General features: G+C 35.6%; 8 protein-coding genes and 2 long non-coding RNA genes across 12 annotated transcripts; 6 read left to right on the forward strand and 4 right to left on the reverse strand.

Moving 5' to 3' along the window:
• The first annotated feature begins 4,755 nt into the window (after positions 1–4,755).
• Positions 4,756–8,132, forward strand: LOC133688002 (putative disease resistance protein RGA3). Its single transcript, XM_062107368.1, has one exon. The coding sequence runs from the start codon at positions 4,914–4,916 to the stop codon at positions 8,073–8,075; it is 3,162 nt and encodes a 1,053-aa protein (XP_061963352.1). The 5' UTR covers positions 4,756–4,913; the 3' UTR covers positions 8,076–8,132.
• A 2,107-nt stretch (positions 8,133–10,239) lies between these two features.
• LOC133689302 (uncharacterized) lies at positions 10,240–12,781 on the forward strand. Of its 2 annotated transcripts, none has more exons than XR_009841293.1 (3): positions 10,240–11,164; positions 11,914–11,983; positions 12,395–12,781. It is a non-coding gene; the product is annotated as an uncharacterized LOC133689302 (long non-coding RNA). The 2 variants fall into 2 exon arrangements; XR_009841294.1 differs by having other exon boundaries at positions 10,240–10,982.
• A 1,262-nt stretch (positions 12,782–14,043) lies between these two features.
• LOC133689509 (uncharacterized) lies at positions 14,044–15,807 on the reverse strand. The gene is made up of 3 exons (XM_062109366.1): positions 14,695–15,807; positions 14,427–14,576; positions 14,044–14,325 (listed from the first exon to the last, which is right to left on the reverse strand). Exons 1-3 carry the CDS (start codon positions 15,805–15,807, stop codon positions 14,044–14,046), a joined length of 1,545 nt encoding a protein of 514 aa, XP_061965350.1.
• A 7,897-nt stretch (positions 15,808–23,704) lies between these two features.
• LOC133689513 (uncharacterized) lies at positions 23,705–24,643 on the reverse strand. The gene has a single exon (XM_062109371.1). The coding sequence runs from the start codon at positions 24,641–24,643 to the stop codon at positions 23,705–23,707; it is 939 nt and encodes a 312-aa protein (XP_061965355.1).
• Positions 24,644–30,753: 6,110 nt separating this feature from the next.
• On the forward strand, positions 30,754–31,962 carry LOC133689514 (F-box protein CPR1-like). The gene has a single exon (XM_062109373.1). The coding sequence runs from the start codon at positions 30,754–30,756 to the stop codon at positions 31,960–31,962; it is 1,209 nt and encodes a 402-aa protein (XP_061965357.1).
• Positions 31,963–33,835: 1,873 nt separating this feature from the next.
• On the reverse strand, positions 33,836–38,252 carry LOC133689515 (uncharacterized). The gene is made up of 7 exons (XM_062109374.1): positions 38,204–38,252; positions 36,036–36,408; positions 35,362–35,476; positions 35,085–35,256; positions 34,795–34,982; positions 34,451–34,595; positions 33,836–34,176 (listed from the first exon to the last, which is right to left on the reverse strand). The coding sequence occupies exons 1-6, from the start codon at positions 38,250–38,252 to the stop codon at positions 34,470–34,472; spliced, it is 1,023 nt and encodes a 340-aa protein (XP_061965358.1). The 3' UTR covers positions 33,836–34,176; positions 34,451–34,469.
• A 2,429-nt stretch (positions 38,253–40,681) lies between these two features.
• Positions 40,682–42,609, forward strand: LOC133689516 (hydroxyproline O-galactosyltransferase GALT2-like). Its single transcript, XM_062109375.1, has 4 exons — positions 40,682–40,724; positions 40,828–40,985; positions 41,895–42,002; positions 42,156–42,609. Exons 1-4 carry the CDS (start codon positions 40,682–40,684, stop codon positions 42,360–42,362), a joined length of 516 nt encoding a protein of 171 aa, XP_061965359.1. The 3' UTR covers positions 42,363–42,609.
• Positions 42,610–48,522: 5,913 nt separating this feature from the next.
• LOC133689292 (putative disease resistance protein RGA3) lies at positions 48,523–52,478 on the forward strand. Its single transcript, XM_062109104.1, has one exon. The coding sequence runs from the start codon at positions 48,681–48,683 to the stop codon at positions 52,419–52,421; it is 3,741 nt and encodes a 1,246-aa protein (XP_061965088.1). The 5' UTR covers positions 48,523–48,680; the 3' UTR covers positions 52,422–52,478.
• A 2,164-nt stretch (positions 52,479–54,642) lies between these two features.
• On the forward strand, positions 54,643–57,019 carry LOC133689261 (uncharacterized). 2 transcript variants are annotated; one of them, XR_009841285.1, is made up of 4 exons: positions 54,643–55,099; positions 55,197–55,394; positions 56,152–56,221; positions 56,633–57,019. It is a non-coding gene; the product is annotated as an uncharacterized LOC133689261 (long non-coding RNA). The 2 variants fall into 2 exon arrangements; XR_009841284.1 differs by having other exon boundaries at positions 54,643–55,394.
• Positions 57,020–58,281: 1,262 nt separating this feature from the next.
• On the reverse strand, positions 58,282–60,048 carry LOC133689517 (uncharacterized). Its single transcript, XM_062109376.1, has one exon. It carries the CDS (start codon positions 60,046–60,048, stop codon positions 58,282–58,284), a length of 1,767 nt encoding a protein of 588 aa, XP_061965360.1.
• Positions 60,049–60,948: the final 900 nt, after the last annotated feature.

A 60,948-nucleotide genomic window follows, 5' to 3' on the forward strand; every position in this document is an offset into this window, starting at 1 on the left:
CCAAGCTGCCTTGTGCGAGGCAGAGTTGGGGGAGTTTCATAACTTCGACGATGGACAGATCATGGTTTAACTCTAGGCGTGAGGATGCGCCAACGAAAAACACACTGCATAGAATTCGGCAGCGATGAACAGCAGCAGCCTTGCATGGGCAGAGGCGAATTCGGCAGAATGTGTTGATTGCTGAGAAGCGGACAAGTAAGCAATATTGGTAATACTTGCAGTTTTGGGGCACGCAGAATGGTTGAAGAACTAGATGTTCGTATGGGAGCTCATATGGGTTCTTCAAAGTGATTTTGTGTGGATGTATTTTGTGAAGGAAGGGACGGATTCCTTGGGTGCTAGGCGGCATGGCATCTAAACTTTGCGAAAACATACTTGCGAGTATGATGTGTTTGACATTTGTGGAAAACTAACGAGCCAAAACAGAATGTGTCACAGCTTGGTTTTGAAACAGGTTGACAAAGATTCGGTGGACTGAATTTGTTGTTGAATGTGGGAAAAGCTAAGAGGTTTCGTGCGGAGAAACAGGGAGTGTGACGAGGAACAGATGCGGTGCAAGGGTACTTCAAATCTGTCCGACGAGGGCGTCGGGTTCTTTTGGTAGGGGTGGTTTGTCACAGTGTCAAATGTGCACAAGGTGCACGCTTCGGCTGGCTGGCCAAAACAAGGCCTGAGGGTGCTGGCAGCCATGCCATCAGTGCGAGAAATCGGCAGCGCAGATTTATGCGGCTGTAGGTTCGTCAAAGGAAAATCGGCAGCGAAGATTGTTGACGAACATGGGCTGGACGAGGGACTGTCCAAGCCTCGTCAGGAGATAGGCTGACGAGAATTGGGGCTATCGCAGAATTCGGCAGCGTAGGCAGGAGCAGCCTGCACGCAGATGCGAATTCGGCAGCGCAGAGATTGGCAGCCTGCACGCATATGCGAATTCGGCAGCGCAGGAATTGGCAGCCTGCACGCAGATGCGAATTCGGCAGCGCGCAGCAACTTGTGCAAGTCAGGGGCTCGACTTGGCACGATTGGAAACTTGGGCGAGGGACTGTCCAAGGCATGGGAAAAGAGCTCTAGGCGCTGGGACGCGCCAACGAAGGCACACTGCCTAGAATTCGGCAGCGATGGATTGCGGCAGCCTTGCATAGGCAGGAATGGATTCGGCAGGCAGCATGCAATGGTCTATGCGAGTCTTTGAGCTTGTGACTTGGCATGGACGTGGGACTTAGGTGATGGACCTTCTAAGTCAGCAGCTGACGCAGCAGAAACTGGCAGCTGGGGCTGGCAAGCAGACAGCCCGAAAATGGGGGAAGTGGCAGCTTCATGGGAGGCAGAACATGGGAGCATAACTTGGGTGCTGGCCGGGCCACTATGTCCTGAAAACATGGGATAATGGGTGTGAGGTAGTGCTCCACCATGTCCTGAAAACATGGGAGCGTGGGGGAGAGGTAGTGCTCCACTAGTTCCCGAAAATGGGGGATAATGGGGAGGAGCCTTTGCAGCTCCTTTGCTTGTCTATAAATACAAGATGCAGCTCTTGTGTGTGGGGGAGCATTCGGGGGAGAGTGTTCCAAATGTAAAGAGCGTTCGGGTGGGAATGTTCACAATGTAAGGGCATTCGGGTGGGGATGTCCAGCATGTAGGGGCATGCAAGAACACTAGTTAGAGTTAGCTTGTGTAGCATGTAATCTTTGTGCATAGCACACATACGGATTTGTGTATAGTTTCCTTTGTGTATGAGATTAATAAAGGTTGGGAAAGAGTTCCTGTAAAGCTTGTTGTGCACTATGATTGTTATTCTTGCTTGTGTATTCCGCTTGCTTAGTTACTAGGCAAACACGAGTGGGAGTGGCGAGAGAAGGCTGAGTCTAGTGAGGGACTAGGCTGCCGCACGGGTGAATTTCGTTGCGAAAAATTTAACCCCGTGACACTATCTTTCTATGACAAATATCGATTCAGTTGATGCAGAAGTAAGAAAATTCGTTCAACTCATTACATTCTGCGGTTGCAAACAGGTTTGAAAATGTTCAAGCAGATATCAACGATAGAAAGTTAAACTGCGAATCATTAATGTCTGGTTGAATTTTTTACACACAATTTGTAATTATTTTTGTGTTAATGGCAAGAATTATTGCGGATACGACGGATTGAGGTCTACAATTAATTTTGTGAATTTTATCCCTCAATCATCATGTTTTGAGCAAATATTGTTCCTTCATTTGATTTTGTCATTTTCATTGATGAAAAACCCTTTAAGAAATACAGTTTTTTGTATTTTGAGTTGAAAATGTTCATATATACAAAAAAAATGCAATCTAGTTTTTAAAACAATTTGCCCTTGTAGAGCCACTCTTTCTTTGTTTACAGAGTCCCTAAACTGGTCGGAGCTTGCTAAACAGAGGACCAAAACCCTCTCTCCATATTTGATAACTCCAGAAACAAAGATGGGAATGACTACATATATGAGCGGATCCTTGCTCCACCATGACCTAAACGATGCATAAAAGGCCACCGCAAGTTGGGTTAATAGTTGTAGCAAGTGCCTTGACCACATTTCGTTGTCCTCTACTGAATAGGAAGTAATAGTGTCAGGACCACCAAGGTGTACAAGGAGCATCGGTGCCCAAAATGCCGGGATGAAGCTTGCATTTGAAGTTGTGCCTTTGGATTCTGAACCCCCTTGGCTACGAGCAAGAATACCCAATGTAACAGTTACCAACCAATCTGCAGACAAATATGCTAGCCAAACAAACATCCCGAACCAGATTCCGGCTGTATACTTTCGTCGATGACCAGTGACAATGAGGAAAATTTGCAGGGAGAGACCTAGCAAAATCATTGCGCGAAGCTCCCATTCGTTCCACAATTGGATAGCACATTGATAAAAACTATACCAATTCATCTTTGCTATCCTTCAATACAAGCCAGATATGAACTTTACTTAAAGAGACATTAATCGATTGAACAGAATACTAGACACGTAGTAATCACATAATGCAAGAACAGTACACTGAATGATGCATTCATAGCATGATTTCTGGTATATTATAAAATCAAAAGCAAAAGAAAAAAAAAACTTTCGAACTTACGTAGAGAGACATGAAAGAGATATGAAGAAAAAAAAAGGCAGAAACATGCAACTCAAACCTAAACAGCCGAAAGATAACTGAAGATTATGGAAATAGCAGTTCTGGTGAACTAATTTACTGGTTGTGCAAGCAAATGACTACAGAAAGCAAATGTGACGTAATAGTGTTAGGAATTCAGGATTTGTTGTTCTCTTTTCTGATTGCTGAGAAAACTGCAGCAAGAGAAAGCGTGTCTTAATAATGATATTTCATATGGAGTTGGATTCTAGTTAACTTTCCATGCAAATTAGGGTGGATGGACTAAATGATTGCGATCGTGTCCAAAATTAAAAGGCCAACATTTTTTTTCCATTGCCAAAAGGCAAACAACCTTAAACTGTAGAAATATGACTAAAAAAATACATTAAAGCCACTTCCAACATAACACAACCCCTGAAGACAATAATCTCTTTGAACAGCAGTGAGATTTTGATGTGGTTACTCTTAAGATTAAACATGCATCATACTGAACAACATAAGAATGATTGCCTTTTTCAAGGAATCATTAATGTTGGTTTGGGCATCATTCCTTGTGAGCTTGTGAGAGCCTCTCATGATCTGCTCAAGGAATCATTAAACTTCTTAACCACCAAGGGTAACAACACCTTTAATATGTTGCTTTTACGGCTTCATGATTTCAGAACAGTGCATTAAATGATGTTTAGAACTTCTCTAGAACAAACTAAGATTCTTGTAATGATTGTTTTTTTAAAGCAAAGAAAGGAACTCCTAGCTGACTGTAGACAAATGAAGAGATTAATTTGGTATTTTCGATAGCTTTGAGTGTTTGGGATTGTTTGGAATTTCCTTAATCTATAAATAAAGCATCAGGAAGCATTTTGTGGCCCACATTCACTGCTACTAGCTAGGGGCATACCCTCCATTAAAGGCATTTGCTTTTCCTGATTGGTTTCAGTGACCGATACTGTAGAATCCCAAGAACGCAAAAGCCCTTGAAAAAGGGAAGCCATCATCCATTATTGTTTCCACGTAACTGAAAATTTCATTTTAACAAGTTTATTTGGCTGGATTATGGCTTTGCTGCATGAAGCATTGATTGCACTCATCTTTCCTTCATCAGCATATTTAGCTATAACCCTGGAATGGTGTCATTTTTTGAATAAATTTTGAGGGACAAAGTTTCTGGTCCGATTAATTTATTAAAGCAAACCAAAAGAACCAATGCTTGAGTGAATACCAGTTAAGGGATTTGGAGATTAAGAGAGTGCATGTAGGCCCTCTTCTAGCTTTGGTCATACGTCTATGTAAAGGAAAGCATCAGCATCTCTTTGGGAAGTAAACATTTTTTCATTACTGAAGGCATGCCCAACGACTAAAGGCAATCGCAACCTAATCATACCATACATTTCCCTTTTTAGTAAGGCTAAGTTATAGTTTAAGTACATTGGTGTGACGTTTAGAATGAAGCAAGGAATAAAGATTTCCGTGTGATTGATTTTTGAAAGCAAGGAAAAGAAATTCTTGCTGGTTGAGTGCAGATTGGTTAAAGGATCTCGAGATCATGAGAGTACATGCAGAATCTCTAATAGCTTTGAGTGTGTGGAAGATTTTGTAATCTTGTTATCTATAAATAAAGCCCTGAGGCTTGCGGTTTTCCACTTGCTCTTCATAGCAACATAAACCTTCTTAAAGCATTCCAACCAATCATCACCACTCGAACCAAGTAAACACCACGACCACCATCTAGTCACTCTTTTCCTTTTAATTTCTTCCATTCCTTTTTTGTGTTTCCCTCCATATCAACCCACTCCGTTTGGAACCTAGGAAGAAAAAATGGCTGAAGGTGTGCTCTTTAGTAATGCGGAGGAAATAATAAAGAAACTAGGTACCCTAGCTGCTGAGGACGTTGCACTGTGGTGGGGGCTCAAAGATCAATTAAGGAAGCTCACTGACACTGTGACCAAGATTAAGGCTATGGTTCCAGATGCTGAGCCTCGGAAACAGAATCATGAAATCGAAGAGTGGCTCAAGAAGCTGCAAGAAGCTGTATTTGATGTGGAGGATGTGCTGGACAATTTTTCAACACAAGTCCTGCGAAAACAGTTGATGTCTGGTAATGGAGTTTCGAGGGAGGTATGTGCTTTCTTCTCAAGATCAAACAAATTTGTGTATGGTTTACGAATGGGTCATAAAGTTAAAGCACTTAGGGAGAGACTACATGGCTTTGAAACTGAGAGTCGTGGATTTAACTTTGATGTTCGTGATGAGGAGAGAGCTTCTTTGACTACTGTCAGGGAGCAAACTACCTCCCCTGAACCTGAAGTTCTAGTTGGGAGAGAAAGTGACATAGCGGCAGTAAAACGTTTTCTGCTGGATTCCAATGATAGATCATACTACTTTCCTGCCATCTCCATAGTTGGAACAGCTGGGTTGGGGAAGACCACACTAGCTCAACATGTTTTCAATGACGAGCAAGTTGATAAGCACTTTGATGTGAAACGCTGGGTAAGTGTGTCAGGTGGCTTAGATGTTAGAAAGATTCTCAAAGGGGTTGTAGAAAGTGATTCTGATCAGTTAGAGATTCTGAAAAATGAAATTGAAAATAAATTTGGAGGAAAACTTTTTCTTGTTGTATTAGATGACGTGTGGGATGGTGAGGATGGTCTAAATGATAAAAAATGGGATAGATTGATGGGGTTGTTACGATTTAATAAGATAATGGTAACTACACGTTCTCATGTAATTGCAAAACTCACAAGCACAATAGCACCGCATGTTTTAGAAGGTCTATCAGTAGATGAGTCATGGGATCTTTTTAGAAGAATGGCATTTTGTCAAGGTCAGGAGTCGGAGCATGTAGATGAAAAAATTAAAGAAGAGATCGTGGGTAGGTGTTATGGAGTTCCTTTGGTCATAAAGGCAATCGCGAGGTTATTGTCTTTGAAAGATAGAGCCCAGTGGTTGTCCTTTATATTAAATGAACTTCCATATAGAATTAGTGATGATAACATCATGCAGACCCTTGAGTTAAGCTATGGTGCTCTTCCATCGTACATGAAGCATTGTTTTGCCTACTGTAGCTTGTTTTCAAAAAACCATGAGGTAGATGTGAGATCATTGATTCAACTTTGGATTGCACAAGGGTTCATTAGCTCTTCAAATTCAGGTGATAGGTGTCTTGAAACTGCTGGTCTTAGGTGCTTCGAGGATTTATTTAGGAGGTCATTCTTTCGTGAAGTGAAAAGGGATGATTTGGGTAACATAATAAGTTGCAAAATGAATAGTGGTATGTATGATGTTGCAGCTAAAGTTGGTGCTTTTGAAAGCACTAAAGTGGATGGTGGAAGAAATAGGATTAGTGATTCGACTCGGCACGTGTCACTTGACGAGGATTTGAATTTTCCACCATATATTCAAATTCCGTTGCCTAGTGCAAAACGTCTAAGAACACTTATATTGCAAAGTGTCAAATGGGATGAGGGAACATGGGAGTCAATTTGTCGAGATTTTAGGCGTTTACGAGTGCTTGTTTTGCCTAATTTAACAATTAGGAAAGTGTCGCCTCTCATTGAAAAGCTCAAGCACCTTAGATATCTTGATCTTTCAAATAATCACATGGAGGCACTTCCTTATTGTATCACCAATCTGGTAAATTTGCAAGTGCTCAAGCTCATTGGATGTAGGAACCTTAAAAAACTACCGAGAGATGTCAATAAGCTTGTTAATCTGAGGCATCTTGATCTTGGTTTATGTCGAAGTTTGGAGTATATGCCTCTTGGGATTGGGAAATTAACTTCTCTACAAACTTTGTCATATTTTATGGTTGCAAAAAATAGTAGTTTTATATCCAAGAAGATTAGTGGATTGGATGAGTTGAGTGGGTTAAATGATTTGAGAGGGAGTCTACACATAAGAGTTAAGGGATACGAGAGGATTTATATATCAGAATTTGAAGGAGCTAAATTGATAGATAAACAATATCTTCAGTTGTTGACCATAGAGTGGGATGTTGGTATTGATTCAGATATTGATTTGTGTGATAAAATGTTGCTTAGCCTCCAGCCAAACTTGAATCTTAAAGAGTTGAGATTGATAGAGCATGGAGGTATGAGGTTTCCAAGTTGGCTTTCACATCTCTCAAATCTTGTAAGGATTCGTCTAGAAGAGTGTAGAAGACTTGAGCATATCCCTCCCTTAGATGGAATCCCTTCTCTTGAGGTATTGTTGATTGAAGATATGAAAAGTTTGGAGTACATAGATAGTGAGGGGGTTGGAGGAAAAGGAGTGCCAATGTTTTTCCCATCTTTAAAGAAACTTGAGATCAAGAGTTGTGGTAGGCTGAAGGGATGGTGGAAGAAGAGCAAAGATGAGATGAATGATGATAGTGATGAGTCAACAATAGAAGAAGAGTTGATAATGCTTTATTTTCCACGTCTTTCTTCCTTGAGCATTTATAAGTGTCCAAATCTGACTTCAATGCCGTTGTTTCCAACTCTTGATGAAAGTCTTTATTTGAAGGAAACTAGTTCAATGCCGTTACAACAGACAATGAAGATGAAATCACCAGTCTCTTCTTCTTCTTCTTCTTCTTCTTCTTTTATCCATCCTCTCTCCAAATTGAAGAATCTCGATATTGGTTCAGTTGGGGATATGGAATCTCTTCCAGAAGTAGGGCTGCAAAATCTCTCTTCTCTTCAACAGCTATGGATTAGTGGATGCGGAAGATTGAAGTCTCTGCCACTGCCTGATCAGGGGATACATTCTCTTCAGAAATTAGATATCAGTAACTGCCTGGAATTAAAGTGTCTATCTCAATCTGAATCCCAAACGATGATACCCTACCTTCCCTCTTTGCAAGAATTAAGAGTCAATGATTGCACTGAAGAGCTGAGTGGAAGAATAACAATATGGGGGGGAAAGGAGATCGTGGAGGAGTGGCCTCACATTAAACACATTCCACATATTGTAATTGATGGCTATGACATTCAACAGTGAGATGTGACATTTAAGATATTACGATCACAGTATTTTCAGCGTGCATATTTAAAGGTATTTAACCTCTTCATTCCTTAATTTAATTTATTATTATTATTCCATACTGTCTTTATTTATTTATTTTATTATCCACAAATCTCATCTGATAATATATATTATTTTCATTGTCATCTAAAAAGCAAGATATTATTGCACAATCACTATAAAAACAGAATTCATTATAGCAACAATAACAGTGAATCAAGCATTATGGTTTCAGAAAATTCTATGTAATTTACACATAGAGAAGAAAGATATAATAGAGATTTTAGTGGATAATCAAACAACCATAGCAATTTCTGACAATCTAGTATTTCATAAAAAAACCAAACATTTAAACATCAAACTCTATTTCTTATATGAGGTGTAGAAAAACAATGATATTATTTTGATTTATTGCAAGTTTGAAGGTCAACTAGCTGATTTGTTTACTAAACCATTTATAGTAAACAGGTTTGAGTTTCTAAGATGAACAAATGGAATTTGCCGTTCCTAAAGTAAAGAGGAGTGTTGAAGATTGCTTCGGTCAAAGATTCTGTTATGTTTTATTTAGTTTTTTCTACAATAATAAATAATTGTTCCTAGTCTCTAGGAGTTTGTTAGTTTGTTAGCAGATTATAACATGATTTTGTTAGCGAATTATAGCATGATTATTAGCAATTTTGGTTTGCTGTATATTTGCAAAGATTGCAATGATCCGTAAGCAATCAATTCTTCTCAGTTAAATAAAATACAATATACAAGTGTTTGCTGTCTTCAGTTTTCTTTCTACTTTCTTTCTTCACTTAAATACTTTCAAACCTCTTCATTCCTTAATTTAATTTATTATTATTATTATTATTATTATTATTCCATACTGTCTCTATTTATTTATTTATTTTATTATCCACAAATCTCATCTGATCATATTATTTTCCTTGTTTTTTTTTGTTAAGAAATAAAATAAAATTCGTAGCATTTTTCAATTAACTAGGAAGGGGGGCCAGCCGCCAGAAAAATGACAAATTACCCAACCTCTCCGCCAGAAAGATGAGCTGGTTAAGTGTGTGCTGCTGATAAAACATCTTTATATTTAAGATAAATCTGAAAACATTGACAACATGTCCAAAGTTGATGACATATAAGCATTATGTGCATATGTGGTGTTTCTCTGATCGAAGCTGCTAATTCTCTTCTCAACATTAATTTTCATTTATATTAATTAATTCTTCCATTAATATTTCTTATCAAAAATACATATTTTTCTAACTTAATTTCCTCTATTCATCTTCAATCCTCGTTGATTTACACTTTCATATTTCAATTTTTTCTTTTTCATAACTCCTTAATTTTTCTTTTCTTTTTTACATTTGATTTTACCAAGTATGGCAAAATAACCATGTCATATGATCATTCAAATAAATCCTCACACCATTTCTTATATCTTCATAATTAACCAACTTGTTCATGAACATAAAATTTAATACTCTTTCCAATAATTTGCATTGTAATACATTAAATTATCTACCTATACATATTAGCATACATTGACATTAACCATTTATTTACTTAACTTTTCCACATATTATTATATCCCTATATATAACTTAATTATTTATGCATTAACACACCACAATCACACACAATTATACAAGTTTTATTACATTCTACGTTCATCCCCTTTTATTTCAAATGTGACTGGTATTGTTGTTTTTTATAAGACCTAATCTTTTATCTTTCATTCTTTATTATTTTACATCATTATCAACCTATCTTATCATAATATATCAATTTTAATAATTTCATATTTTTCTTTAAATTCTCTCTTAAGAACCCTAATTCAAAAAATCTAAGAACAATGCATTAGATACTCGATTCTACACAATTTCTACTCTTTTTTTCTCCTCTCGGTTTTATCCCTCTGTTACCTCTATTTTTGGCATAAAAAAAAGAGAGAATAAATTGCTAGACTTTGCCCCCTCATCAGATATTTATAAAATTGCTATTGATAAATTTTATGTTATTTACTATCCTATTATTAGCATTTTTTAAAATATCTTTTCAAATTGCCCTAAAATTTTAATGAAAAGTAGGAATATATGTTATAAGATTTCTTGTAAATTTCAGTTTGATTTAAGAATCGGATGGAACGTTCCAGTCAAAATATTTTTATTTTTAACATTTAATCATTTTTTTTAATTTTTTCAGGTTTCACAAACCCAGACACCACCCCCCGCGGTTTGCCCTCCCAGAACCAGAGAGCCAAAAACAGACCAGCCACACACCCGACCTTCCCCCTCTCACCCGACCTTCCCCCTCTCAGCCGGTCTTCACCGCTAGCCGTAGCAGCGCCGTCCTCACCGAAGATCCAGCAGCCCACAGATCCCCATCCCTATTCCCTCACCCTCAACCACGATAGATCTTCCCTCGTCAGCACAGACCGGCCTCCACCGAAACCAACCCCAGAGCAGCCCAAACACATCGGCGCCCACAGACCCAGATCTGTCCGCCTTCTTCCTCCAGCTCCTCCCCCACAGACGGCGTCCTCTTCCTCATCAACCGACTCTCCTTCTCTAATTCAACCCCATGTAGAAGATCTGGACTGAGACCCAACCGCCAGATCTGCCACCTGCAGAAGAAGAAAACAAAACGAACCGAGGAAAGGAGAAGGCGGATTTCTTTTAACATGTGAGAACTTCTGATGATACAAATGGAACAGAATGCTTCCTCTTTTAATGAGCACTTGAGAGTTGTCCAGACGTGAAGCAGTTAGTTTTCTCTGCAACGTATGGTGTCGTATTACATTACATTACGAACCACAATTACTAGGAGCTGAGCGGTTTTCCTGTTGCGCAGCTGCTTCTGTTTGGTTCACTATTTTGGGACTTGGTATAAGCCTTTCTTCTCTTTCTTTTTCTGTACCCTTTTTGGCTTGCTACTGTTTATTGCTTCATTGCTAGTCTTGATAGATTTTGGCTCTGATTAGTATGGGGTCTCTAGCTTTTTTTTGTGGGCTGGCCATTCCATCTTCACAGTATGGAATTGTCTCTGTATGGCCTTAATGTGCACAGGTTGGTGATGACTTATTTTCAGTACATCCTTCTCTTTTTACCCTGTGCAGTACATCCTTGTCTCTTTATGAACTTGATTTTTTTGTGTGCTGCCACGTTTGCTATAGCTATGGCTATTGCCCTCATCACCTTCTTCCCATCATGCTAATTTTTTCATACCCAAATTGTACATCCTTCTCTTTTCTGTGTTTGCTTTTCTTGGTTTTGTTTCTTAAGTCTTTCTATTAGTCTTTGTTGTTTGGATTGGCTTTGTAGTTCTACTTCTGGTTGTGAATACGTATGTGCTGATGGGTCCATTTTTAGCATCTTATGCGTTGTTTTTTTTTTTTTCCCCTTCAAGGATTGCAGCGGTTGCGCTCTTATACTTCATTTCAAACTTTGTTTGAGTTATCTGCTATTGTTTCGTGTTGCTGGTTCACAAAAGTTATTTATTGAAATAAATAGAAGCATACCTGCAAAGTTCTACCATACAAACCTTAGCCAGCAACATGGCACAATTTAAGCAGAGGGCAATATATGTTTAGGATGGAAAGTAGACATTACCCTAGAAACCTTCAAACTAGCTTTAGGCAAACATCTTCTATTTTATACTGATTTTCTAGTTGAAAACTTCAAATCAGTATAAAAGCCTAACTTCTTTCAGAAAATAATCAGTTGGATCGTAGAGAACAGTTGGGTTGTAGCTTCTTATATTATAGATTCTGGTTAACATCTTGATCATCTCTGCTTTTACATGTCTAATTTTGCAGGAATAAATATTGGATGAAATTGATGTGAATGTAGATGTTCATAACAAGTAATGTCTACTTTCCTTCCTGTGTAAGTATTCATTCAACTTAAACTTTATTAGCTCAAAAATGACTAGCCACTTTGCCTTTCTACTATTGAAAAAATCAAATTACAATCAATATGATTTCTTGGTGAAGATCGCCATCAAGATCACTTGGAGCTGGAATGACATCACATGTTTCTTCCTATCATTAAAGTCCAGTATCTCCTATGCCTGCATTCACCAATGCCACCATATTCCTACTCACCAATTATAAGGCCAATTCTTTCTGCTCCCCCACCAGCAAAATCTGTTCCAATTTCTCCAGCTCATCTTGCAGGCTCTCCTCACTATTCACCATCCTCCAATAAAGTATTGTTCAAATGTATTTCGTAATTGTTTTTACTTCTGAATATTTCTCATGGCTTCTTTCCTGTTGCTGAACAATATTCTATCGGCAGGTTTCAAAAAATTCATATGAGAAGCTGAGAAGGTGATACATGAGTCGGGCTTGTTGAAGCTTAAGATTATAAGCATTCAGAATAGGATTTGCCACAAACAAACTATATATGGATGGCCAAACATAAAGTATTGTTGTGTGTTGCCCTAGAATACTAGCAGCTTAAAAAGTCAACATCAGAAGATCAACTGTTGAGTCATATTTAATTTTTTATAGGAGATTCTACATGTTATTTGCTTAAATAGAATAACCTTGTCATCCATCGAACCGGTGGATGCCCTCAAATTAGGTCTAGAAAATGTTGTTCATGTCAATTATGTTATTTTTCTTGATTTATTTTGGATTTATTATTTTATTTTAGATTTTATAATAATTTTTTAAGTGCTTTCAGATTCTGACTTGTTTCCTAGTAAAGGTATTTTTACCTGTAAACCTCATAAAAAAATAAATATTCTGACCGAAAATCATATCCTTTTGTGACTGTTGTTTTTTTAGCTTCTATCTACATGTGTTCTTGATGGTTTACTGTGTCTGTTACATATGGGATATTAATGCTGTGATTTGCTTATAAAAAGGCGCACAAAACAGGCCTCTCTGTAATTAGGATTATTTTGGGCTTCAATGAGTGCAAGGAGTTGCTTATATTCTATAGCATCCTCTTCCCCTTCCATCCTTTTATAAAATCCAATTTTAATATATTTTTTTAAAAAAACACTTTAAAAAAAACAACCCATGAAGACTTCTTGAAATTACAGAGAAAAATGGTGACTGAAAAATTGTTGAATCCATGTGGTTCTTTGAAGGGTTTTTGTCTAATACTCTAATAAATAATTAATCCTGCTGTTAACGAATTTTTTAACATTAATTCCTGTTCTTTTCTTCTTCTTTTTTTCCTTAAGATATAATATATCTTTGAACTAGGTTTGTAAACTAAAAAAAATAAAGAATAATGTAAATTATATATTAAACTAAAAAAAAGAATTAGAAAATAATATAAATTATATATTAGAATTTTAGTTTAATTTTTTAGTTGAGATGATTTTGATATAAAAATTAATGATTAAAAAATTACGATACTCACTTCTTTGATTAAATGAAATTAATTAACCGTTCAACCGGATATCATTAATGACTACTTGAAACTTTTACACAAATTTTTTAATTATTTTTCACCGGAATAATAATAAATGATAATTTAAGTTTAAGGGGCCAAATGGGTCAATTAGAATACCACTAGGTCCAGTTGTATTTGCTAGTGCACGTTTAATATAGGGTTTAATGGCAATATTCAATTAGAATACCCTAAAAAATACAAGGATTGTGGCACATTGAGACCTATATATATTATTAATTAATTTGATCGATTTTATTTTTGGATTATCTGGGAAAATATTTTCTATTTATTTGATTATATAATTTTCATTAAACGAAACACTTAAAAAATATACACTTTTTGGTATTTTCACTACGTCTAGTTAAATTAATGTCATATGAAAGTTATGGAGCTATCAATGTATATTTGTAGAGTCATGTTATTACATAAAATCATTTATGAATATAGTTTTCTTGTGGCAATTGGACCGAATTACAAAGTAAGAAAATTAAGAGCTAGTGGAATTAATTAATAAATTAGATAGCATTAAAATATTACTAATACATACACTGCCGATGGAGACCAAGATGAGACATTAGAACGGCCACAAAAGTAATTAGCTCTCCTCCCTGACTAAGTGCTTTTGCATGCTCTTTCCATCCACATCGACTCGCAGCATGAAATAGCATCTCGACCAACACGTCACTTATGATTTCCCATTTCCGTTCAACTGACCAACCATGCTGTCTCTCCAGCCCCTTGAATGAATCTATGAGCTTGCCAACACCTTCCTTCATATCTCCATCGGAAACGGCTTGCTTATACTTTGGTTCTCCCAACTGTTTAGGTAGCATAAACGGCAAATCCTTCCATAGATACATCATGTAACGAGATAAACATATGCTTATTTTACAACGAATTGAAGAATCCTGTTCGAAACAAGTATTAACAGCCATGTGCCACATGAGGAAGCTTTCATGAAAGTCTTTTTCAACAGATCAACCAAGTTCTCCATAGCAATGAAAACTTTGGAGTGCATGGCCACCTCTCGCTGCCAATATCGTAATCGGATCATCTTGGAAACTGCATTCTGAACTCATAGTCAAGAGACTTTTGAAAATAAATTCCTTTAAATCATCACCAACATCCTCCCAGCTCTGAATGTGGCCAGTGCTAAAGAGTTTTGAGATGTATTTACATAGACTCACTCGATGTTCTTCTATAACAGACTGTGCCGTGGATGCTTTCCACCTTCTGTTACTTCTAAGAAACGATAGCAACCGAGAAGAACAAATACGTCGAGACCACCAAACCCTTCGCTTGCTAAGCCAAAGCATAGCCCAATCAGAGAAAAGCATCAAAATGGCCGAGTAAATCTCCAGAACAATAGCTCCGATCAGCAACAAGTACGATATAATAATATCAATTTTAGTATAGGTATGGGAGTTTCTGGTCATTGATGAGAATGCTACTAATGCAGAAACAGAGGACAGAAAGTTGATGCAGCGGAGAATGATGCGTAGTCGCCAACGAAGTGTTGTTATCACCTTGGTGAAAAGTAAATCGAACACGAACCCCAACTCAATTTCTACCAATTTGAATGCTTCAGGGCCTGTCTTGCTCCTCAACAAAGCGTCGCTCTTCCGATGAGCAGCATATGTAACTGGGTAATCAGCAAATTGTAACTTCAAAGTTTGGAACAAGGAATGAGCTTCTTGGATATATCTGGCCTCTGGTATTTCATCATTGCCTTTCACTAGCAGATAAAAACTTTCTGTGTTTGGGGAATACCTAAACTTGTTGGAGCTTGCTAACCAAAGGACCCAAACTCTCTCTCCATATTTGATAACTCCAGAAACAAAGATTGGAATGACTATATATATGAGCGGATCATTGCTCCACCATGACCTAAACGACGCATAAAAGGCCACCACAAGCTGGGTTAATAGCTGAAGCAAGTGCCTCGACCACAATTCGTTGTCCTCGATTGAGTAGGCAGTAATAGCGTCAGGGCCACCAAGGTGTACAAGGAGCATCGGTGCCCAAAATGCCGGGATGGAGGTTGCGCTGGAAGTGGTACCTTTGGATTCTGAACCCCCTAGGCTACGAGCAAGAATACCCAAAGTAATAGTTGCCAACCAATCCGCCGACAAATATGCTAGCCAAACAAACGTCCCGAACCAGATTCCGGCGGTATACTTTCGTCGACTGCCAGTGATGGTGAGGAAAATTTGCAGCGAGAGACTTAGCAAAATCATGATGCGAAGCTCCCATTGATTCCACAATTCGATAACATGTCCAGAAAAAGTATACAGATTCATCCTTGTTTTCCTTCAATACAAGCCAGATTTGAACTTACTATAAAAAAAAGGCAGATATGAACTTTACTTAAAGAAACATTAATCAATCAAACAGATATGAACTATACATAATGCATGAACAAAATACCAAGTTATGCATTTATAACATTTTTGTTAGCAATTCATATGAATCAAATTGAATAAGGTAAAATCCCAAGTAAACAATAAGCAAATGAAAGCTATAATAAAATATCAAAGAAAAAAAAATCATAAATGAAGAGGAAAGTATTGAATTGACTTAAAATTCATATACATAATCGAAATCATCCTTTGAAATATTTAATATTAAATCATTTTTGAACCTCCTATACAGAGCTGAGTGATTAAGATCTCAAGAATTGTTTTATAAGCTCGGTGATGCTTACAAATAATTTTTTTTTTTTTTGTAATCTATATTTTCTAACAAATGCAATGGCAACAGCTATTTCTACTATAAATTTTATTTCAACTATATGTATCAAACTTTCAAATATATTATAATATCAAAAGCAAAAAAAAAAAAAAAAAACTTTCAAACTTTAGTAGAGAGACTTAGAGAAATGAAGCAATGAAGGCAGACAAATGCAACTCATACCTCCACAGCTAAAACGTAGTTGAAGATTATGGAAAGAGATGTTCCAGTCGTCTAATTTACAGTTTGTGCAACCAACTTGAATTTTGTGTATTTTTTAGTCCTGGTTCCACAAAATGGTGCTTCATGTATATTAATGATGCTGCAAGAATATGAATTGGTACAAATACTTTACTTCTTATCATCAATATCAAAGGATATTCTTAAGAAAGAATAAACACTTGCTCTCATCACGATCATTAATACAAAAAAGGAGGACCACTGGAATAAATTGCTTTCTATTGTCACAAGCTAAGAGCTCCTGGTTTAAATTATCCAAAAAAAAAAAGAGCTCCTGGTTTAATGGCCAATGATGGTTAAAGGCAAGTTTCATAGGAAAACATGACAAATTACTTGGAGTGTATGGCTAAAAATCTTCTTATTTTAACAAGACGAGATTTAGTATGGCCTCCGCGACAAAACCAAGTGGCAATGTGCCATAATAGGACGCTTTCATGAAAGTCTATATCAACCACGGACAATCCAAATTGTTCAAAGCGCCCCTTACTTGTGATTTCATGATTACCTCTCTCTGCCAATATCATCTTTTGATCATCTTGGCAACTGCATCTTGAACGCATATCTAAGAGACGTTTGAAGATCAATTCCTCTAAATCACAATCCACATCCTCTTTCCATCTCCCAAAGTTGTGATCCTTGCTGAAATGATTCCCAATTGGTATACTTTGTTCAATTTGCTTATGTACGTATGGCTTGTTGGTTCATAGATTCTTTGAACCTATTTTTTATGAATAAGAAACGACAGCCACCAAGAAGTGTTGAAAATAAAGTTAAACTACGATTTCTTGCATTCAGAGGCACCCAGAGACTTCCAGATTAAGTCGGCATAATTAATTTTCTAGTTAGAATAAATTCTTATTCAGTTCAATTTCTAGGATTTTAGGTCTATAAATAAGCTTGTAATTAGAGTTACAAGGAGGAGATAATAGATGATAGCAGAGAAAAATTCAAAGAGAAAATTTAAAAAAGTATACTTTTCTCTCAATTTCTTTCTGTTCTTCAGTTTTGCACTTTGTCATTGTTGTTCAGAATAAGTTTCAGCATTAATCTTCCTACAAGTGGTATTTGAGCAGCCAAGTGAGCTCCCTTTATTCCTGTTTTGAAACACGTGTCATCACGACGGATTGAATAAAATATACAGTACAGTTAATAACATATATAATAAGCATAATTAAGATTCCAAGCAATGCCTTTTTTTCTACTTGTTAGGAAAAAATCAAGCAACGCTCTTTGATATAAGCTAACACATGCAAGATGTATTTCTATTATGAATTTTATTTCAGCTATATCTATGACAATCAACTTTTAAATATAATACTGCATAAAGAAGAAAAAAGAAGCTTCAGATTTAAGTTAAGAGACCTGGGGAGAAATATTAAAGGAAGACACATGCAACTCATACCTTTACAGCCAAAATGTTTCTGAAGATTATGCAAAGAGGAGTTCAGGTGGAGTGATTTACTGTTGTGCTACCATCTTGAATTTTGTGTGCTTAGTCCCTGGTGCTTCATGCATATTAATACTATGAATCAGTAAATGTTCTTCACTTTGTATCATGAAATCAAATATTATTCTTAAGAATAAAACACTTTGCTCTCTGCACAAGCCAAGACTGTAAGATATGTATATAAGAGTCATCATTAAAAATTAAAATGACAAATGAAATACATTGCTTTCATTTACAAAAGCTTTAACTTTATGTAAAGCGTATGATTTTCGTGAGCAGAAACCTCCTCCTCTCCTCTCAAGCAACAGTGCCATGTAAGATTTATAGATTGGAGTATAACTTTATTTTAAGAAGACAGTCAAGAGAGTGACTGGAGATCAGCAAGCTTGGAGTATAACTTTATTTCTCATTTTATTTTATTTTTAATCAAGAAAAAAGCTCCTTAGGATATGGGTGAGCCTAAGGAGTCATCAGAAGTCAAAATACAAAGACAAGCTACACCCCAATTGAAATCATCACCGAAATCCTCTCCAAACTAAACATCAAAACTCTGCACCGCTACAGATGCGTGTTCTTTATTAGACAGGTATGAACGAATATGTCAAAACCAGCACAAACAAAACTCTTTTTATCAAAGAAAAAAGGAGGCGGTGGTTATATCTTTATTCAGTTGATTTTGACATTCTGGTGCCCCAATAACCCTACAAGACCAACCATGTGTTACAACACCAAAACAAGAATATTTTGAGTTTTTAGTTGGTTCTTGTAATGGTTTACTTTCTTACAAAGATGGTGAAATTCTTATTTGTAATCCTTCACTTCATCAAACTATAAACAGATACCTCCTTCTGTTCCGTATGAACTTTGTGATGATGTTCGATTTAATGGTGGTTATGATGCAGCTCCCCTTCATTACACAATTCGATAACACGTTCAGAAAACTTGAACAGGCTCATCTTTACTTGCCTTCAACGCAGACCAGATATGAACTGTATTCTTTTTTTTTTCCATATTTTTATCATGAACACATTTCTAGATGCAATTCACATGTGGGTGACAACTTCTAAGAACCAAATTATAAGGAAAAGTCCGTCAACTTGATGTTTGCAGTCGATCACATACTTTTACAAGAGTTGGGAAATATAAGTGGTATAATTCGAATAAGAGATATCCTCTGCTCCTAGTCAAGGCTGACTTAAGATGAATAGGGTTTTGAATAAAATTATAAATGGAATCTTTTAATATATATATATATATATATATATATATATATATATATATATATATATATATATATATATATATATATATATATATATATATATATATATCCAACAAGTGAGGCCATGAACAATCTTTATTTTATACTCAGTTAAGTGGAGGCGGTTTCATAAAACATAAATAATTAATAAATATACCTTATTTTTTAAATTTCTTTTATTAAACAAAGGCATTAAGTTATTACCCAAGTAACTCTTAGTCTAGGCCAATTCTGTCCCTGTTAAGTCCTAACTACTTTACTATTACCACCAGCTGACATTAAAAATACATTAATGAATTAAACAGAATAGTAGGTTCGTAGTAATCACATATTAATGCATGGACAGCATACCAAATTATTCATTCACAACATCTTTCGCTGCAATTCACATGAATCACGTCGAATAAAGTAAAATCTCAATTAAACAATAAACAAATGAAAGCAATAATAAAGTATAAAAGAAAAGATCTTACAATAAGAGAAAAGTATCGAATTGACGTAGAATTCTTCTACACAACAGAAATCATGCTTTAAAATATTTAATATAAAATCATTCTTGATCCTCTTACAAAGTTAATTAAGTAAGATTCTAAAGAATTGTTTTATAAGCTCAGTAATGCTTACGAATAGCTAGTTTTATATTATAATCTAAGTACCTTTACAGCCAAAACGTACCTGAAGATTATGGAAAGAGGTGTTCCGGCGTGTAGAAGAAGTCAAAGAGCAAGAGCATGCTGCAACAACCACCAAATCTGCAGGAACTTAGCTATCCAATATTCAAAGTTCAAATTCAAACAAGATTGTATCTGCTGTTTAAATTTCGAACTATCAGATATACATGCACATGTGTAGGACAACAGTTAGCATTATCATTTATTTAAACCCTCTGTACATGCACACTAAAAGAATGAAATATACAAGACAGTATTCACATATTTCCTCTCTGAGTTCTGCAATTTTATACGGCGGGCTAATTTACTGGTTGTGCAACCAGGTTGATTTTGTGTATGTTTTAGTTCTGGTTCCGCAAAAATCTGCTTCATGTATATTAAAGATGCTGCAAGAACATGAATTTGTAAAAATACTTTACTTCTTATCATCAATATGAAAGGATATTATAAACACCTGCTCTCATCACGATCATTACTACAATAAAAGGACCACTGGAATAAATTGCTTTCGATTGTCACAAGCTAAATCTTTATCATGAGCACAAATCACTTCCCATCCTCTCAAGAAAATATATAATTCATGTAAAATGTGGACAGGAAATCAACAAGCTTGTAAAACTTTATCCCTTTTTCTCTTACCCCTAAATCAAGGAGAAAAGCTCCATCTAATGCTACAAGAAATAAAGTTCATGAGTACGTTTAGGAAAACTTCGAGCTTATTGACGATTTTAACGATCTTCTTCTGTTTTTTTAATTTTGTCTTAAGAGAAAGGATATCTTTGAACTAACGTGTTATCATATAAATAATATATGTACATGGATTTTGGCTTAAGAGAAAGGATATCTTTGAACTAAAGTGTTGTCATATAAATAATATATGAACATGATAATTTAAGAAACCGAGAATTCAACCCTTTGTACATATAATAACGTATCAATCACAAACATGTAAAAATCTTATTATCAAAATAAACAAATGAAAAAAAGAAGAAGAAGGAATAATAACATATGCAAAGTACCAAGTAATTATTTACTTGTAGATACACTGCTCATTTATGCCAAGATGAGACATAAGAACGGCCACAAAAGTAAGTAGCTCTCCTCCTTGACTAAGTGCTTTTGCATGCTCTTTCCATCCACAATGAATCGCAGCAAAAGTTAGCATCTCCACCCACACTTGAGATATCATTTCCCATTTTGTTTCATCTGACCACCCATCCTCTGTCTCCAGCAAGTCCAATGCACTGGCGAGGTTGCGACCATCAGATAGCACTGACCCTTCGGTTTGTCCCTCTTCAACTTGAAAAGTAGCTTCCACGCTGGTTGACATGTACTTTGCTTCACCCATCTCTTTAGGTAGCATAAACGGCATATCACTCCGAAGATACAACATGTAACTAGCTAAAGATCTGCTTATTTTAACAAGAGGAGATTCAGTATGGCCTACGTGACAAAACCAAGTGGCAATGTGCCATAATAGGAAGCTTTCATGAAAGTCTATATCAACCACAGACCAACCAAATTTTTCAAAGCATCCGTTTCTTCTGAGTGCATGATCACCTCTCTCTGCCAATATCATCCTTTGATCATCTTGGCGACTGTATCTTGAACGCATATCTAAGAGACGTTTGAATATCAATTCCTTTAAATAACAATCCACATCCTCTTTCCATCTCCGAAAGTTGTGACCCTTGCTGATAAGATTTCCCATTGGTACACTTTGCTCAATATGCTTATGTATGGCATGTTGGTTCATAGATTCTTTCCACCTTTTTTTATGAATAAGAGACGACAGCCACCGAGAAGAATAAATAAATTGACAAATAGAATCCGTCAATGGCTTCCTTTGCTTGCTAAGCCAAAGCATAGTCCAATCAGAGAGAAGCATCCAAATGACTGAGTAGATATCAAGAACAACAGCTCCTCCTAGCAACAAGTATGATATAATGATATCAATTTTGGAATAGTGAGGGGAGGCGACCATTATCCAGAATGCAAGTTGTCGCACGTCAAAAAAAATCCGCGCGGCGTCGGTTGGCGATTTTTCATTGTCGTTTGTTTTGGTTGGTTCGTTGGAGTCGCCACCTAGTAATTTATTGAAGGCTACTAGGAAACCTGGGTACTGGTCTTATCAGAGATTTGCGGGTAAGGGACTGGTTGTGGTTAGGGAAGGTATTAGCACCCCTAACGCACCCTACCTGAGGTAAGCTGCTTCGTGGATTTGATGTGTTAAAGAAGTTTTAAAAATTATGTTCTTTCATCGAATTTTAGAAATACGACTTACATGTAAGTTCATAATTCTTTATCCGTGATCAAATCAAAATATTAAATTCTTCTTTATTCTTACAATTTTATCATACAAAAAAAAACATTCATAAGCAAAGTACAAATCACACATTTCCTTTTCACTATACTTTTCTTTTCTTTCTTTTCCTTTTCTTTTTTGGTTCTTTTTATACATCACATTACAAAATTATAAAAAATTAAACACTAAACAAAAATTACATTACATAATTTAAAATTACAAAATAATCCCTAAACTCCAGAAATTGCAGGGAAGGACTTCTGCAAGCCGGAACAGTGTCGCAGGAATAGTGGCGGCGCGTGGGTTCACGCGCCGCCGCCGGAAACTCCAAAAATCAGGGGATCTGGAATGCCTTCTTCCCCTCTGTCTTCCTAAACCGGCGGTGACCTGCAAAAACACCAAAAAACACAACAAACAAGTCTGTTTTGGCCTTGTTTTCAGATCGGCTCCTCTTCCTTCTCCTTGTTCAGATCTGCTGCTCTCTCTGCAAGTTTTCTTTTGTTTCCTCTTCTTCTGCTTCTGCTTCAGGTCTGTGGGCGCTGCTGGGTTGCTGTGTTCGGGGCTTCGGTGTGGAGGAGCCTGCTGCTGTGTGGCTTGGTGGAGGGCGATTTGTGAGGGAGGAGCTGGAGAAGGAAGGCTTTGTTGGGTGCTGCCGGATGAAGAAGGCGCCGCTGCGGCTGGAGAAGGGAGCAGCTGAGAGAGAGGATCTGTGGAAGAAGGCTGGGTCGGCCGGCTGTTGGCTTTGTTTCTTCAGTTTTAGCCGGGGAAGGGAGAGTCTGTGGAGGCTGGCTTGCAGAGGTGGAAGGTCCAGTGGTGGTGGCTCAGGCGAAGAAGGAAGGAACGGCGTCAGGCAGGAAGTCTGTGTCGGTTTGGGTGAGAACTTGAGGAAGTGGGGGGGAAGGAGGAGCTGCTGTGTTTGGGCTGTTTAGGTATGGCTGGGAAAGGGAAGGTCTGAAAAATGGGGGAAGATGAGAGGCGATCTGCTGAGAGGAAAGGAGAAGAGGCAGTGTTGAGGGGGGCTGCTCCGGTTTGTGGGGAAGGAGGGTCAGCGGCCCTCGGGGAAGGAGCTGTGAGGAGAAGATAAAAAACCAAATGGGGGGTGGGGGGCTGGCCAGCCGGCGGCTTGGAGAAGAGATAGATTTAGGGTTTTGTTTTTGTGTTGTCTCTTTCTTCAAATATCAAAATTGCCCCCCTTTTGTTTGAGTTGTGGACCAGTATTTATAGGTAAAATATTGCATGGATCTCAAAATTGGTCCCTCAACTTTCTTTCTTTTTTTTTTTGTAAAATTTGATTTTTCTTAATTTTTTTGTATTTTTTGAAAACGAGCAATATCAACGTCGACTCAATGAAGAAAATCAATGATTTTTAAAGATAACGCGTTAAAAGTTGAACGCGTTCCAAATGTCTTTGAAAATTTAAATTCTTTTGAGACGATGCTAAAAATGCTAAAAAACGATGCAAATGTATTAAAAATGTATTTTTTTGGATTTTCAATGTTTTTCGCTATTTTTGGATTTTTCTGAAAATTTATCAAAACATGGGTCAAAAATTGGGTAGCAACACAAGTAATGCAGAGACAGAGAGTAGAAAGTTGATGGAGCGGAGAAAGAGGCGAGGCCGCCAGAAAACCCCTGTCATCGCCTTGGTGAAAAGGACATCAAACATGAAACCCAACTCCACTCCTATCAACTCGAATGCTTCGGCAGCAGACTTGCTCTTCAAGATAATATAGTTGCTGATCATGTGAGTTGGATATGTAACAAGGTAATCTCCATATAGTAACTTCAAAGTTCGGAATAAGAAATGAGCTTCATGGAGATGTTTTGCCTCTGGTCTTATGCCATCAAATCCCAAAACTTCATCGTACCTTGTTGTATCCTTGTTATCGAGTTCATCGCGTGAAATTTTGTGATCTAATTGCTCTCGTAGAAGCTTCCTTTCTTCGTTTGCGGAGTCTCTAAACTTGTTGGAGCTTGCTAACCAAAGAACCAAAACCCTCTCCCCATATTTTATGATTCCAGCAATAAAGATAGGAATAGCTAAATATCTGAGCGGATCCTCGCTCCACCATGACCTCAATGATGCATAAAAGGACATCGAAAGTTGCGTTAATAGCTGAAGCACATGCCTCGACCACAGTTCGTTGTCCTCTACTGCATAGGCAGTAAAAGTGTAAGGGCCACCAAGGTGGACAAGGAGCATCGATGACCAAAATGCCGGGGTGATGCTTTCATTTTTAGTGGTACAATTTGAACCCCCTTGATTGCGAGTAATTGTACCCAATGAAAGAGTTGCCAGCGGGTCAGCTGACGTATATGCAAGCCAAACCAGCGTCCCAAGCCAGATTCCGGCTGTATACTTTCGTCGACTGCCAGCGATGGTGAGGAAAATTTGCAGCCAGAGACTTAGCAAAATCATTGAGCGAAGCTGCCAGTCGTTCCACAATGCGACAACACGTACAGATAAACCATCCACATCCATGTTCGCTCCCCTTCATTATAAGCCAGACATGAACTTTACTTAAAGATATATTAATCAATTAAACAAAATTCTAGCTAATAATCACATGATGCATGAACTGTATTTCAACATATGCATTTACAACATATTTCGTAGTAGTTCATATAAATCACATGTAATAAGACCTCCCTTTATTCATGTTCCGGAAAAAGTGTCACTACGACAACAAATTGATTAAAATATAAATACAGTCAATAGCATATATATATATATATATATATATATATATATATATATATATATATATATATTGAGAGAGAAAGGACTAAGAATTGATTGGAGTGAGAAAGGACTAAGAATTGTTCTGCATAATCGAAATCATGCTTTAGTTTAAAGTATTATATGTAAAACAATTCATGAGACCTTACAAGGAATTATTTCATAAATTAGGTGGATGACGCTTAAGAATAATTTTATATTACATTCCCTAGCACATGCAAGACCAATTAATTTCTACCATCAATGGACTTTCAATATACTACTGCATAAGGAAGAAAACAACTTTCAAATTTAAGTTCAGAGACTTGGAGAGAAATGAAGAAACGAAAGGGAGACGCATGCAACACATACCTTAATTTACAGCCAAAATGTATCTGAATGCAAAGAGCAGTTCAGGTGGGATTTTGTGTGTCTAGTCCCTCGTGCCACAAACCACTCGCTCTCTGCACAAGCTAATTTATTGTTGCGCTACCAACTTGAATGGTAATTGATTACTGCACTTTACTTATAATCATGAAATCAAAGGTTATTCTCAGTAAAGAATAGAACACTTTGCTCTCTGCACAAGCTAAAACGTTAAGATACTTTTTAACTACTATGTATATAAGAATCATCATTAATAAACCAGATCACTTTGGAGGGTATTAATAATTTATTTTCAATGATGGTTTAGCCACGAGGTTTTTGTTTTTTCCAAAAATTAGACCTCTTTCATATTATTGTCAATGAGTGTGTTGTCATTTTATATGTCGTGATAGTACATGACTCTGCTTCTTCTTCATGCTAGCATTGATGTTCATCATTTTCCGCTGTAGTTTTTCTTGCTTGATTTAGAGAGGGGCTGCCGGATTGGTGTGTGTGTGTGTGTGTTGCAGCTTTCCTTATTCAGTTTTTGTTCTTTTCTTTTCTTTTCTTTTCTCTTCTTGCTTGCTTCCTCATGAGTTATGTTTCGTTGCTCCAATATTTTTCTCTTTGGTCTTGCTTAATCTATGTCTTTGTGGTTTGTTATTTTTATGAAAGATTGATGACTTTGCTTTTTCCTTTTTCTTTTTTCAGTTTATTAGATCTTTAACGGCTTCCATTCTTCCTTTTGACATGTTGGTTAGGTTTCTTTGTTTAAGTTATCTCTTTGGGCATATTATGTTGGAAATAAAACAAGTGTGGTATAAGATCAACTAAGCAATGCAATATTAAAAAGTCAAGAACAAAAATAAAGAAGAAGAATAAAAATAAAAGGAAGGTTAACTTGATTAAAGTGCTTCTCTCTTTGATTTCACTCTCTATATTAATTAATAATACCTCATATTACAAGCTTATATATATATATATATATATATATATATATATATATAAAGCTCTAGACTATAAAGAAATTAAATTTACAATAGGAAAAACTAATCTGAATAAAAAAAACATTCTACCAACTTAACCATTCGACCAATTCATTTAATTCAACCAATCAACCGACTCCTCTATTCTTTAGAAAAACTGAAATCTTGTTTACTTTTAACATCCCCTCTTAAATTTGATTTACTTATAACTCTCAATATGTCTCTCATTTTGGAAAACACATCATATTTGGGTAGCTTTGTGAAAATATTCGCGACTTGGTTTTGAGTCCTCACATACTTGACTTCAACTTTCTTATTTGCAATGCAATCTTTTAAATAATAAAATCTTATATCAATATGCTTACTTCTATCATGAAATATTGGATTTTTTTGTTAATGCAATGGCTGATGAGTTGTCCACATAAATTTCAGCAGGCTTCTCTTGTGGCATTCACAATTCCTTCAATAATCTCCTTAGTCATATGGAATGACAAACATATGATATAGTAGCTATATATTCAGCTTCACATGTTGACAAAATGACTATAGATTGCTTATTTAAACTCTATGCGAATGCTATATCTCCCACGTAGAAAACAAAACTTGTAGTGTTCTTTCTATCATTCATATCTCCAGCTCAATTACTATCAATATAACCCACAAGTTTAAAGGTATTAGAATAACCATAGAATAAGCTAAAATCAACAATACCTTTGATATACCGAAGAATTTGCTTCAAATCTTTGAAGTGTCATAATAGATGTTTCTATAAACCTACTCACAAGTCCCACTACAAAAAGAATATTCGGACGAGTGCATGTTAAATATCTCAAACTTCCAACTAGACTTTTGAATGTTTTAGAGTTTATCATCTCCCTTTCATTATTCTTTAACATTTTTATTCCACACTCAACTAGAGTTTTTACTTTTACACAATTCTTCATCTTCAACTTCTTGATAAACTCCCTTGAAAACTTTTCTTGATTCATAAAGATTCTATATTCTCCTTATTTGATGTCAATCTCTAAACAATAGAACATGAGACCAATATCCATTATCTCGAACTCTTTAGTTATTGCTTGCTTGAAATCTTCAAAAAGATAGTTTCATTCCATCATCAACTGCGCCAAAAATTTGAAAGAAGTTAGTTGTCATTGAACTCAATCCTGCATTTGAACATGAACTCAGTTGGCTGATGAATGTCAGGAAGGAACTTAATTGATAGATTATAATGAAAATGTTATGAGACACCATAACTTAATGAACCATTAACAAATGACATGTTTTTTAAATTGGTTCAAATAGTTGGATGCTGAATGTTCTTGATCCAGGCTCTACTAAACTCAATCGATAGAAGATTGACGAGGTTCATAAATTTAAGGTAGCCAAGCTCGCAGGAGAGGCAGCTCTTGACAATACAGAGTTGGAGAAGGCTAAGTGCAAAGTTACCATTAAAGCAGCTGAACAAGCAGAGATGGAAGCATAAAAGGGCAATAAGCTTGGACGAAAGCCGAGCGAGAGATAAAGGAGAAGAAGTGTGCTTAATTTGAATGCTTTGGAACAAAATGGTGTGCGATATACAGTACTATTGTAGAAGCCACTGACAAATTCTCACCATCAAATAAAATTGGCGGTGGAGATATGGACCTGCGTGTAAAGGCAAAGTTGATCATACCCACCCCAGTTGCCATCAAGGCTTTAGGACCTGGTGTTGCTTAAAAAAAGTAGTTCCAACAGGTGGTAAGGTGGTGAAATAATAATCTTCTTGGGATTACGGGGGTGATTGTTTGTGCCACCTAATTAAGTCATTCTACCTTTCAGCATCTGACTTTTTGGTTAAAGTCCTAGTTAAAGATTTTAGTTACACAGATCTAATCTTTTTAGAAATCTTTAATGTATCTCGAATTTGACTAATTAGTTTGGTTTTTTGTTTTTTTTGCTTTTTTCTTAGTTGTTTTTTTTTAATCTCTCTTTTTATTCGGTCATCCTTTACTTAATAGTATTGTTTTATATATAAATTCTACTTTATTATTATAAAAAAAATCATTCAGCTTTAAGTAGTGCTCATGTTTATCCTCAAAATTCATAAAATGTTGGTTAAAAACCTAATTATTTTTGGAGTTGTTTAAATTCATGACTGGTTTATGAAATAAACTTGCAAAAGCTTTGTTGTGAACAATAAAAGACCGACTTAGTTGACTCAATCCAATTACTCAGACCCTAGAGGAGGTCATATCTAGCAAAAATCATTTTTACTCTTATGAATTTTTACTCTTTTCCACTTCACTTGAAGATATGATGTTTTGCAAGGGAATCGACCATGAAATTTGCTTCTTGAAGGGTATGACAGAAGAAAACATTACCCAAAACAGAAGAAAACCGAGAGGCTTTAATGGATAAATCATGGAATTTTCAAAATCTAGAACTAGGTTTAGTCATCCAATTTACCATGGAAGCTAGGTCGGATTCCACTAAAAGATTTTTCATTAAAATCATCCCTTGAAGAACACAATTCAATAACTTTTATAACTGCTCGCAGCTCAGCTTCCTTGGAGTTTTTAGACACCTCTTACAACTCCCAAATGATCTCTTAATACCGGTACCAATTCTTATTACCACAAACTTCTCAAATCCGACTCAGATATGCGCCAAATTAACAATGGCATTCTTTAATAAAGACAAATATGATTTTGTCAAAACCCACATGAACGAATCAGTCAAAACCAACACAAACAAAACCCGTTTCATCCAAGAAGAAGGGAGGATCAGATGGTGGTTATCTTTATTGAGTTGATTTTGACACTGTTTTTCCTTGTGCCCCAGTAACCCTACAAGACCAATCAGACCTAAGTACTGATATTTAAATTTTTTTACTTATTCATATAAAAGCTCAATCCAATCCGTAAGTACTCAGTTATTATTTCTAGCTTGCACCAAATCAGAACTAAGTACTCCTGGGCCACTGTACAGCCCAGGTTATGTGGAAAGAGTGATGAACAAAGCGTCACTCATGGGATGACACGTCATTCAAAGTCGTCTTCTTCACTATGTCATCGGAATTTGGCCTTCACATGGATTTCACAACATGCCGACAAGCATATTAGACCTCATAAATGTAAATCTAACTTCAAAATCTATTTTGAAGTATCCAATTCAACACTTGTAAGTCGGCAACCAGAGGGATTTTTCTCAGCAAAAATTGGACTGGAAGATAAAAAAACAACCCTGAAAGGAAGAGGAGAAGAGAAGTCTAGAAATAAGAGACATTCTATGCGACAGAATCACTCCTAAAGTCAGCAACTCAGCAAGGTTCCAGAGTTGAGTCCGGAGTTTGAAGTAAAGCTATACAAATAACCAAAATGTCTTAAACATTCAATCAATTAAATAATAAAATAACAAACACCTTTCAGAACTTTCCGAACCTATCAATCTTTCTTTTCTTGAGTTTTCCCTCTTTTTTCAAACAATAATTTTGTGTTATTTGTTAAACATCACCATATTTGTTGTTGCTCAAAGTATTTGATGCCTTTAATCCATTTACAATAATTATTAGTATTTGATTATTGGCATAGTCTAATTGTCCATAATTACAATAATTTTCCAATGATTTACAGCACATACCCCCTGGAAAATTGGTACATAACACCTTTGAATTGCCACTATCATGTAAGTTGATCCAAGGGGATGAATCAAGAATCTTCTTGCTCGAAATGTGATATTTTGCATCTCTCAGACTATAGGAGATGCTGAATGCTGATTGATTAACAGACATCGTGAAGGATTGGAGTTGGGCATCTCTTTCAAGATCCTGAGTCGTATCAGATTTTTTATCAGATGAGATGAAGTCATTATTTTCTTCTTCTTTTTTCATTCTCAATCAAATCAAGTCTCCAATTCAAATAGGTCTCGGGTCAATCTTTCAGTCTAGGATTTATAACTATGACTTAAACTATATAAATCTATTAATACTAATTATTTTGTCAGTGTAATATGAAAATTAATTAAACAATCTTTTAATCAGTGTTTACCATCTTTAATCCAGCTAAAAAAACATTTCAAAAATTCCTTCTTTCCTAGTTAAATCTTCCCTCCATATTACCTACCTTTCTTTTTTATGTTTTATTTTTGAAAAAAATTAAGGAAACAAAAAAAGTAAAAAAAAAAAAACATAAACTTTAGGCAAGGACTAAGTTATAAATGAAATTTAAAGTATAGAGTTTTCAAAACCACAAGGACTAGCTAATTAGTTGCGTTAAACTACAGGGACTAGGTCACTAACTCTTCTTTCTTTGGGGTCAAGTTAGCTTCTCTCGTTATTGGGTACAAGCCTGGCACGTCCCATGCAGAAAGGTCATGTACTCTTATATGAACTTGCTCTGTCTTCTTATCAAAAATACCATTAGCGGCAAGAATTCCCGGTGAGCTTTTGCGTTTTGCCATTTTTTCAGTCCGACTTTTCATCAAACTCCTTGTGTCAGTTACTATTACCATTAAAGAACTCTCAAAACCAAACCCAAATCAATGTCCAGCCATATCCCATTTGATATCATAACTAGAATCCTCTCCAATCTTGACATCAAGACTCTCCTATGCTTCAGGAGCGTGTCAAAAGAATGGCGTTCTTTAATAGACAGCAATGGTTTTATCAACACCCATATGAGCCTTTCAATCAAAACCAACACTAACAACACCCTTCTTATTCTTGGAGAAGGAGGCCTTAATCCCATAAACTTCGACGATCTTTCTCCTGGTGACCTATTAAACTTGCAAGACCAACCATTTATTTCAATAGGATGGCAAGATGTTCGTCTAATGGGTTCTTGTAATGGTTTGGTGTGTTTAAGCAATGATGATGGTGACGTTGTTATACTTAATCAATCAACGCGAGAACATAAAGGGATACTGTCTCTTGTTCGACATAGATTTGAACTTTCTGTTAGTTCGGCACCAGATGAGCATTGGGTTTGGGGAAACGGATATGGGTTTGGTTACGATGCAGTTTCTAATGACTATAAGGTTGTGAGTATTGCCAGGTTTCTTGGAATAGGTTTTACTAGTTTCAAAGAATCAGAAATGACAATTTATAGTGCAAAGAAAGATTTGTGTTGGGTTATTAAGATCCCTTATGCTATGCCGTTTACGAATGATAAAATGGGTGTTTACGTTCATGGATCATTGCATTGGATTGCTAAGGGGTTTGGTAGTTGGAGGGATAGAATTGTTGGCTTTGATCTTGGATTGGATGAGTTTAGAGAGGTGCCACAACCTGATTATGGGGGTAATGTGCTTGACATTGATCTTGGTGTGTTGGGCAGTTGTTTGTGTGTGTTTGCTAAATTTAGAGATGGGAGTGCTGACGTTTGGGTTATGAAAGAATATGGGGTTAAGGAGTCTTGGAGTGAGGTGTTCTCTATTTCGCAAAATGTGTTGTTTTATGATTCAGTAAGGCCGTTGAGTTACTCTAGGAGAGGTAGAGAGGTTTTGTTAGAATTGGATGCGAAAAGACTTGTTTGGTATGGCATGGAAAGTAGAAGGGTTGTGGATGTTGTGATTCAAGGAAGGAAGAAAGAGCGCTTGGAAGCAATTTTATGTTTGAATTCCCTTGTTCCTCCTGATGGTAATGACAGAGTTGTTAACAGTCAGCAGCCGACGAAAGAGCAAAAGAAGAACGAAGAAGAAGAGGTATTGCTTGATCTTTGTTTTACTTGGAGTCCTGGGATTGATGATTGAATTGCTAAATGTTTGCATTTTTCAGTTGAACTTCAGAATCTGAGGTTACTAGAATAACTGGTGATGTAATTACTAATGCAATATATTGTATCATGGATAATCCAATCATTAGCATTTTCATTAGAGATTTGAGCCTACCCTGTTGTGGCTTTGTACTTTTCAGGGATGACTTCCTTTCATCAGGATTCAAGCTCAAACTGTAGGCAAAACCAAGTGAATGTGAAGCTTTGAAGCTGGGAAGAAACAAGGGTTACAGAACATTTTCAGGTAGTGTTTCTTTTTCATGTTTTTGTTTTCCCCGGCTGGGGTTTGGTGGGGGCAATATGAATACAGTAGTCCCGCCTTCTGCCTTTTGAGATCTCCATCACCTTATCATGCTTGAACATATTAAAAAACCTTGCTATAATTCTTTCCAAAATGTAGAGACTAACTAGTTCAAACTCTTGCTTGCATTATATCACAGCTCAACATATTATTATGTGTTGCTTGATCTTGATATTACTAATACTGAGTGTGTGGTGCGAAATATTATTGCGATGTTAGACTGGTTCTGATATACTTTTCTGTGCATCCCTCACGTTTACATATCTGGATTGGATGATGGATTGCAAATGTTATACTAATGAACAACATCGTGCGAGCATTGATAGCACTGATTTTCTGCAGAAATCTTGAATTCACCTGACTAAGATACTGTTCAACCTTTGTTATTTCGAGTTATATGAAACATCACCAGACTCGGCAGTCTGACTCGTTAGATTTTCACCTATTCAATCTTTATCTAAACTTTTTTCTTTATTGCTTAACATGCATATCTGGATATCTCTGTAGAACACACAAGAAACTTATTTTCAGGATCTTGGATTAGTTGCTAGAGGTTCAACTACTTGCATTGTAGAATTTAGGATTGATTACTTTGATTACACATATATGAACAGACATTTGGAAGGAAAGATTTCAAATACTATCGTTCAGTTTCTGTAACTTTCCATGAGGTTCTGCTATCATTGCTTAACACAGTATGTAGCTAGCTGACAGCTTGCTCTGAATCTGGTGTACATTGCAACAGCCAAGGTTCATTTACAACAAAACTATTCAAGTCCTAGTGTGCTTCTTGAATTTTTATACGTTGTTTGGTGGCTCTAATTACTTGTAGTCACTGCCCAGTGCCCACCTTCTGGTCAATTTCGAGTCCAAACTAGATGGCATTCTCTTATTATGGGCTTACAGAATTGAAAACCTGAGAAATCAGTAGAAAACACAATATGCTGTTCAAGATACCTCTATTTTGTCAATTTATCTAAGTATCTTAACTTCAATTCTCTTGACCCTGAAACCTACCTTGTTCTGGTCTTTATTTTCATGTTAATGGACCAAAGTTATTAAGCCTGATCAGTCCATAACCTAGATCAAGGCTTTAATCATGTGAGATGAATCAATTAAAACAATATCATTTATTGAAAAATAAATGATTGTAACCCTCAACCAAATCAATCCCTACCTAGTTTTTTTATACCTAGCCCAGCTCAAGTCTCACATCAACATGGCCTGGCGGGCCAGCTCTAATAACAATGGTCTGGACTTTCACAGGCATTCAGTTCCTAATTTTAACTCATCAACTTCACCAAATTAGACTGCTCATTATCCAGTATCAGAAGTTTGTCCCATGATGCTCGTATGATCTCCATTGTGTTGATCAAAATCAAGATTCTGGGGGGGTATCCAAAGCTGGATAAATTTTATGGTGATGAGAACAAATAAATAGCCACGTGATTTCCACCATTCAGTAGTGCAACAGAGCTTACATAACCTGCACCTGCCTCCATGGAAGTAATTCCATGCAGATCACAAACAAAAGAGGAAACGATGCTACTTGCAGTAGAAAACAACAGGCTATATAACAGGATACACATATTGGTCTTTTTCAAGTTAACAGGATTTTACAATTCCACTGCGGTTTCCTTCATTCTACTACGAGGGTTAGGCATCGGGAAGTCAAACTGACAATAAAATTAGCACGAAAACCTACTACATCCAAGGTCAGTGACGGTTGTTACATTTTCATTCTGATCAGAGTCGAGTAATCACCATTTCATCTAACCACGTTAATTCACAAAGGACACAACAAAAAATAAACGATCAGAAAAACAAAATAAGCTTCTTCGCTATCTGTTCTACTATCAGAAGTGAGCAGATGGTCATTGTTCCATGCACCTGCATGTAACAAGAAAAAAACTAGTCTGATTACCTGTTTGGTATGCATCAGACTGCAAATTAATCAACATATGAAGAACAGAAAAGATAGCAGGCACACCAAAAAGGTTTTAAACCCAAAGGATGACAGCAAGGGGGATTCAGCAACAACAGAACTTCTAAAGCTAAACTACTCGGGTGAAGATTTATAAAAAAGCAGCAGGGTAATCAAATCACCACCTAAAACACAAAAACAGGAGACACAACAATACTAAAGATTGTGGATCATACTAACCAGTCATCATAACGGAACATCATGACCGTTTGAATAAATGATGCCGTGCTAACACCTCTCCTACCCCCACTGCAGATATGCTTTCACATCCAAGAAGATCACGAAGCTTTGTATCACATTGTATCGCCATTGAATTTAACGGATCCTAAAGACACATGAAAACCATGGAACTTTTAAATTCCAGCTAACTTACCTAAAATAAAAATTAAGGTTTATTGGGAAAAAACAGTATATAATAAAAGAGAGATTTATCCAAAACAAAAGTTTCATTCTAGAAAATTAATTAACGAGCTAATATGGAAAGTGCATGGCGAAAGAGATAGATATCTACACTCATTACCCACCTCCAACTGTTTTAGCTTTATGTACTCCCAAACACGTCTGGATGCTTCTGTTTGGGTCATTTCCCTCTCAGTAGTCCCCAAAAACTCAGCAAGTCTTTCAGATATTCCCACAAGTGATGCACCAGGTTCAGTATTTTCAGTTGGAGTCTCAACATCCACCTTTGCTCGCTTTGCTTGACTGGATTCCTCTGAACACACATTAACAAGAAGAAAATTTTAACCATCTCAAAGTCACTGCAGAACAACAACACCAACAACAACATGCTTACTGTAATTATCATAGAACATACTTGATGGTTGAAGCGGGATGATATGTTTAGCCAGTAACTTATTCATCTTAAACATGTCAGTGCAGTCTGTCTCAAAAACCACACGTAAAGCATCATCGCAAATTATCTTCCTCTTGTTACTTGGATCCTGGAGGTTGTTTTTCCTTATGTATTGCCACAATTGCTTCACAATCTGCACAAACACAAACCACCATTCTTAGAAACAACAAAGAATTACTCCATGAACAGCAAAGCTACCCAGCCAAACTAAGAAATGCGCCTGACCAACAGCATATACCTCAGTCCTTGGCAGCGCTGGCTCACCAACAATGGCCTGAAGTTCAGGTGAAACACCACATACTTTGTTTAACCCACCAGGTCCACCTCTTCTTTTGGATCCAACTGGAGCACTGCTGCAAAATAGTAAAATACAAACACAAGTTCAATCTCAAGTTCAACCACATACTATAAACGGCTGCATGATTTTGCATTTCAAAACAGCTTCAAGCTCCGATCAAACAAAATCAACACCGGCCGGAACTTGCACACTAATCATCAGCTAAAAATACCCAGAACTAGAGACTTGCACACTACCCATAAGCTAACAAATGCCCAAATAATGGATTTTTCTCCCCGGCAACAAATTTATAATAAACCTCCAATTGGGTCACTATTTAACCAAGAAAAGTGACAGTTAAATATTTTTAACTGTCTTTTTAGTAACTACAAAAACTCAAACTTTATAATAAATCTTACTAACCAAAAACAGATGGAAGTTATAAACCCTATAAACTAATCACTTACTTCTATAATTTACCCTCGAATTAAAAAAAAACAAATAAATTTTTTTTTTTAAAAAAAAAGCCAAATTTGCAACGAGTAAAATAGAACAAATAAACCCTCAAAACCTCAAATTGGGCCATGAAAAAAAACCTAAAAACGACAAAAAGACAAAAAACCCTCCACTTTTACCTCTCTTTAGCCACTTCATTAGTAACAACCCCAGCATTTTGCACATGCTGTGTCTGCCTATGCTGCTGCTGTGCTTGCAGCTGAGGTGGCGGAGCTGGGGGAGTCACCACCGCTTGTGGCTGCCTAAAGTTAAGGTCCTGAGAAAAAACCTGGTGCTGGTGGTGTTGTTGAGGATGGCGCTGGTGCTGGTGCTGGTGGTGAGGGTGAATGGCAAAATGGGAAGGGTGAAATTGTTGTTGAAATTGGAGGGCAAAATGGTCTTTAGGGGTTAAGTTAAGAGCTTGCCCTTGTTGGAACTGAAAAGCTTGATGTTGTGGTGGCGGATGCCCTGTGGTGGTCACGGAGTACAAAGCACGATAAATTATAAAACATGCTTTAGTTAAGGAGTTATTGATACTTGAAGGTATAAATTAAAGGTATCTTATAGTATCAGACTTGTTATTATAAAACATGCTTTAGTTAAGGAGTTATTGATACTTGAAGTGCAAAATGATGATATAAAACCTTGATAAAAATACACTTTTAAGTACAAAGCACGAATTGCACTACATTATTAATCAATTATTATTTCTCCTACGTGCCTAAATTTGAAGCACGTAATATCTTTTATTTAATTGGGTTTTGAACCAAAATTTTCGTTCATTTATCACCTCATTTTCAACATATAGTTTTAATCAATTTTCTTCTTTTAACTCACTTAAAGAATTCTTCCATGAACTATTCCTGCCATTTATTTATTTCTTATTTTCACATTCCTATAATGTTTCTTCACTTGTTCATATTTTGAATACTTCAAATAAGATAAAGAACATTATTTCTCAAATATAAAACAATCAAAACCTCATTCCTTTATTTCCTCATCCTTAGTTACAAGTTCATTTCTTCAAACTTATTCAATCTATTTCTTAATTACTACTTACATTTACTATTTCTATACTATTCTACCTCAATTCCATCATGTTTACAACTTTTCTCAAAATCCCCAAATTCTCATAAGAACCCTAATTTAAAAAGTCAAGAATATAAGAAATTAAATCAAATTTAATTGTCATTGTTTGATAACTTACTCAAATAAACTCAAAAACACTTCATTCAAGTAAGAATTTTAATTTTTCATGCTTACCAATCTAAGTTCTCCCAACTTCTCTTCTCCTCCTAGTGTGGCCAGCCCTCCTCTCTTTTCTTATATCTTCCTTCACTTGATTCTTCCTTAATTTAATGTTCCAAGTCTTTCAATTTTACAAGTTTCAAAGCCCTCCTTCATTTTTTCTTGTTTTTCTCTTGATTTCTAACGTTCTTCTCTTTTTTTTTTCACATTTTGTTTCAACCCAGTTAGCAGCTTATAACAGAAAAAGAGAGCTAATTTGTTTTAGTTTTAATGGCAAATAACCATTTTACCCTTAATGAGTCTTTTTGCTTCTATTTAATGGTTCTTATTTTTTTGCTAGCACTACCGAACTTCGTTCATCCTAAAATTTTAACTAAATTTTATTCAATGTATTTTAAGGTTCTTCATAAAATTTCAGCTCAATCTAATGATCAGATTAAAAATTACATCCAATAACATAAAATTAGTCAAATTGTGATTTTTCATCAAATTTCTGAATTTCTCTAACAATTCTGTAATTTTAACTCAAGCTAAGGCATCATATTAGAAGGCTCCATGCAAATTTTCAGAATTTTCTGATAACCTAATTGAGAGTTACAAATTTTTTTTGTTTTATATGAAAATAGTCAATTTATGATTTTTCGCCCAGGGGTTTTCATAATACTTCTAACTTCGATTAATTAATTTACATAATCTTTTCAAAACTTAATATCCAGCTACCTCATTTTGATTACCAATAATTGTAACACTTTCATATAATTACTCACAAATATGGTTATCCTTCCTCGGTTACCAATAAATCTAGTAATTCTATCCGAATTATTCATCATTCGGCTAAACTCTTTTGTTAAAAAATCAATCCGGTAATTCCATACGAATTACGCCATATCTGGTTAACCTCTTTGTTAACCAATAAACCTGATAATTCTTTTAATTACCCAAAGAATTCGGTTAACCCATTTTGGTTGCCAAAATCAATCCGGTAATTCCATATGAATTACTCAGCATCCAGCTAACCTCTTTTATTAGCCAATCAATCTGGTAATTCCATATGAATTACCCCATATCCGGTTAGCCTCTTTGTTAACTAATAAATCCGGTAAACCCATTTTGGTTGTCAAAATAAATCTGGTAATTCCATATGAATTACCCAGTATCCGACTAACCTCTTTTGTTAGCCAATCAATCTGGTAATTCCATACGAATTACCCCATATCCGGTTAACCTCTTTGTTAACTAACAAACCTGGTAATTCTCTTAATTACCCAAGGAATCCAACTAACCCATTTTGGGTTGCCAAAATCTATCCGATAATTCCATATGAATTACCCAGCATCCAGCTAACCTCTTTTGTTAGCCAAATAATAATCCTGGTAATTTCACATAAATTACCAATAATTCTCATTTATAATAATCACTCAATTTATTCATTTGCTTCATTCTTTTAACATCAATTAAATAAAAACATAGATATTTAGGGAAAACTAATAATTATAAATTAAGGTGATGAATCACCTACCTTCTGCTCGTGATGACCCAACTCCTCATGTCTGATAACCAGCTCCATACATAACTCCTGAATCAATCAGATATCATGATATCATTAGTCCATCAATATTTTTTTTATGTGCTGAAACACAAAGCACGTAATTTTTTTATTTTTATTTTTAATTCGTTTTGATAAAAATTCATTCTCAAACATAACATCATCATTTCACATACAAACACATATTTAAATCAAGTTACTTCTTTTCTTGCTTTATGTTCATAATTCCTTCACAAGATAATCCTTCTATTCTTTATGCCTTCATATCATATTATTTATTTTATCTAAACATATGTACAAACTATATTCAAACACAATCTAAACATCTTGTCTTCATGCTTTCTTTTTCACTAGTTCAATTCTCTTTTAAATTAAATTTACTTATTTTTCTCAACTTTAACGCTATTTATTCATTTAGTCTTTCTTACATATTTCAAATATCATGATTAAACATTAACATCAAAACTCATTCCTCCACTTTTCCTTCATTTGGCCGAATGTCATGTTCCTTTTCCTCCCCCAAATTTTTCTTCATTTACTTGTTATTTCAACTTGTTTTCATGCTATTTCACTTCAACTTCATCATTTTTCCTTACCTTACTATTTCCCCCAAATTCCCATAAGAACCCTAAGTTCAAGAATCAAGAATTTAAGGGAAATTAAAGTAAAATTCCATGAAATTACTTCCTAACTTAATCAAGTAAGCTTAAAAACATATCAATCAAACATTAAATCCAAACTTCTCATGCTTACCGATTGACTTTCTTCCAATTTCTCTTTTCTCCCAAAGTTAGCCAAATTCCCTCTCTCAATTCCTCCTGCCTCCACTTGATTCTTCCTTAGATTAGTGTTTTATAAGTTGAACTTTATAAGTTTACAAGGTTAGTCTCTCAATTTTCTTATTTTTTCCTTACTTTTCTCTCTTCTCTCTCGCTTTTTCTTTTCTTTCTTTTCTCATTCTACTTCTGTCCAGTCTGCAGTATATAGAAGAATGGGAGAGCTGATTTGTTTTATTTTTAATGGCAAATAACAATTTTACCCGTAATGAGTCCTTTTGCTTCTATTTGATTGTCCTTATTTTGTTGTTAGCACTACCGAGCTCCATTTATCCTAAAATGTTAACCAAATTTTATTCAATATATTTTAAGGTCTCTCGTAAAATTTTAGCTCAATCTGATGACCGGATTGAAAATTACATCCAATTACGTCAAACTGGTCAAATTGTGATTTTTCATCAAACTTCTAAATTTCTCTAAAAATTCTGAAATTTTAACCCAAGCTAAGACATCATATTAAAAGGTTTCATGCAAAGTTTTAAAATTTTCTGACAACCCAATCGAGAGTTATAAATTTTTTTGTTTTACATAAAATTAGTTAATTTATGATTTTTCACTCCGAGAGTTTACAAGCAAGCTTGAAGTGTAACGTTATTCCTCTTTTTATCTCTTTATTGTTTTAATAAACAAAAAAGCTTCATGGCATATGGGGTCAGCCCAAAAGTAAAAGAAGAAAATAAAAGCATTTTAATTAAGGGCTACTAAGTTGCTTTTCCTGTAACTCTTTTGGTTACCTTCCTACTTCAGCTATAAATTTTTGATGACGTTGTTGCTTGACCGGGGAGGAGGGATATATATATTGATATTAAACTAAAATAAAATTATGTATAAAAAGGCTAATTGTGCTCTTAAAAACAATGTAACAAGTGCGAGCTTTTACTGTGTATTCACACATATTTCAATTTCAATTTTTCATTATTTCTCATGTTGTTTCCCAATCCTACAAACAAAACTATTGCGATGTTGTGGTTGCACAAATTAATTATTCTAACTTAAAACATATAAGATAATATAGAATAAGTAAATGGTCGATTCATGAAAAAGATTTAGTTTAGATTTTTATCTTTGATTTCATTCACATAATCCAAGGAAGGAGGTGAACGCAGTGCTGAAAAGAGAGGCAGCTTACTTTGGTGATATTGTGATTTTGCCATTTATGGATCGCTATGAGCTTGTGGTTCTCAAAACTATTGCTATTTGTGAGTTTGGGGTAATTCTATACTTATTCATTGATCATCTTTCATTGAATCTTTTAAATAGGATATCTGTGACTGTGTACTTATTTATATCTCCTGAATCTAGTTGTTTTGGTATCTCTGAATATGCTGAATACATTTGTTAGGGTGGACACAGTCTTGAAAGAAATTGATCGTACCTCTCCCAACAAGTCTCTTTATATGGGCAATCTCAATCTCTTACATCGTCCTCTAAGAAATGGAAAATGGGCAGTTACTTTTGAGGTATGTAAGTTTTAATGCGTTTGTGGGAATTCTGATTTAATAAAATCCCTTGCAACACTGTCTTCGCTCTTAGTAATTCAATTGTCTTGTTCCCTTTTCTCTTAAAATTAATAACATACAAAAAGGAAAAAAAATAAAATAAGAAAGTCTGGGTAAAAGGAGTAAAAGGGCAATTATTAGAATCTCTACAAAATATACATCTCAGCAATCTCTTCTGGGGTCACATAAGCCACCTGGGGTTGGCCTGAACATCATGAAAAGAAGCTGAAGAAGTTTTAATTGTTTATCAAGCTGTAGCACCATTCTCTGTTGTACTAAAAGCAACGTTGGTGATACTGGTCATGGCACTTTTGCATTACCCGAATGAGGTATCACTTCCAACGGTACTTGCAATAGTTGCTTAACTGTCTTCCTTTTTACCCCTTTCCCTTGTAATTTTTTGAACGCATTTGATATTTCATGGAATGGAATGGATGTTGGTCAAGGAACTTGTTCAAGGCATAGAATGGCATAAGACAGCTTTGAGAAGGCTGTTTGTGCTTGTTGGCTAGCTATGATAAGGGTTTTTCCTGTGTTAGTTAAAGAATTAAAACATCATTCCTCACCTGCTATCAGAGTCATCATCCTTAAAGGTGCTGCTTTTTTGTGATTTTAGTTTTTAGGGACTCGGGGACCATGTTTTAGTTGAGCTCCTTTCATGAATCAGATAGTCCTGAACATCTTACACGTTCTGCTTTGACTAGGAATGCAAAATGGAAAAGGAACTAATCTAGATATGGTTAGCTATGTTGCTACTCAAATGAATTCAAAATTTCAATTTCTCTGTCTTGATAAATAGAATCTGAATGATGAAATTGTTTTTCTATGTTCACTTCTTGCATTTGAAGGTTATTTGCCTAAATGTAACAGGAATGGCCTGAAGAAGTATATCCTCCTTACGCCAATGGACCTGGATATGTAATTTCTACTGATATTGCTAAATTTGTCATTGCTCAACATGGCAAACGAAGCCTCAGGGTTAGTGATATTTAATCTTATCTAATACCTCCCTCAGTTGAAGGATGCTCTCTTTCCCTCTCTGCCCCCCTTTCTGTTAGCATTTCTTTGACAACTACCTTTCCTATCAGCTTGTAGTTTGTACATGAAAATATTGTTAAACTCTCATTGCAGCTCTTTAAGATGGAAGATGTTAGTATGGGAATGTGGGTTGAACAATTTAACAGCTCCACCCCTGTTCAGTACTCTCACAACTGGAAATTCTGTCAATACGGATGCTTGGAGAACTATTATACTGCACATTACCAATCCCCAAGGCAGATGATCTGTCTGTGGGACAAGTTGGCGAGAGGTCGGGCACAATGTTGCAGCTTTAGATGATAGATATATTAGCAGATGTCTCCAAGGATCCTTTAGATGATGGCAGCAGCTTTACTACATTTTGTTCTCGTTTAAATGGGCTGTAGAGATGGCTGTTTTTTAATTTGCAGCCTTGATTTTGGAAGAACAGACTGTTTTCTTATTGTAATTGAAATGGCTTCTAGCAAAGGCCAAAACATTTTGGCTTCAACTAAAAGCTGGAGAAATTGTATATACCCTATCTTTCTATGACAAATATCGATTCAGCTGATGCTGAAGTGAGAAAATCCGTTCAGCTTATTACATTCGGCTGTTGCAAATAGGTTTGAAAACGTTCAAAGCGGATATCAGCAATGGAAAGTTCAACCGGGTATCATCAATATCCGATTGAAACTTCTACCCATTTTTTGTACCGAAATAATGGTAAATGGTAATTTCATTTTATTGAGACAAATGGGCCTATTAGAATACCAATAGGCCCAATTGTATTCTTTCTAAGAACCAGCCCAAATCCATTTGCTAGTCTGCCTTTAATAAAGGGTTTCACGTCAACTTTTTGCCCTAAACCATTAGGATTTTGGCACATTGAAGTTTGTATTTTTATTTGATCAATTTTATAGCAAACACCCCTTTAATAAAGGTCTGTTATGTACCTTTAGCCTCTGAAAAAGATAACTTGAGTGTTTTGAAAAAACCCTATCCAATCCCAAGGATAGGCAGATTAAGATTTTTTTTAAAAAATTATTTTTTATTTTAAAATATATTAAAATAATATTTATTTTTTTATTTTTTTTAAATTATTTTTAATATTAACCTATCAAAAAATTTAAAAATATAAAAAGTTATTTCATGTAAAAAAAATTAACTTTTTTAAGAGTACTTTTAAAACATAAATAAAAAAACAATAGATATGAAAGCCACTTTCACGGCATCATGAGCACACTGGGGTGTGGTTTGGATTCCAAACATAATTTTTAAAAAAAAATTAAAAAAAGTTTGATTTAAAATTATTTATATATATATTTTTTTAGATTATTTTGATTTAATGTTAAAAATAAATTTTTAAAAATAAAAATTTAATATAATTTTAATATATTTCTAAAAAAAACAATAAAATCATTTCCCCCATCAATCTTGCTAACTTAAAGCATTCTAGAATCTCCCACGCTGCTAATTTTGCAGAAGATCAAAGTATCTCTATGCCTGAATCTACCATGAAGAAAGCGAGGATTCCTTGAAGCTTATTTTTGGCTTCGTCAGTCCTTAGTTTATTTATATGTTGTTAAATCTTATATGTATCCCCTTTTGTCCTTCCATTTGATTTTATCAATTTTATTCACCAAAAATATCATTTTAAAAAAGACTCAATTTTTAGTGTATGCTAATAAAAATTCAATCTAGTTTCATAAATATTAAGTATGTTTTATAGAATTTGGTAGGCATATTATTACATAAAATCATTCAAGAGTTTGTACAAACTGAGAAATTAAGAGCAAGTAATATTAAGTAATTCGATAGCATTAGTTAATTACACACACTGTCCATGGAGGCCAAGATGAGCCATAAGAACGGCCACCAAAGTGAGTAGCTCTCCTCCTCCTTGAAGTGCTCGAGCATGCTCTTTCCATCCACATTGCATCGCAGCATAAGTTAGCATCTCCACCAGAACTTCACTTATCAATTCCCATTTCTGTTCACTCTGCAGCAAGTTCAATGACATGGCAAGCTCGCCACCATCAGATAGTGCTGACCCTTCCGAGTTTTGACCGATTTGCTTGTACTTTGGTTCGCCCAACTCTTGGGGTAGCATAAACGGCAAATCACTCCATAGATACATCATGTAACGAGATAATGATCTGCTCATGTTACAATGAATTGAATCCTGGCCGACGCAAGTATTAACAGCAATGTGCCATATGAGGAAGCTTTCATAAAAGTCTTTACGAACCACGGACCATTCAAATTTTTCAAGGCAATCCTTACTTTTGAGGGCATGATCACCTCTCTCTACCAATATCTCATATGGAACTAATGGGAAATTGCATCTTGAACGCATATCTAAGACACGTTTGAAGATCAATTCCTTTAAATCACCACCAACATCCTCCCAGCTCTGAATGTTGCCGGTTCTAAAGATTTTTGGGAGGTGTTTACATGGGCTCTCTCTAGAATTTTTTGGCTCATATTGGGCTATAGATGCTTTCCACTTTTTGTTATTGCTAAAAAACGATAGCAACCGAGAAGAACAAGTAACTCGAAAAAATAGAATCCGCTAGTGGCTTCCTTTGATCGCTAAGCCAAAGCATACCCCAATCGGAGAAAAGCATCAAAATGGCCGAGTAAATCTCCAGAACAGTAGCTCCGAACAGCAAAATAAACTTTGTCAGAATTTCATAAAGAACAGTAGCTTCGAGAGAATAAACACTTGCTCTCACTACAAAATAAAAGGACCAATGGAATAAAGTGCTTTCGCTTGTCACAGCTAAAACTTTGTCAGAAGTTGAGAGTACTCATGAGCACAAATTACTTCCCATGCTCTCAAGAAAAGAATCATCTGTAAACTTTTAAGTTGCAATTATTCTTTAATATTATATTAGAGCTTTAATATGACCAAACACAGTTACAAGTTAATAAGTTTTTGTATTATCATCTAAATCAAGATGTTTATGCAATTAATTTACTTCAGGGACTCATTGTTGGTAAGTGTTATGCTTCCACATTATCATAAAGGATTTGAGTTCTACGAGAGCCTATAAAAAATTAATTTCATATGCTTAAAACTTGGTCATCTGGTGTGAGAAAATCTTCAAAAGAATGCCCTCTGGGATATATAGTTTAAAACATACATGTGCTGTACCGAAAAAATTAACCTTTTGTATATATAATAACATAACAATCACAACCATGTAAGAGTAAATTTTTATTTACAGAAATTATATTACCAAATAAATAAATGCAAAAGGAAAAAGAATACACTGTTTTTTTTCATTAACTAGATGATGGCTGCAGCTTTACTACATTGGTCGATCACACATTCATATTCTTGTCCTTACTTTATGCTCGCACCCTCCGTTCAGGTCGCCTTCGCCAGTTTTGTTTGTTCGTTTAAGTGGGCTCTAGAGAAGGCTCTTTTTTTTTTTTTTAATTTGCAGCCTTGATTTTGGAAGAACAGATTATTTTCTTATTGTAATTGAAATGGCTTATTGCTAAGGCCAAAATATTTTGGCTTCAACTAAAAGCTGGAGAAATTGTATATACCCTATCTTTCTATGACAAATATCGATTCAGTTGATGCAGAAGTAAGAAAATTCGTTCAACTCATTACATTCTGCTGTTGCAAACAGGTTTGAAAATGTTCAAGCAGATATCAACGATAGAAAGTTAAACTGCGAATCATTAATGTCTGGTTGAATTTTTTACACACAATTTGTAATTATTTTTGTGTTAATGGCAAGAATTATTACGGATACGACGGATTGAGGTCTACAATTAATTTTGTGAATTTTATCCCTCAATCATCATGTTTTGAGCAAATATTGTTCCTCAATTTGATTTTGTCATTTTCATTGATGAAAAACCCTTTAAGAAATACAGTTTTTTGTATTTTGAGTTGAAAATGTTCACATATACAAAAAAAATGCAATCTAGTTTTTAAAACAATTTGCCCTTGTAGAGCCACTCTTTCTTTGTTTACAGAGTCCCTAAACTGGTCGGAGCTTGCTAAACAGAGGACCAAAACCCTCTCTCCATATTTGATAACTCCAGAAACAAAGATGGGAATGACTACATATATGAGCGGATCCTTGCTCCACCATGACCTAAACGATGCATAAAAGGCCACCGCAAGTTGGGTTAATAGTTGTAGCAAGTGCCTTGACCACATTTCGTTGTCCTCTACTGAATAGGAAGTAATAGTGTCAGGACCACCAAGGTGTACAAGGAGCATCGGTGCCCAAAATGCCGGGATGAAGCTTGCATTTGAAGTTGTGCCTTTGGATTCTGAACCCCCTTGGCTACGAGCAAGACTACCCAATGTAACAGTTACCAACCAATCTGCAGACAAATATGCTAGCCAAACAAACATCCCGAACCAGATTCCGGCTGTATACTTTCGTTGATGACCAGTGACAATGAGGAAAATTTGCAGGGAGAGACCTAGCAAAATCATTGCGCGAAGCTCCCATTCGTTCCACAATTGGATAACACATTGATAAAAACTATACCAATTCATCTTTTTTATCCTTCAATACAAGCCAGATATGAACTTTACTTAAAGAGACATTAATCGATTGAACAGAATACTAGACACGTAGTAATCACATAATGCAAGAACAGTACACTGAATGATGCATTCATAGCATGATTTCTGGTATATTATAAAATCAAAAGCAAAAGAAAAAAAAAACTTTCGAACTTACGTAGAGAGACATGATCAAGAGATATGAAGAAAAAAAAAGGCAGAAATTAACATGCAACTCAAACCTAAACAGCCGAAAGATAACTGAAGATTATGGAAATAGCAGTTCTGGTGAACTAATTTACTGGTTGTGCAAGCAAATGACTACAGAAAGCAAATGTGTCGTAATAGTGTTAGGAATTCAGGATTTGTTGTTCTCTTTTCTGATTGCTTAGAAAACTGCAGCAAGAGAAAGCGTGTCTTAATAATGATATTTCATATGGAGTTGGATTCTAGTTAACTTTCCATGCAAATTAGGGTGGATGGACTAAATGATTGCGATCGTGTCCAAAATTAAAAGGCCAACATTTTTTTCCATTGCCAAAAGGCAAACAACCTTAAACTGTAGAAATATGACTAAAAAAATACATTAAAGCCACTTCCAACATAACACAACCCCTGAAGACAATAATCTCTTTGAACAGCAGTGAGATTTTGATGTGGTTACTCTTAAGATTAAACATGCATCATACTGAACAACATAAGAATGATTGCCTTTTTCAAGGAATCATTAATGTTGGTTTGGGCATCATTCGTTGTGAGCTTGTGAGAGCCTCTCATGATCTGCTCAAGGAATCATTAAACTTCTTAACTACCAAGGGTAACAACACCTTTAATATGTTGCTTTTGAACTTGTTTCTAGTTACGGCTTCATGATTTCAGAACAGTGCATTAAATGATGTGTAGGTTAGAACTTCTCTAGAACAAACTAAGATTCTTGTAATGATTGTTTTTTTAAAGCAAAGAAAGGAACTCCTAGCTGACTGTAGACAAATGAAGAGATTAATTTGGTATTTTCGATAGCTTTGAGTGTTTGGGATTGTTTGGAATTTCCTTAATCTATAAATAAAGCATCAGGAAGCATTTTGTGGCCCACATTCACTGCTACTAGCTAGGGGCATACCCTCCATTAAAGGCATTTGCTTTTCCTGATTGGTTTCAGTGACCGATACTGTAGAATCCCAAGAACGCAAAAGCCCTTGAAAAAGGGAAGCCATCATCCATTATTGTTTCCACGTAACTGAAAATTTCATTTTAACAAGTTTATTTGGCTGGATTATGGCTTTGCTGCATGAAGCATTGATTGCACTCATCTTTCCTTCATCAGCATATTTAGCTATAACCCTGGAATGGTGTCATTTTTTGAATAAATTTTGAGGGACAAAGTTTCTGGTCCGATTAATTTATTAAAGCAAAGCAAAAGAACCAATGCTTGAGTGAATACCAGTTAAGGGATTTGGAGATTAAGAGAGTGCATGTAGGCCCTCTTCTAGCTTTGGTCATACGTCTATGTAAAGGAAAGCATCAGCATCTCTTTGGGAAGTAAACTTTTTTTCATTACTGAAGGCATGCCCAAAGACTAAAGGCAATCGCAACCTAATCATATCATACATTTCGTTCAAAAAATAATTTGCAACATCACGTAGGTTTGTCTTTCCCTTTTTAGTAAGGCTAAGTTATATTTTAAATACCTTGCAATCATTTTTAAGTCTATTGGTGTGATCTTTAGAATGAAGCAAGGCATAAAGATTTCCGTGTGATTGATTTTTGAAAGCAAGGAAAAGAAATTCTTGCTGGTTGAGTGCAGATTGGTTAAAGGATCTCGAGATCATGAGAGTACATGCAGAATCTCTAATAGCTTTGAGTGTGTGGAAGATTTTGTAATCTTGTTATCTATAAATAAAGCCCTGAGGCTTGCGGTTTTCCACTTGCTCTTCATAGCAACATAAACCTTCTTAAAGCATTCCAACCAATCATCACCACTCGAACCAAGTAAACACCACGACCACCATCTAGTCACTCTTTTCCTTTTAATTTCTTCCATTCCTTTTTTGTGTTTCCCTCCATATCAACCCACTCCGTTTGGAACCTAGGAAGAAAAAATGGCTGAAGGTGTGCTCTTTAGTAATGCGGAGGAAATAATAAAGAAACTAGGTACCCTAGCTGCTGAGGACGTTGCACTGTGGTGGGGGCTCAAAGATCAATTAAGGAAGCTCACTGACACTGTGACCAAGATTAAGGCTATGGTTCCAGATGCTGAGCCTCGGAAACAGAATCATGAAATCGAAGAGTGGCTCAAGAAGCTGCAAGAAGCTGTATTTGATGTGGAGGATGTGCTGGACAATTTTTCAACACAAGTTCTGCGAAAACAGTTGATGTCTGGTAATGGAGTTTCGAGGGAGGTATGTGCTTTCTTCTCAAGATCAAACAAATTTGTGTATGGTTTACGAATGGGTCATAAAGTTAAAGCACTTAGGGAGAGACTACATGGCTTTGAAACTGAGAGTCGTGGATTTAACTTTGATGTTCGTGATGAGGAGAGAGCTTCTTTGACTACTGTCAGGGAGCAAACTACCTCCCCTGAACCTGAAGTTCTAGTTGGGAGAGAAAGTGACATAGCGGCAGTAAAACGTTTTCTGCTGGATTCCAATGATTTATCATACTACAGTCGTGCCATCTCCATAGTTGGAACAGCTGGGTTGGGGAAGACCACACTAGCTCAACATGTTTTCAATGATGAGCAAGTTGATAGGCACTTTGGTGTGAAACGCTGGGTAAGTGTGTCAGGTGGCTTAGATGTTAGAAAGATTCTCAAAGGGGTTGTAGAAAGTGATTCTGATCAGTTAGAGATTCTGAAAAATGAAATTAAAAATAAATTTGGACGAAAATTTTTTCTTCTTGTATTAGATGACGTGAGGGATGGTGAGGATGGTCTAAATGCTAAAAAATGGAATAGTTTGATGGAGTTGTTAGTATGTAAAAAGATAGTGGTAACTACACGTTCTCATGCAATTGCAAAACTCACAATAGCACCGCATGTTTTAGAAGGTCTATCAGTAGATGAGTCATGGGATCTTTTTAGAAGAATGGCATTTTGTCAAGGTCAGGAGTCGGAGCATGTAGATGAAAAGATTAGAGAAGAGATCGTGGGTAGGTGTCGTGGAGTTCCTTTGGTCATAAAGGCAATCGCGAGGTTATTGTCTTTGAAAGATAGAGCCCAGTGGTTATCCTTTATATTAAATGAACTTCCATATAGAATTAGAGATTATAACATCATACAGACCCTTGAGTTAAGCTATGGTGCTCTTCCATCGTATATGAAGCATTGTTTTGCCTACTGTAGCTTATTTCCAAAAAACCATGAGGTAGATGTGAGATCATTGATTCAACTTTGGATTGCACAAGGGTTCATTAGCTCTTCAAATTCAGGTGATAGGTGTCTTGAAACTGCTGGTCTTAGGTGCTTCGAGGATTTATTTAGGAGGTCATTCTTTCGTGAAGTGAAAAGGGATGATTTGGGTAACATAATAAGTTGCAAAATGAATAGTCGTATGTATGATGTTGCAGCTAAAGTTGGTGCTTTTGAAAGCACTAAAGTGGATGGTGGAAGAAATAGGATTAGTGATTCGACTCGGCACGTGTCACTTGACGAGGATTTGAATTTTCCACCACATATTCAAATTCCGTTGCCTCGTGCAAAACGTCTAAGAACACTTATATTGCAAAGTGTCAAATGGGATGAGGGAACATGGGAGTCAATTTGTCGAGACTTTAGGCGTTTACGAGTGCTTGTTTTGCCTAATTTAACAATTAGGAAAGTGTCGCCTCTCATTGAAAAGCTCAAGCACCTTAGATATCTTGATCTTTCTAATAATCACATGGAGGCACTTCCTTATTCTATCACCAATCTGATAAATTTGCAAGTGCTCAAGCTCAATAGATGTAAGAACCTTAAAAAACTACCGAGAGATATCAATAAACTTATTAATCTGAGGCATCTTGATCTTGGTTTATGTCGAAGTTTGGAGTACATGCCTCTTGGGATTGGGAAATTAACTTATCTACAAACTTTGTCGTATTTTGTGGTTGCAAAAAATAGTAGTCATATGTCCAAAAATATTGGTGGATTGGATGAGTTCAGTGGGCTAAATGAATTGACCATAGAGTGGGAGTGGGATGATGGTAGTGATTCAGATACTTATTTGTATGATAAAATGTTGCTAAGCCTCCAGCCAAACTCGAATCTTCAAGAGTTGAGATTGATAGAGCATGGAGGTGTGAGCTTTCTAAGTTCGCTTTCACATCTCTCAAATCTTGTAAGGATTCGTCTAGAAAAGTGTAGAAGACTTGAGCATATCCCTCCCTTAGATGGAATCCTTTCTCTTGAGGTATTGTTGATTGAAGATATGGAAAGATTGGAGTACATAGATAGTGAGGGGGTTGGAGGGAAAGGAGTGTCAATGTTTTTCCCATCTTTAAAGAAACTTGTGATCAAGAGTTGTGGTAGACTGAAGGGATGGTGGAAGAAGAGCAAAGATGAGATGAATGATGATAGTGATGAGTCAACAATAGAAGAAGAGTTGATAATGCTTTATTTTCCACGTCTTTCTTCCTTGAGCATTTATAAGTGTCCAAATCTGACTTCAATGCCGCTGTTTCCAACTCTCAATGAAAGTCTTTATTTGAAGGAAACCAGTTCAATGCCATTACAACAGACAATGAAGATGAAATCACCAGTCTCTTCTTCTTCTTCTTCTTCTTTTATGCATCCTCTCTCCAAATTGAAGAATCTAGATATTGATTCAGTTGGGGATATGGAATCTCTTCCAGAAGTAGGGCTGCAAAATCTCTCTTCTCTTCAACAGCTATCGATCAGAGGATGCGGAAGATTGAATTCTCTACCACTGCCTGATCAGGGGATGCATTCTCTTCAGAAATTAGATATCAGTAACTGCCCGGAATTGAGATTGTTAGACTATAGAGGTGTGAGGTTTCCAAGTTGGTTTTCAAATGTTGTAAGGATTCGTCTAGAAATGTGTAGAAGACTTGAGCATATCCCTCCCTTAGATGGAATCCTTTCTCTTGAGGTATTGTTGATTGAAGATATGGAAAGATTGGAGTACATAGATAGTGAGGGGGTTGGAGGAAAAGGAGTGTCAATGTTTTTCCCATCTTTAAAGAAACTTATGATCAAGAGTTGTGGTAGGCTGAAGGGATGGTGGAAGAAGAGTAGAGATGAGATGAATGATGATAGTGATGAGTCAACAATAGAAGAAGAGTTGATAATGCTTTCTTTTCCACGTCTTTCTTCCTTGAGCATTTATAAGTGTCCAAATCTGACTTCAATGCCGTTGTTTCCAACTCTTGATGAAAGTCTTTATTTGAAGGAAACTAGTTCAATGCCGTTACAACAGACAATGAAGATGAAATCACCAGTCTCTTCTTCTTCTTCTTCTTTTATCCATCCTCTCTCCAAATTGAAGAATCTAGATATTGGTTCAGTTGGGGATATGGAATCTCTTCCAAAAGTAGGGCTGCAAAATCTCTCTTCTCTTCAACGGCTATCGATCAATGGATGCGAAAGATTGAAGTCTTTGCCACTGCCTGATCAGGGGATGCATTCTCTTCAGAAATTAGATATCAGTAACTGCCGGGAATTAAAGTGTCTATCTCAATCTGAATCCCAAGGGATGATACCCTACCTTCCCTCTTTGCGGGAATTAAGAATCATTGATTGCAGTAAAGAGCTGAGTCGAAGAATAATAATAAGGGGGGGAAAGGAGTGGCCTCACATTAAACACATTCCTAGTATTGTAATTGATGGCTATGGCATTCAACAGTGAGATGTGACATTTAAGATATTACGATCACAGTTTTTTCAGCGTGCATATTTAAAGGTATTTAACCTCTTCATTCCTTAATTTAATTTATTATTATTATTCCATACTGTCTCTATTTATTTATTTATTTATTTTATTACCCACAAATCTCATCTGATCATATATATTATTTTCATTGTCATCTAAAAAGCAAGATGTTATTGCACAATCACTATAAAAACAGAATTCATTATAGCAACAATAACAGTGAATCAAGCATTATGGTTTCAGAAAATTCTATGTAATTTACACATAGAGAAGAAAGATATAATAGAGATTTTAATGGATAATCAAACAACCATAGCAATTTCTGACAATCTAGTATTTCATAAAAAAACCAAACATTTAAACATCAAACTCTATTTCTTATATGAGGTGTAGAAAAACAATGATATTATTTTGATTTATTATAAGTTTGAAGGTCAACTAGCTGATTTGTTTATAGTAAACAGGTTTGAGTTTCTAAAATGAACAATTGGAGTTTGTTAGTTTGTTAGCAGATTATAACATGATTTTGTTAGCGAATTATAGCATGATTATTAGCAATTTTGGTTTGCTGTATATTTGTAAAGATTGCAATGATCCGTAAGCAATCAATTCTTCTCAGTTAAATAAAATACAATATACAAGTGTTTGCTGTCTTCAGTTTTCTTTCTACTTTCTTTCTTCACTTAAATACTTTCAAACCTCTTCATTCCTTAATTTATTATTATTATTATTATTATTATTATTATTATTATTATTATTATTCCATACTGTCTCTATTTATTTATTTATTTTATTATCCACAAATCTCATCTGATCATATTATTTTCCTTGTTTTTTTTGTTAAGAAATAAAATAAAATTCATAGCATTTTTCAATTAACTGAGAAGGGGGGCCAGCCGCCAGAAAAATGACAAATTACCCAACCTCTCCGCCAGAAAGATGAGCTGGCATAGCATTTTTAGATGCCAGCATTTTTCATAGCATTCTTCTCAGTTAAGTGTATGCTGCTGATAAAACATCTTTATATTTAAGATAAATCTGAAAACATTGACAACATGTCCAAAGTTGATGACATATAAGCATTATGTTTCTCTGATCGAAGCTGCTAATTCTCTTCTCAACATTAATTTTCATTTATATTAATTAATTCTTCCATTAATATTTCTTATCAAAAATACATATTTTTCTAACTTAATTTCCTTTAAAAATACATCTTTTATTATTAGTAATAAATATCTTCAATCCTCGTTGATTTACACTTTCATATTTCAATTTTTTCTTTTTCATAACTCCTTAATTTTTCTTTTCTTTTTTACATTTGATTTTACCAAGTATGGCAAAATAACCATGTCATATGATCATTCAAATAAATCCTCACACCATTTCTTATATCTTCATAATTAACCAACTTGTTCATGAATATATAATTTAATACTCTTTCTAATAATTTGCATTGTAATACATTAAATTATCTACCTATACATATTAGCATGCATTGACATTAACCATTTATTTACTTAACTTTTCCACATATTATTATATCCCTATATATAACTTAATTATTTATGCATTAACACACCACAATCACACACAATTATACAAGTTTTATTACATTCCACGTTCATCCCCTTTTATTTCAAATGTGACTGGTATTGTTGTTTTTTATAAGACCTAATCTTTTATCTTTTATTCTTTATTATTTTTGCATCATTATCAACCTATCGTATCATAATATATCAATTTTAATAATTTCATATTTTTCTTTAAATTTTCTCTTAAGAACCCTAATTCAAAAAATCTAATAACAATGCATTAGATACTTGATTCTACACAGTTTCTACTCTTTTTCTCAAGTAATTTTTTGTTTCATGCATTCTTCTTTCTTATTTATTTTCTTTTCTCTCTGTTTTATCCTTCTGTTACCTCTATTTTTGACATCAAAAGAAGAGAGAATAAATTGCTAGACTTTGCCCCCTCATCAGATATTTATAAAATTGCTAATGATAAATTTTATGTTATTTACTATCCTATTATTAGCATTTTTTAAAATATCTTTTCAAATTGCCCTAAAATTTTAATGAAAAGTAGGAATATATGTTATAAGATTTCTTGTAAATTTCAGTTTCAGTCGAAATATTTTTATTTTTAACATTTAATTTTTTAATTTTTTCAGGTTTCACAATAAGGTTGCCCCCCCCCCCCCCCCCGGCCTCCACCGAAACCAACCCCAGAGCAGCCCAAACACATCGGCGCCCACAGACCCAGATCTGTCCGCCTTCTTCCTCCAGCTCCTCCCCCACAGACGGCGTCCTCTTCCTCATCAACCGACTCTCCTTCTCTAATTCAACCCCATGTAGAAGATCTGGACTGAGACCCAACCGCCACATCTGCCACCTGCAGAAGAAGAAAACAAAACGAACCGAGGAAAAGAGAAGGCGGATTTCTTTTAACATGTGAGAACTTCTGATGATACAAATGGAACAGAATGCTTCCTCTTTTAATGAGCACTTGAGAGTTGTCCAGACGTGAAGCAGTTAGTTTTCTCTGCAACGTATGGTGTCGTATTACATTACATTACGAACCACAATTACTAGGAGCTGAGCGGTTTTCCTGTTGCGCAGCTGCTTCTGTTTGGTTCACTATTTTGGGACTTGGTATAAGCCTTTCTTCTCTTTCTTTTTCTGTACCCTTTTTGGCTTGCTACTGTTTATTGCTTCATTGCTAGTCTTGATAGATTTTGGCTCTGATTAGTATGAGAGTCTTTGCTTGATGGCCATATTGAAAGGATTACCCATGAAAGACGCTATCAAGTTGGCAAGTTGTGGGGGATGTTGATCGTGTTGGAGAGAGTGGAATTGTCTCAATATGGGGTCTCTAGCTTTTTTTTATGGGCTGGCCATTCCATCTTCACAGTATGGAATTGTCTCTGTATGGCCTTAATGTGCACAGGTTGGTGATGACTTATTTTCAGTACATCCTTCTCTTTTTACCCTGTGCAGTACATCCTTGTCTCTTTATGAACTTGATTTTTTTGTGTGCTGCCACGTTTGCTATAGCTATGGCTATTGCCCTCATCACCTTCTTCCCATCATGCTAATTTTTTCATACCCAAATTGTACATCCTTCTCTTTTCTGTGTTTGCTTTTCTTGGTTTTGTTTCTTAAGTCTTTCTATTAGTCTTTGTTGTTTGGATTGGCTTTGTAGTTCTACTTCTGGTTGTGAATACGTATGTGCTGATGGGTCCATTTTTAGCATCTTATGCGTTGTTGTCCCCCCCCCCCCCCCCCCCCCTTCAAGGATTGCAGCGGTTGCGCTCTTATACTTCATTTCAAACTTTGTTTGAGTTATCTGCTATTGTTTCGTGTTGCTGGTTCACAAAAGTTATTTATTGAAATAAATAGAAGCATACCTGCGAAGTTCTACCATACAAACCTTAGCCAGCAACATGGCACAATTTAAGCAGAGGGCAATATATGTTTAGGATGGAAAGTAGACATTACCCTAGAAACCTTCAAACTAGCTTTAGGCAAACATCTTCTATTTTATACTGATTTGCTAGTTGAAAACTTCAAATCAGTATAAAAGCCTAACTTCTTTCAGAAAATAATCAGTTGGATCGTAGAGAACAGTTGGGTTGTAGCTTCTTATATTATAGATTCTGGTTAACATCTTGATCATCTCTGCTTTTACATGTCTAATTTTGCAGGAATAAATATTGGATGAAATTGATGTGAATGTAGATGTTCATAACAAGTAATGTCTACTTTCCTTCCTGTGTAAGTATTCATTCAACTTAAACTTTATTAGCTCAAAAATGACTAGCCACTTTGCCTTTCTACTATTGAAAAAATCAAATTACAATCAATATGATTTCTTGGTGAAGATCGCCATCAAGATCACTTGGAGCTGGAATGACATCACATGTTTCTTCCTATCATTAAAGTCCAGTATCTCCTATGCCTGCATTCACCAATGCCACCATATTCCTACTCACCAATTATAAGGCCAATTCTTTCTGCTCCCCCACCAGCAAAATCTGTTCCAATTTCTCCAGCTCATCTTGCAGGCTCTCCTCACTATTCACCATCCTCCAATAAAGTATTGTTCAAATGTATTTCGTAATTGTTTTTACTTCTGAATATTTCTCATGGCTTCTTTCCTGTTGCTGAACAATATTCTATCGGCAGGTTTCAAAAAATTCATATGAGAAGCTGAGAAGGTGATACATGAGTCGGGCTTGTTGAAGCTTAAGATTATAAGCATTCAGAATAGGATTTGCCACAAACAAACTATATATGGATGGCCAAACATAAAGTATTGTTGTGTGTTGCCCTAGAATACTAGCAGCTTAAAAAGTCAACATCAGAAGATCAACTGTTGAGTCATATTTAATTTTTTATAGGAGATTCTACATGTTATTTGCTTAAATAGAATAACCTTGTCATCCATCGAACCGGTGGATGCCCTCAAATTAGGTCTAGAAAATGTTGTTCATGTCAATTATGTTATTTTTCTTGATTTATTTTGGATTTATTATTTTATTTTAGATTTTATAATAATTTTTTAAGTGCTTTCAGATTCTGACTTGTTTCCTAGTAAAGGTATTTTTACCTGTAAACCTCATAAAAAAATAAATATTCTGACCGAAAATCATATCCTTTTGTGACTGTTGTTTTTTTAGCTTCTATCTACATGTGTTCTTGATGGTTTACTGTGTCTGTTACATATGGGATATTAATGCTGTGATTTGCTTATAAAAAGGCGCACAAAACAGGCCTCTCTGTAATTAGGATTATTTTGGGCTTCAATGAGTGCAAGGAGTTGCTTATATTCTATAGCATCCTCTTCCCCTTCCATCCTTTTATAAAATCAAATTTTAATATATTTTTTTAAAAAAACACTTTAAAAAAAACAACCCATGAAGACTTCTTGAAATTACAGAGAAAAATGGTGACTGAAAAATTGTTGAATCCATGTGGTTCTTTGAAGGGTTTTTGTCTAATACTCTAATAAATAATTAATCCTGCTGTTAACGAATTTTTTAACATTAATTCCTGTTCTTTTCTTCTTCTTTTTTTCCTTAAGATATAATATATCTTTGAACTAGGTTTGTAAACTAAAAAAAATAAAGAATAATGTAAATTATATATTAAACTAAAAAAAAGAATTAGAAAATAATATAAATTATATATTAGAATTTTAGTTTAATTTTTTAGTTGAGATGATTTTGATATAAAAATTAATGATTAAAAAATTACGATACTCACTTCTTTGATTAAATGAAATTAATTAACCGTTCAACCGGATATCATTAATGACTACTTGAAACTTTTACACAAATTTTTTAATTATTTTTCACCGGAATAATAATAAATGATAATTTAAGTTTAAGGGGCCAAATGGGTCAATTAGAATACCACTAGGTCCAGTTGTATTTGCTAGTGCACGTTTAATATAGGGTTTAATGGCAATATTCAATTAGAATACCCTAAAAAATACAAGGATTGTGGCACATTGAGACCTATATATATTATTAATTAATTTGATCGATTTTATTTTTGGATTATCTGGGAAAATATTTTCTATTTATTTGATTATATAATTTTCATTAAACGAAACACTTAAAAAATATACACTTTTTGGTATTTTCACTACGTCTAGTTAAATTAATGTCATATGAAAGTTATGGAGCTATCAATGTATATTTGTAGAGTCATGTTATTACATAAAATCATTTATGAATATAGTTTTCTTGTGGCAATTGGACCGAATTACAAAGTAAGAAAATTAAGAGCTAGTGGAATTAATTAATAAATTAGATAGCATTAAAATATTACTAATACATACACTGCCGATGGAGACCAAGATGAGACATTAGAACGGCCACAAAAGTAATTAGCTCTCCTCCCTGACTAAGTGCTTTTGCATGCTCTTTCCATCCACATCGACTCGCAGCATGAAATAGCATCTCGACCAACACGTCACTTATGATTTCCCATTTCCGTTCAACTGACCAACCATGCTGTCTCTCCAGCCCCTTGAATGAAGCTATGAGCTTGCCAACACCTTCCTTCACATATCCATCGGAAACGGCTTGCTTATACTTTGGTTCTCCCAACTGTTTAGGTAGCATAAACGGCAAATCCTTCCATAGATACATCATGTAACGAGATAAAGTTATGCTTATTTTACAACGAATTGAAGAATCCTGTTCGAAACAAGTATTAACAGCCATGTGCCACATGAGGAAGCTTTCATGAAAGTCTTTTTCTTCGACAGACCAGCCAAGTTCTCTATCGCAATCATAACTTTCGAGTGCAAGGCCACCTCTCGCTGCCAATATCGTAATCGGATCATCTTGGAAACTGCATTCTGAACTCATAGTCAAGAGACTTTTGAAAATAAATTCCTTTAAATCATCACCAACATCCTCCCAGCTCTGAATGTGGCCAGTGCTAAAGAGTTTTGAGATGTATTTACATAGACTCACTCGATGTTCTTCTATAACAGACTGTGCCGTGGATGCTTTCCACCTTCTGTTACTTCTAAGAAACGATAGCAACCGAGAAGAACAAATACGTCGAGACCACCAAACCCTTCGCTTGCTAAGCCAAAGCATAGCCCAATCAGAGAAAAGCATCAAAATGGCCGAGTAAATCTCCAGAACAATAGCTCCGATCAGCAACAAGTACGATATAATAATATCAATTTTAGTATAGGTATGGGAGTTTCTGGTCATTGATGAGAATGCTACTAATGCAGAAACAGAGGACAGAAAGTTGATGCAGCGGAGAATGATGCGTAGTCGCCAACGAAGTGTTGTTATCACCTTGGTGAAAAGTAAATCGAACACGAACCCCAACTCAATTTCTACCAATTTGAATGCTTCAGGGCCTGTCTTGCTCCTCAACAAAGCGTCGCTCTTCCGATGAGCAGCATATGTAACTGGGTAATCAGCAAATTGTAACTTCAAAGTTTGGAACAAGGAATGAGCTTCTTGGATATATCTGGCCTCTGGTATTTCATCATTGCCTTTCACTAGCAGATAAAAACTTTCTGTGTTTGGGGAATACCTAAACTTGTTGGAGCTTGCTAACCAAAGGACCCAAACTCTCTCTCCATATTTGATAACTCCAGAAACAAAGATTGGAATGACTATATATATGAGCGGATCATTGCTCCACCATGACCTAAACGACGCATAAAAGGCCACCACAAGCTGGGTTAATAGCTGAAGCAAGTGCCTCGACCACAATTCGTTGTCCTCGATTGAGTAGGCAGTAATAGCGTCAGGGCCACCAAGGTGTACAAGGAGCATCGGTGCCCAAAATGCCGGGATGGAGGTTGCGCTGGAAGTGGTACCTTTGGATTCTGAACCCCCTAGGCTACGAGCAAGAATACCCAAAGTAATAGTTGCCAACCAATCCGCCGACAAATATGCTAGCCAAACAAACGTCCCGAACCAGATTCCGGCGGTATACTTTCGTCGACTGCCAGTGATGGTGAGGAAAATTTGCAGCGAGAGACTTAGCAAAATCATGATGCGAAGCTCCCATTGATTCCACAATTCGATAACATGTCCAGAAAAAGTATACAGTTTCATCCTTGTTTTCCTTCAATACAAGCCAGATTTGAACTTACTATAAAAAAAAGGCAGATATGAACTTTACTTAAAGAAACATTAATCAATCAAACAGATATGAACTATACATAATGCATGAACAAAATACCAAGTTATGCATTTATAACATTTTTGTTAGCAATTCATATGAATCAAATTGAATAAGGTAAAATCCCAAGTAAACAATAAGCAAATGAAAGCTATAATAAAATATCAAAGAAAAAAAAATCATAAATGAAGAGGAAAGTATTGAATTGACTTAAAATTCATATACATAATCGAAATCATCCTTTGAAATATTTAATATTAAATCATTTTTGAACCTCCTATACAGAGCTGAGTGATTAAGATCTCAAGAATTGTTTTATAAGCTCGGTGATGCTTACAAATAATTTTTTTTTTTTTGTAATCTATATTTTCTAACAAATGCAATGGCAACAGCTATTTCTACTATAAATTTTATTTCAACTATATGTATCAAACTTTCAAATATATTATAATATCAAAAGCAAAAAAAAAAAAAAAAAAAACTTTCAAACTTTAGTAGAGAGACTTAGAGAAATGAAGCAATGAAGGCAGACAAATGCAACTCATACCTCCACAGCTAAAACGTAGTTGAAGATTATGGAAAGAGATGTTCCAGTCGTCTAATTTACAGTTTGTGCAACCAACTTGAATTTTGTGTATTTTTTAGTCCTGGTTCCACAAAATGGTGCTTCATGTATATTAATGATGCTGCAAGAATATGAATTGGTACAAATACTTTACTTCTTATCATCAATATCAAAGGATATTCTTAAGAAAGAATAAACACTTGCTCTCATCACGATCATTAATACAAAAAAGGAGGACCACTGGAATAAATTGCTTTCTATTGTCACA

The sequence above is a fragment of the Populus nigra genome, chromosome 3 (genome assembly GCF_951802175.1).
Source record: "Populus nigra chromosome 3, ddPopNigr1.1, whole genome shotgun sequence".
NCBI classification, from domain to species: Eukaryota; Viridiplantae; Streptophyta; class Magnoliopsida; order Malpighiales; family Salicaceae; genus Populus; species Populus nigra.

Coding starts and splice junctions, on each gene's coding strand:
- LOC133689514 (XM_062109373.1), top strand. CDS start 30,754: ATGTCCAGCCATATCCCATTTGATATCATAACTAGAATCCTCTCCAAT.
- LOC133688002 (XM_062107368.1), top strand. CDS start 4,914: ATGGCTGAAGGTGTGCTCTTTAGTAATGCGGAGGAAATAATAAAGAAA.
- LOC133689517 (XM_062109376.1), bottom strand. CDS start 60,048: ATGAAACTGTATACTTTTTCTGGACATGTTATCGAATTGTGGAATCAA.
- LOC133689292 (XM_062109104.1), top strand. CDS start 48,681: ATGGCTGAAGGTGTGCTCTTTAGTAATGCGGAGGAAATAATAAAGAAA.
- LOC133689509 (XM_062109366.1), bottom strand. CDS start 15,807: ATGAATCTGTATACTTTTTCTGGACATGTTATCGAATTGTGGAATCAA. Junction 14,577..14,694: donor CTGTTATAGAAGAACATCGA/GTGAGTCTATGT, acceptor CTATGAGTTCAG/AATGCAGTTTCCAAGATGAT. Junction 14,326..14,426: donor GCACATGGCTGTTAATACTT/GTTTCGAACAGG, acceptor CTACCTAAACAG/TTGGGAGAACCAAAGTATAA.
- LOC133689515 (XM_062109374.1), bottom strand. CDS start 38,252: ATGGGTTTACCGGATTTATTAGTTAACAAAGAGGCTAACCGGATATGG. Junction 36,409..38,203: donor AGAGGCTAACCGGATATGGG/GTAATTCATATG, acceptor CCTTAACTAAAG/CATGTTTTATAATTTATCGT. Junction 35,477..36,035: donor AATGAAGTGGCTAAAGAGAG/GTAAAAGTGGAG, acceptor ACTATTTTGCAG/CAGTGCTCCAGTTGGATCCA.
- LOC133689513 (XM_062109371.1), bottom strand. CDS start 24,643: ATGGATGTGGATGGTTTATCTGTACGTGTTGTCGCATTGTGGAACGAC.
- LOC133689516 (XM_062109375.1), top strand. CDS start 40,682: ATGGATCGCTATGAGCTTGTGGTTCTCAAAACTATTGCTATTT. Junction 40,725..40,827: donor TCTCAAAACTATTGCTATTT/GTGAGTTTGGGG, acceptor TCCTGAATCTAG/TTGTTTTGGTATCTCTGAAT. Junction 40,986..41,894: donor AATGGGCAGTTACTTTTGAG/GTATGTAAGTTT, acceptor TAAATGTAACAG/GAATGGCCTGAAGAAGTATA.